This window comes from Battus philenor, unplaced genomic scaffold, assembly GCF_028537555.1.
Source record: "Battus philenor isolate CCGP_79_NKW_IND1 unplaced genomic scaffold, ilBatPhil1.0.hap1 SCAF_25, whole genome shotgun sequence".
Taxonomy (NCBI): Eukaryota; Metazoa; Arthropoda; class Insecta; order Lepidoptera; family Papilionidae; genus Battus; species Battus philenor.
The window spans coordinates 6,699,762-6,771,850 of NW_027181688.1; the positions used below are offsets into that span (position 1 = coordinate 6,699,762).

Sequence of the window (72,089 nt, forward strand, 5' to 3'; positions counted from 1 at the left end):
GATTGAAAGAAAGCCTTGGATACGAGAAAACACATAGTACATTTATACAAATTATAAGGAAATAAAAGTAATTATCATGATCATTATTTTAGCCGATAGACGCCCACTGTAAGGCAAAGATGTCCCACAAAAATTACCACCATGACCGGTCTTACGCATTGACTATCTGCGACCTTGTCTATGTTATTGATCCACCTAGTTTACCGCCTAGTGGACATCACTCGAGAACCTTTCGGACCTAAAAGTCATAGATTGCACGAGCGATATGCCTTCTTGATTAGTTAAGCTAATGATGTAGTTAAATTTGAACTTATTCTATCTGTATACCAATTATTATAAGAATCACGATGAAATAAGTTGTAGTATAAAACAGGAGGTGATTTTGATATACAATTTCTTTATTAATAATGTGTCAGGGTAGGTGTCGAATTAAAAAGTCACTTATACTCAAAAGATGTATAAATTAATGGCGCCGAGGTAACAACAGCCATGGACTAGCTGACCATTTCGTAAGTACGCGATCAATCAACTATATTTTATATCTGCGAATACTCTAAGCGTTCAAGCCACGAACTCGCGACAATCTTTAAAGTGCCCACTATCGCTTCGATGTTGGTTCGTATCTCTGACAAGTCGTCAGATGAAAAACTTTTCGCCTTCCTCCGCAGCCAGGTAAGTTCTAGATGGTTCTATTCAAGGTGGGGAGGAGAGTAAAGAAATGAAGAAAAAATGAAGCCACTTGAAGAACGAGCATCCATTGCAGTCCTTACTTTATTTTATGTCACCGCCTGCTAGTTGCAGTGAAAGATGCAATAAAACAATGTACGTACAATGAAGACCAAATTACTTTAATTTCTTAATCCTACCCATCCCTTTTAGATGTTCGTGCCGTCAGCCCCGACTGGCTCGTTCATAGGATTTATCATTTGTTTGCTTATATACGCTAATAAAGCCAGAGTCCTTTATTTTGACTTTTGTCATAGTGTATTGTACTGTGACATATTACTCTGGGGAACGCTGCAAATATTGAGTCAATATTTGTAATTCAAAAAAGAGCAGTGCGGGGCATTTATTGCATGGGAGCTCGGGATTCTTTGCGAGAAGTTTTTAATAAAGCTGCTATTCTTACGATTTCGTCGCAATATATCTATAATAATATTTTGTTTGTCAGCAGAAATACGCAAAATTATTTAAATAACATTGATAGATAATGTTAATACAAGGAATAAAAATAGCTGTTTACTCCTAGTTTTAATCTTCAAAAATTAAATAAAACATTTATGGCACAAGATATACGTATGTACAATAAAATTACACAATCAATTTTAGAGCTGCCACTGGGGAAATTTAAAACCTACATTAAAAATATTTCTAAAAGAAGCATAATATTCTACACAAGAATACTATACCGACGTTAGTACAAAGTTAAATGTTGTTGATGCTCTTTCAAGAAGATATATATTGTCAAGCACTCTTTTTATATAAATATATTTGTTGAGTTTCTCGCCGGTTCTTCTTAACAAAACTGCCTTTCGAGCTGGTTGTAGACTGCTGTAGGAACAATAATGCCAACATTTCATATTGATTAACGATTCGAAAGTGCTTGTAGTGGTCGTCATATAAATAAGTTCAATCGTTCGTTGTACCGTCGTTTTTCAGAAGATCTTTACCGTTTCTAAAAAATTGGACGAAACATGGAAAGGTAATCCGAGGTGAAAAATCCATTTACAAATAGGCGGCCAAAAATACGAGTCCAGAGCTGCAATATCAATTTCAAATAGCCGCAGTACATGAAACTTTAGGCTTACTATATATTGACTAGATTCATATAAGTCAAGAAGTGTTAAGATATGTTTACTGTAGTTACGTTAATTATTTTTGTAAAATTTAATTACCATTTTCGCTGTAGGATTTCTACTGCTAGATATAGACTTATTGAAAAAAACGGTTAAATTTATTGTGGACTGTTCTTATATCAAGAACCAAGAAGTTTGTAGCCATCATAACTTAATTTTAACTTTAAGAATATCATGAACACCGTCTATTTGATTTTAGTTAAATCGAGTTCTTGTAACATTCTTCTCTTAATTTACACAAGTGATGACTATATATGATTCAAAGTAAATAATAATATTAATTAAAAAAATATACAGGATGGTTATTTATAAGTGCGTAAGTTTAGCGTAATATTTATAAGCTTTTAAGAAAAACTTTATATAAAGTTGAAGAAAATCTTTTAAAAAAACTTCCACACCAAATTCTAATAAACTGCTACGAAAATAATATATACTAATCCTCCCGAAATATGGAAAATTAATTAATTTGTTTAAATACAAATTATGAAATAGCTTTTTTACTACATCATTACTTTATTTATTATTTTTAAAACCATCGATTTTTGGATAGGTTGTATCATTATACTTATAATACGTTTACGTTTACATCTTCAAAGCTTTTAAATCTATAAACAAACATACCGTATAATAAAACTGTATAAATTCAATGAACTCACTTTAGACTAAGAGAGAGAAATATAATTTCAAACACAGTATACAATTACGAAATGAATCAAGTTGTTAATTAGTTTCCAAATTCAAAGGGCACACAGACGAACTCAAATTGCGTCACTATGAAAATATTTGTCACGAGTGACCGTTCGATGTACCGTACGGTCTAAAATCAACACCAGTTACAACTTCTAGTTTGTCTTTTCTTTAATAAAAGCAAACGGATGTGCTTGGTTAAGTGATATATACAGTTGTAACTTGTTATTACACCAGTTTGCTGATGATTAGAGCCAGAGAGCTACCTCAGTAAACTAGGCTAGGGTTACATTTCATATTGCCTTGTATTGGGATATCATCAAACTAACGGATCAGTTCTTGAGAATAGAAAATGTTGCATGCAATGGTTTACGTGCCATTGGAAAGTGAAACAAAAATTTTTGGCAGCTGAATGCAGTGCTACCGAAACTGCTATACCGCGCCATTTGTGCGCATGATGAGGTGGGGGCTGAGGAAAAGAAAGCGTGACTCTCTTTACTACAAACGATGGCGAACTGACGGAATGAAGCAACCGATACTCCTTCCAGTTCGACAGGCGCATATAGCGCACAAAGACATTTATGGAGGGATATACCACAATTGCCACGCTTGGCAGGTAGTTTCGTGCAGGTGGTAGTGGCAGGTGACGGTTGCAATGTGTTATTAGCTGCAGTTCATCTGCAGGAAACTTGTCTGTGAGCAGCTGAAACCTCATATATTATAATTAATAAACAAAGTTTGCATTTGCACAAGATTGTATACCTAATATCGAACTCGTAACCTACAATCAGTCCTTTACCGTTTGGCCACCACTGCTCAAATAATCATAAATTCCAGGTAATATACAAATAATTACAAAATAAATATATTTAATATTCATTAGAAAAGTATTTGAATTATGTCTGGATGGTATTGTCGATCAACAATAATAGTTTTTACCTTATCGTCTCTTCATAACTGAAGTACGTGTTCGTCTTGAAAAGTCTTGGTTCGATGGCATCGACGACATGCTCTTTCTAAGTGACCTGCTTTCTTCAATTCAGATTTAGTAAATAGTCCATATATTGACTCTATTTGGTCAGATAAGCGTGTTTTGCCTATGTAGTCTTTCTCTGGCTTCTATATTACGTTGAAAATTAGTTGAGAAGCCTGGACCAGGGCCTCAAAAATTTTTGTATTAGTCTTTACAAAATGGCTATATTCGATTAGTGCCTGGAGCCTGTTAGCCGTTTCGGCTTTTATAGCTTTTCCGGATTCAGCGCACGCAGATCCGAGATCCGCGAGCTAATAAATTAAAAAAAATCTACGTCAAATGTGTCGCCTGACGAATTGTATACTTTTATAAAATAAAGATTATTTTTGTGATCATTTTACCGTACGCTTTTTTACAGCTAGTAGTTTGTCTGGTTGCCTGCGGGCTATGTGATCAAAATATCTCAAGAGTCGTTGGTAACAATGTGTCTGTGGATTCAATCCTTAATAATAAAATACGATAAATTAGCAATGTAAACCTTATAACAATATATTTATTTTTATCACACGTGTTATGCAAAATTATTAATTACTTTGAGAAATTATTTCTTGTCAATAATATTTTTTAAATGACGACACTATTGTTAAAGAAGTTATTATATGTATCAGTTAGATATAAACACGCAAACACAACATGTAAAAATTGTCGCTATGTTAGTTTTTCTGTAGCTTCAACAACGATACGTTATGCAAATTTGATGACCCATTGGCCCAATTGCGTTTCGCGTACACAAGTGCTCGTGCACTTTCATTTGCCTGTTATTTCCATTGGTATGCAACAAAATCGCATTTAAAATTCAATTTTTATTAATTTGTTATCTTTATTAAAATAACGTTCGTCAGTGACTTGTTTTACCACAAACAAAATTAATTATAACATGCACATAGAAATTACGCAAAAGTTATTTTACTCTACCCGATACAGCATTATAAATAATATTATTCAAAATTTTAAATTGAACAAATTAAGCAGAATTTCTTATAACCTCTAACTACTGCTAGTTGTTTTTAATTGAAATTTACTTCTTCTTAATCATTTTCGCCATGGGACATCCACAACTAGGTAAGTTGTAAACCTTTGAAGAGTAATGCTACTCTCTATAAATTTCCAACAGGACCAGTTTGAAGCAACTCGTATGTAGTATCTTCCGATATGAATACAAACCAAGGAAAGTCTTAGCTATCCGTGGACTCGTTTCCGATGAAGCTGTAAAAGCCGCAAGGCTAACAGCAAAAACTTCACTTGAGACAATAGACAATAGTCTTAGCTACAAAGTTTGCTAAATTCCTACAAAGCTGTAATTATCTAAAGATCACTCTCCACCTTCTTCGATTAATTCTCAAACAGACCCACTAAATGTTATGTTATTATTCTTTCCAAGTGCATGCTAAAGCATTTGCAAGGGCCAGACGTGATTCTCGCCTCGACAACCAAATATGAGCACAATTAGAAATTCTATAAACTAAATTTCACAAATCACAGGAGAGACTACTACGTTTCAAAACATTTATTTAAAATCACGATATTCTTATTTATTGAAGTACGAACAAAATGTTGTACAAATAATAGTTAATTACATATTTTTACAAGCTGTGTGTCTTGATTGTTTTTTTTTACCCTTACATAAGTGAGGCAGGCATGTTACATATCGAGTAAACATTTTTTTCAGATTTTTTTTCAGTTTTTCATTTACATACTCCTTTTTTCACAATTTCTATCGTCTCCCATTTAAAAGTAATCTTTTATAGATCGCCTTTCTTCCCTATCCCATTTACTATTTTTATATGACTCATTTTTATATCAAATTTTATTTCCAGTTCTTACGTCTTGATTGTTTACAGTAATACGAAAAATAAATTATTGTTAATATTACTTCCACTTGAAGTAGATTTGGTAGACTTAGCAAAGTAAGGAGAAGTAAAAGTCCTTAGACGAATATTACAGAACAGTCAAGTAGAATATACTTTCTTATTCCTAATATCCCGGGCATATAGCCAATTATTTCAGGCGAATGTCAATATGGATGAAACTATGTATTTGGCAAGACAATCTTCGATCCACTTACTAAGTGAATTCATTATTATAAATTCCTGGCTATATTGAAACCTGGGCAGCATGGGTGGTATATTTAATAACAATTTGCTATTAAAATTGTTGATGCTATAAGCTTATTTAACTTTATTGGGGTTAATTGTGAATTCATTGTAATTTGCGTTATCCTAGGTTGTGATACGCGATAAAATTAACGAAGATTAAAAATGTAATTTATTTATGGGGAAATGTAGTCCTGCGGTCGCTGAGGCGATGTCACTTCAATTAACATGCCTGTATGGACGGCGTTATGTAAAAGTGAATAATTCAAAAAAACATTATAAAAATTATTATCGAATATCTTTTAGATGGATATTTTAATTTTATGTAATTTGGAATATTTAATTGCTTTGAAATTTTTAATAATATCTTTCATTGAGTAAATTTCTGATCCCGGAATCTTAGAATAGAAGAATAACTTTGTAATAAGGGACCTTTGATCTTTTTGTAACCCGTGGATCAACGACGAGGAATGCCTTTGACTTTGAACGAATACTTTGAGGAAGAGGAAATGACACCGTGAACAAAACTATTATTAAATTTTTATAGAGCCTTTGATTTTCGATTGTTAAAAACATTAATTTATATAAATTATGTGTTTCTCAAACCCTGTGACATATCTTTTTTTTATTTATTAATTAACAAACCACATTTAACAAAAAACATATAAAGTATTAATAATTTTTTGTGTACACCCATATCGGTATTTTCATCTTTTCTTACATTAATAGGTTACTTATATTATATATTACGACCTTTATGTTAATCTTAGAAATTATAAACAAAAATGAAATCTTACTTCCTGCTACAAATAACCTAAAAGTTAAAATGTTTGTGGGTACTATGTCGACCGGCACGTCGTTTAGCAAGACAGTCAAAAAGACAGGCATTTGTTTCAGATTTTTTTAAATTAATGTTTTTTTGTTTTTTTTTGTAAAATAAGACCAATGCATTAAACTCCCTGTGCTTTGTGATCCATTAATTAATCCACCTCAAATGTGATGTGTTAGAAAAAAGTATAAACTGTAAGAAAAACATCACCATTATCATCACCAATTTAGCTGTTGGACGTCCACTACTAAATATAGGCCCTGCTAGATTTACAATAGAACCGGTTTCAATCCAACCGCATCCAAAATCTTCTAACGACCTTAACAATGACGTCGGTTCACCTTTTGGGGGGCTTCTAGAACCTTAAGGTGCAAACGGCCATTTGCCTGGCCAGTTCAGCACGCTACGTGGCTTGCCCTCTACCACTCCGACCTGCGAGGCAAATCTTAATTAAAGAAAATAAAAACCATACCGAAACTTCTGAGAAAGGCCTCGAGTTGTCTACCGCAAATACCACTTGGCTAAAAACCTTCAGCGCTATGCAACTTGCATCTTCTTCATTTTCTAAGAGATTGAAAATAGTTGGATTTTCCTGATATTTTTGTGGTTATGATTTTTTCCATACTAAAAAAACCTAGGAAGCCATCATACTAGATAGAAGCGTTATTGTAGTTCCTTCCGTCATTTCTTCTCCCGGCACTAAAAATTTCCGAAGCGGTAGTAGAGATATTAGCCAAGCAATAGCAACCGACCAAGTTCAGCCCTCTCGGGTGCCTCGTGTCGCAGTACTAAGCAAGTATTATTCACGTCGAATGACAGCCTTAGCCGGAGTCCTCTCACGGGGGCCCTAGAGCTTGGTCATTCTATGGAGCATGTGCGGCGGCATTCCAGTCCAATAGTATGTAGCACCTTATGCCGAGGCTCTTCCTCGAGCCTCACTACTTTAAAAGAGGCCTTTGCGCCCTGCTACCTTAAACCCGTCGATTTTACTAATTCCATTCGGGCAGCAATTCATAAAAAAAAGAAAAAATCTAGGTGATTAAGTAAGAAAGGGACCAATATATAGCTACTTCCGCTATGCAGCAGTAGTCGTGCAATGAAGTGCACCGCCCGCCAGCCCGCTGTTAAATGCGCGTGCGGCAAACAATGCGAAACACAATTACCACCGTTATTTCACTTTACACATGTTTCACCCCTCCACGGAGTATCCACTTTTGAAATTTTGTCATTTTATAAATTTTTTAGTCTTCTGATTTTCAAATAAGTTATTAATTTCTAAACAAATTTTATTTCTGGCTACAATAAAGGCAACTTATTAAATTAAATGTAACCTACCTGACTTTGACATAATTGTAATAAATAATAACGTGACGAACTGTGGTTTAAACCCGTCTTAAATAACAGCTCTGTAGCAAATTAATGTGGTCATTGTATACTCAGGGCGTGGCATCCCATAACGAATGTCATATATCAGCAAAGAGTGGCAGCCCTGGACATGCTTCCACGGCCCCCTTGGGTATGGTCAGGAAATAGTTATTAAGTTTTTACTATAGGATAACGAACGTTTTACCTTATTTAATGCTGCAAAATATATCCACGGTCCATTATTTACACAGGGTGATTGATTGGTTATAGGTGGTAAACATTTAGATACGATTATATAGCTCATTTGTTGTCAAACATTTCGTGATACACCCTATCCAAAATTCTATGTTTTTTTTTTAATGAATACAGTAAGAATAAGCGTTATCAAAATTTGGGTTACTAATTATACTGCCAGAAGTCATTGGCCTATTGCAATTCAAAAGGAAAAAAAAAAAAAATTTTCAGTGCGTTCATTTTATAGAGGATGGTTAAAAATAAGCATGAATACTTTAACTCTTTTAGTTGATGTATATATTATATCTATACATTAACTCTTTTAAAGCTTATAATCAATCACCCTGTAGTCTGCTCTTTTCACGGCTTTAGCCAAAAGTATTTGCAGATGATTAGTACGAAGTGATTTTTTTTATTACTGTGTTAATTGGTACGTTTTGTCTATCTTGTTTCTACTATTTATCTCAGAGAAAATATACGGACCATGATCCACCACGAAGGTTTTTAGTTCATTGTATTACTGGATAACAAATAGTCTAGTCTAGTCACAGCCTTATTTAATCAAACTCGCAATCTACAAGCTTTCTTAGTCTTATTGCGTAGATAGTTGCATTTTTAACTATGTTTAGCCTTTTGTTTTATGGTTTCGAGGAAAATTATCCAGATTTCAAGATATCTAACCTCTTTGGAGTGGACAAGTACATGTGGGGTTCTAACGTATTAAAACCTTCACGATGGGCGCTTTTTAGCCGGTATAAGGAACTTCAGTAACTCCATTGGAAACTTATTTTTGTAATAGTGTCTTGGGCTGTGACATTTTGCAAAGCTCGTCCCAGGGTATGTTTTGTTGACGCGAACATTGAAATCTTCGTTGTCCAAAATGATTTGAAACTATATCGGTCTCAAGACGGAAAGAAATATCTTATAAGGAAACACTCGCCTGATAGAAGCCTTACCAACTCCACACGATAATCTTACTTAATTGATCATTATCTTCATTAAAAAAGAAGGACGCCTTCTGCTTATGTCCCTTTATAGATGACGTCGATGTGGCCTTTTAAAACAGCCCTTCATAAGAAATAATTGATTTAAATGAACAGTCTTTCTTTAAAGTGCTTACTTGTACATTAGTAGCCAAGCGGCAGAGAACTGAGGCGTGCCACCGCAGGGCGCAAGTTCGATTCCCGGTATGCAATCTCATATAATTCACACTTTGTCCCTGGGTTTCCAGAGGATGGTCAGCAGCGTTCTTTGCGTGCTACAGTAATACACTGTGATCGTCAATACGCTTCCGTTTATGCAATTATGATTTACCCGTCCATAGATAAATTTTGGCGACGGTAACTCGTTTTAGCTCATAAAATTTAAGTGTTATTTTGTTGTTATAAAGAATCAACAATAATTAAACTTCAGATGTGCTTTTAAAAAACACCGGCATCTTTTTTCTTCTAAATAGAACATTTTTTGTTCCAGCCCGTGTACAATGTTTGCAGCTGACAATTCTATAAAATACCGTTATTGGGAAGACAATGCGGAGTCGAGGGCTGGCGTATCGCCAGGTAGTTTACCGCATCGAATTAAAGAAAGTTCACAATTAACTATTATTTTTTAAAAAAATTAAACGCTTGTTTACGTACACACCCTTTAACTTTTCGAGATTTAATCAATATCGATTGTAGGCTTTTGAGCGCCTCAGGTAAAATTTGACATTATTTCGAACAATAAAATACATATTTACTCAATATGAAAAAAATTAAAATTAGTCAATAATTAATAGCCGTAAAAAATATTAAAAAATCAAGTGCTTCATACGTGTCATGAACATCCCAAAGATCGCTACGATGACAAGTCTTATACTGCTCGCATCCAGCGACTGCCTTCGATTTCAACTATTCTAGTCGTCGTTCCACCCAATGGGAGGCCTATTCACACCTCGTCTACCGGCCTGTAGTTGCAATTTGAGGACCCTTCGGCCCCAACGGCTGTCGGCTGTTAAAAAAAGTAATACAATAATTATTTACTAACAAGTGATGCTACATAAGGAATAGCATAATAAAAACATTTGAAAAATATATCATAACGTTCCTGTTGCATACGTGTGACCTACAAGTTTCTAATAAAACTTGTCAAAAAATATTATTTAACATTTTAAATTTAGCGTTTTATTTCATTTTTATTTTTAGCATTAAGTTTTGTTTTCGAATTTCAAAATATAATTCTATCTTACCTGGTAGAAATCTCTACTAGTAGTTCCCTATTCTCTACAACCTATGTCAATATTGTTTTTAGTGGCTTTAACTTGCGATTTCGCCAACAGCAAATTGATAAGCTGATAAAGCTTTTTATATAGGATTTATTATGTCATAGTATTTAAACTTATGTAACAGATAAAAAATATTAATTACAATTTCTTATAAATAACCTATATCACAAATATTCACTGGAAATATACAAAACTTCTAGACTATAGCAATGACTTATTAAGATAAATCTTTCCTTGTCGAGCATCATTCAGTTTGTGGCAGCAGTTATTTTAGTATCCACCCATTGTATCATTGATACTTCTCTTTCATACTGGTCGTTTCCACTTTTGTCTGTCATTCAGCTAATGTCCTAGTCCTTTGATAAGAGTATTAGGAAGTTTTGTTTTATATATAGTTTTTTGGTTTCGTATTTCGTCTTTCTTATTCTATAGAGTTCTATGTAAAGTTATCGTTATAATAAAAATGTACAATAGTCTTATCACTCGTGACAAATTCTATCATGTAACCATAAAATGGAAATAAGACAAGTACAAGTCGGTAGATAGATAAATAATTATTTATTTTTTATTGTCATTACGTTAAAAATACAAATTAACTAAACAAATATATATTTTCTGTGACATATTATTTATGCCTCCTAATTTAGTCTTTTATAAAACTAGTGACAGACACGTGATAAATTTAAGAAATAAAAATAAACTCGTAACGTTTAGATTCCACTATCATAATGTTAACAAATATAATAAATAAATAAATAATCTTAAATAAATTTGAGTACACATTTATTATTATATAACAAAGTTTCACACGATATCTCAGGCATTCTTTTAATTAGTTTTAAATATGAAACTAAAAGTATAAAAGTAAAAAAAACTTATGAATTTCTAGTTGCGAAACATTGAGTCATTTACATGTTAGGTATTGTAACGTACACACAATTGTTAATTTCATTTAAAAGAGCAACTGTTGAGTTTTTAGACGGCTCCTTGCAGATCAGCGTCCCGTGCTGTTTGTAGCTTACTACAAATAATGTTAAAATAATCGACGATTCAAATGCGCATGTAAATTCCTACTTGAGTAAATATATTTTAAATTGGAATTTCGTACCTCAATAATACACATAGAAAACAATCTATAAACATAACATGACAAAAAGAATAATAATTAATAGTAGATGTGTACAATCTACGAAAAAAAAAAATATATATATATATATATATATATATATATATATATATATATATATATATATATATATAGATATGTGTGTGTGTTTATGCATGCACATAAAAGACGCAAAAGGAGATTACTATTGGAATGAATAATAGTAGTATATAATTATTGATGAAATATGATGTGTGTTGTTTTGTATGTCAATACATGTTTGTTCTTAAATTATTTTATTAATAATGTTGAGACTTATCACTTCATTGTTTTTATTTCAAAATCTTTCCTATCACTAGAGTATTGCATTAGTAAGCAGTTTATTAAGAAGAACTAAAGGATGTAGCTCAAAGAATTACTCTTCTTTAGTCCGAAAGTTTCTAGAGTGGCGATCTCGAACTGGTAAATGCGGTTTGGGTAGGCCGTGGATAGTCGCTGGATACGAGCAGCGTCAGACCTGTTATCTTGGCGATCTTTACATTCATATAGGCTTACGGTGGGGGAAGAAGGAGACGGCAGTTGATTATAGAGATTTATGCATAACTTAATGAAAAAGGTATGGTTAAGTTTTTATTTATTAATTACTGTACACTATGCACTACTTGGCTATGGTAGCCTAATGGTAGGAAAGTGAGACTTGCGATCTTATGAAACTTTATAGCAAGATGCCTTGATGGGGCAGTTATTTAAAAAAGATATGTTTTCAGACAAGACTTGTTAACAATGTACCAAAAATGGATTTTCTGTATAACACTCAAAGGCAGTGCGGACGACGTGAAGCAGGCGGGAGACAACTAGTTTCATAGAGACTTGTTAATATGGTTCTTATAAATGAAATCAAGTTCAAATACATGACTAACCTCGCTTACTTTAAGGTCATAACTTATTTAGTGCCCATAAATTTAAATTTTCACTACACAAGCCATTCAAAAGATTTTTTCAATTATATCAGTAATAACAAGAAACGGGGAGAAGTTTTCAATTGATGTCAATATGTGATGCGGAGATATTTTTATATTTTATAATAAAGTTTACTGGCAATTCCGTGTTAATTGGATTGTTGGTCTATTTTTTTTTAATGTTACGATATATGAATATACTATTATTTTTTATTGTAACTTTAAATCAATTCGATTTTTTAATTAATTTTTTATAATATTTTATGTGGGTTAATTAACAATCGTAATAATAAATTTAGAGAAGGAAACAAATAGCTTAAAAACTACACAATAAACACTATTACCTAATAAATAATGTTTATAGCTGTACTAAAAAAATAAAAGTGGTTACAAAATTATAGGAAATACAATGAAATTTTGTGACAGAGATAGACCAAATTTATTTAAACCGAGGACAGCCTGAGTAGAACAACTTTTTTAAATTTACTTAAGGCGATAACGAATGGGCTTATATCGGAGATGTAATCATTATATGCTTTCATAATTTTATTATTATAGCCTGTAATTTCCATAAAGAATAATTATTTTTTATTTTTTTGTTAAATTTGAAAAATAAATTATAAATTCCAGTCATAAAAAATAATTTTAATGTATATAAATTTTAAATGATAAATAAATGAAAAAGAATCAAAATCAAAATTGTTTTTATATATCATACATCATTATGGACCCCTCTACGGGTAAAGACCTCCTCCATTTTGTTCCATATCTCTCTGTCTTTTGTTTTGGTGATCCAGTTTTTCATCGATCTATTTTCCCTTTAGTCTACCTCTTAATCTTTTATTTGTTGGTCCTTGCCAGGTAGCTACCCCTGGCGTCCGTTTCTCCTTGCTTAAATAATAAAAAAATAAAAAGGGAATAAGGACTTTGAAACTGTAAACTAAATGATAAAAAATGCGGTGAAGAAAGAGAGTCCTTTTGTGTAAGGATTGTAAAGGGAACGAAAGAAAATGTGATAGATGGAAGAGGATATAGCAATAGACATGAAGAATGAGAGAAAAGAACAAAAATAAAATAATATTGCTATATTAAGTTCCTGTGTCAAGTATCAGACGGAACAAGCCCAAATTAAGGGGGCTATTAAACAAAATGTTTTCATAGGAGCACGCTATCGGGCATTGGTTTTGCACTGTTTTAGAGTGATCGTTTGATGTGGGTACGGGTCACGAATGTGTTTTAAACTACTTGGAGTATGTTGGTAAATCTGATTAGCAAGTCGATTATAATTAACGTAGTTTCTACAGATCTTTTAAACAAACACGATATTTAATAGTACACGCCTATTACTTAAGAAGTATTATTAAATATATACTATTTCTCTACGAGAATGTGGACAATTTATAGACGAACGAAAATAAACAATATCATATAGCGGATTAGTAAGTTGAACAGGCAGTGTGCAGGCCACATAGCGCACGAAACACAGCCTTTCAAGATCGGCAAGTGCAGGGAAGGTTATTCACACATATGGAGGCCGCGTCCAACCGTTCCTCTTGGAAATCTCTAGGTTGATCAGTGGACGTCCCACCAGCTGAAATGATAATGATGATATGATTATTTGTGTAATGTATTATAACTTTCGCGGTATTTTTATGACATTCAACATGCGAATCGAAACCGCAGTCCAAACTAGTCACCAATCAATTCATCAAGACTTTTTTGTTGTTTTATAAAAAACCTTTGAAACTGTGTCATGAATAAAGAATTTATATACCACATAAAGCTCCCACTCCGCGCTAACCGCCGTACGTAATGTTTTATGACGTCAATATTTCGCCATCTTTTATTGCGGCGTAATGCCCACAGACTGTTTGATGTAATACAAAAACTCTGCTCTCCTCGTAACAAGACCGTATCCACTAAAATAATACCAAATTACATGCCATAAAAGTACCCTACGAAACAAATATTTGTTGATACGACACTTTCGGCCATCTCTGGACAATAAAAGCTCGGATGTAAAACGCTAACAAGAAGTGACAGGCTTAGTCATCTTTGTCATACGTGGAATATAATCATATTTTTACCATCATGTTATAAGTAAAAGGGCTGGGTACGGTGCTCAGGGTTGTCGACCTGAATAGCAAATTAAGCGTTAACTTACAACCTGACTCCACTCACAACCAGAACTGAACCATTTTTGACCTCGCAATGTTACCCTTATAGCTAATATTCTTGATTCTCTGGATACGGAGTAATCTTCGTTATACTACGACACTTTTTTCTATCTTTCGCATCTTGGAGCAAAGCACGAAAAATGGTATCCAGAGACAAGTAAATTTAGTCCGACTAACTGACTCGCCTTCCCGACTATTTGTTAAAAGTTTGCCCTCGATTTTACCAGTCATCATTTGGCCGTCCTTTCGACCATCTCATATTCATTATCTAGATAGCCTGGTTTCCAATAGATACTTTTGACGTCTCCTCTCCTAAGGTTAATAACTTCAATGGCAACATCATCCTTCTAAAAATATTTTTACTAGAGTACTATAATTTTGCATCAGTTGCTTTGGTTCTAGCAACTATACAGATCCTACACTGAGCTTACCGGTCAGTGGTCTCCACTGTAGAAACTCAAGGTCACCGAGACCATCTTTTCTGCATGTTATGTGGCCATCTCTTGAACTTGCCAACCTCCTGGGATACATCGGTTACTGTGGTTCATCAACGAATGTTCCCATTCTAATTTCGATTTCATAGAAAAATCCCAAGCGGGCGGGCTCTTGACGCCCTCTGACGCTAGAAGTGAAAGACCACGAAAGAATACTACTCTTAGTCAACAATGTTATTACATATTAATCGAAGAATTTCATCTTAAGACAGGAGAATATTTTTCACGGTCTTCCGAACACTTGCCAGCCAGTTGAATTCTACCACTGATGTCTTTTTTAAAGATGAACTTGTCTAGTTTGAATGTATCAAATTACTGATTGTAAGAAACGCAACGTTACCCACGATTTTTTTATTTAAAAATCTTGAATAGTGCGGCATTGTTGTAGGCAGGTTACGTAATCATCATTAGGTAAACGCTCTGATCCTCTCAGTTTTCAGTTGTCAAAGTTTGTAAGTCAGTTTTGGGTTTAGACATCGAATGTCCGAGAATACGCATGAGTCGTTTCCAGCGTCTACAATTTCACGTTAAATTACAAACGAACAGTAAACCGTTGGGTCGTATAAGATGTCGTGAAGCGGCTGTCCCGTGTTTAGCCGACTGCATTGCACTCCGTCTGGGAGGGAGTAATATTGTTTAATCACCCACCCGAGGTGAGTGAGCGGGCTATTCGAAGGGGCCAGACAATGGGCCATGACGTAGTGCGAATGCCGCCTAAGCTATCGTTAGCCAGAAATTAGAATTTATTGTATCAATATCAAGCATTGCTGTCATCGAATTGTAGCCCATTGATATATATTGCTCGATTTAGAGCCGTAATTTACAATCGTATTTACCTATAGAAATGAAGCTTACATACGGTCCAGAATTTTGCCACACGACTAACTAATTTAACTTCCAAAAAGTGATCAGAGAGTTACATAAAGATGTTTTTGCTGATAAGTTATAGTGGAGGCTTCAATGGAAGTAACTTCTCAGTGCCAAGCTCACTATCGCTCAGCGAGCCATGGGGAATGCCATGTTCAATATATCTCTACGAGATCGAATATGGAATGAGGAGATTCGTAAACGAATGAAAGTAGCAGACATAGCACAGTGAATTGCAAAGTAGAAGTTATAGTGGACAGGCCACATAGCACGCAGAACAGATTGCCTCTGGGACTTTGTTATGGAGTAAACATCACGTACCAGCAAACCTAGCAATTCACGTGCGTTAAAGTGGACGGCATAAGCTGGATGCAGATCGCTTACAACCAGTCCTATTAAAAATCAATGAGGGTAGTCTACTTCCTAAGGTGTTACAGCTGAAATTATGACGATGAAATTGACAAAAGAAACTATTTTCGGTGTCTCCTGCAGTTTTCAAGCTCATTCGTATTCGATACAAAAGTGCTTTCCATAATAAGCTAACACTTTAAATTACTTAAAAATACTTTAGTATTCTACTTAGAAATATCTGATGTTTGCTTAAAGTAAATTAACAAAAATTGTATACCTAAAAAAAATTAAATATCAGTTATTTTCTGTTGAAGTTTGTAAATTGAACTTACGCATTGATAAGTTTATTCTTCATGGTTGCCAAACGTGGGCGTTAGCCCGTAATGTAAATGTTTGTCAGAATATGATAGATAAAGTGTAATTGGCATAAAAAAGAAAGATAAAGTAAGATTGAAAGAAATTAAAAACAAAACTAAATGTAAAGATACGAAAGAGACATCTGACACTAAAGTGGAAAGAGACATAACATATGCATGTTATACATATGAGACTAACGGTCAGTAGACTAAACTGATAACAGGGCTACCATTCAGTCTCAGGAACGGAAAAATAAAGAAAGGGAAATAACTGAGACGATGATAAGATGACCCTAAAAAAGTGGTTGGTTCAGAACGGATGAGAATTAAAAATGAAAGAGTAATATGGAAAAGTTTAGAGGAAGACTTTTTCTTTAGAACAAGCTGTCGATAAAATATATATGTAAATAAATATAAAAAGCTAGCAACTATGTAAAATATTGTATGTGTAAAATTCATTTATTATAATCCAAATTGCGTCCATCTTGAAATTCTCAAATGCGAAAGATTATTTTCCAAACCATTCACTTTCACGTAAGTTTCTTAATTATTTTATATTTCATTGTTACCATTTTTTTTTTTGAGTACAATAGAAAAGAATTCAAAGAGTCACACATGTTCTCGATCCACGGTTTGTCGACCCTTAGTCTAGACATTAGAGTATAAAAACATCACTGTAAAGAATCATCGTTTCTCTCTCAATGTATTATCCCATTACATCTTTTATTTATTTTGATACTAGTTATTCCAATACCCATCTTAATTTCAAAAATTATTGGCCTGCTGTGCAAACATAAATGAAAAATATATCATTTTAGAAAACCTATATTTCTAATTGAGTACTTTATTTATTGACAATCTATCTTAATAAGAAACAATGATTACTAAAGAAAATAAGTTTTCTAATTCGTACATAGTGCGATTTTAGTAATAACGTGATTATATTTTCATTATAGTGTACAGCCTAACAACATGCTTTTATAATTTTGATTGGCGTCAAATGTTTGAGAGGTTTTCATTTACTCCGTTAGTTTATATTTGGGGGGGTTTCAGTATATATACTACTTTTTTTTTTTTTTGGAATATTTTAATGAACCTTGATCGGACTTCTTCGGAAATATGAAAAAATAGCCATAGATTTGCTGGAGCCGTTCTCAAGTTTGGATAAGTAACACTGCGAAGTATTGTTATTTATTTATACCAATTATTGTTATATAAATTTACACATCTTTCACTACACACAGCTATTTATATGTTGTATATAGGAGATTTTCACCAATATATTCTCACCGCGATATCTCTACACCCACAAAACTTAAAAACGTGAAATTTGGCCGGTGTATTGCTTTCGCCAAGTAGAGATTAGTTATGAAGATTTAACGAAATTCCTTCCGCAAGGCGTTGTAGAGGCGATTATAAAAACGCATATTTTCAAACATTTACCCTTATAAAACTTTACCAAATATTTTTTAATATATAAAATGTAAAAGTTATGTATTATCTATTTTATAAAATTACGCCCACAAAACGCAGTGCGGGCCAGGCGAATCGGTCGGGAGACAGCTAGTTATAATGAACATAGTTAAAGCACATAGAGACCCTGCAAAGCATAGACTTCCACCAAAGATATCTATGGAGAGATATACTATAATCGCCACGCCTGGCAGGCGGGTTTTTTATTGCAGTGTGGTATTATGGTACACAGAGGACGCTGCTGCCCATCCTCTACAAATTTGTTTGTGAGCTGTGGCAATAATAAGAGCACAAAATTTGAATTATTTAAGATTGTGTCGCGGGATTCAAACCCGCAATTCACGATTGCAAATGTCAATCCTTACCGCTGGGCTACGACTGTTCAGTATACATAGTACGTTTTATAAATGTTCAAGTCTATGTGTATTATTGATTTTATATTGTATGACTCAACCACACTTTCTAGTTTTAAAATAAGAGCATTCGCACATGTTCACGGGTTTTTGTGCATGGCAATATATTTGGCGATTATTTTTTTACACGTATAAGAATTTTAATCATAATATGTGAATAAAATCTCTCGCATAGTCAATGCTAACGGTCTTGTGGCATTCACAAACTTCCGCAATTCATCGCTGTTATTCCATTGCAACTGTTAGCCGCAACGCTCTTACTTATTAGTAACAAATATGACTGCTCCCAACCGCAGCACTCCATTGCGGTTGTCTCACTGTCTGCAGAATGCCGTCAGATTGGTCGCGAGCGCAATACATAATTAATTATGCATTTTGATTCATCGCTATATCAAAGAACCTAAGATATATTTTACTTTGTGCGAGATGAAAATTTATGTATATGAAATAATTTTTCCGAGACAATGCGCGCATATAAGACGTCTTTAGATTTGAACCACTCGAATCTTTTACGACGAGTCTTTATTGTGGCTTCATTGTTCTAACTTGACCCTTTTGTATGCAACCGCTCTTTTGTGTTTTATCAGGAATCATTTTGAATTGAATGTTTGCATCGTAATATCATATTTCATACTTTAAAAAGGGTACAGGTTTATTGGTTATCACTGTTCGCTCTTGTGAAATTTTATTCTTTTTAATTAAAAATAATTTCGTCTGGTTGTACTTTGGCGAGAAATTATGAGAACCTTTTTTATTTTATTTATATTCATATTTATTTAATACGGTAACGAAAAAATAATTCATTAAAAAATGTTTAGAAAGAGTAGATGATAAAATCTATTGATTTAAATTGACTTATACATTACATTCCCGTTAGTTTCGCAAAATTAACTTCTACTTATGAATTGACGAAGTGATGACTCTGTGGAAATTGTCGAGACTAAAAATAAAAACAAAAATTTATGTAACCAGTGGTGGTTCGATCTGCAATTTTTTTCTGGCCTTTTATATATTACAGATGTATAAATAGATATGTGTACCTATCTGCCTTGGGTTCTAAAGAGAAAATATCAATTACTTTGAGCTGTTATGTCCCAATGAGTAAATTTTATACAGCCTTTTAAAAATTCACATTATAAATTGAAAATAAAATGGAATTGTTTAGTAATAACACTGCAGTAAAATAAAACTGGCCGCGAACACGTCTTAATTCGTACTAGTATACTTTCACCTCGTTTTATTTTATAGAGAACATGAAAAAAAGTTCGAAATGAGCTTTTGATGACCGTCCAGCTAATGATTGCGATGGGCGCTTCGTGTAACATTGTCTATGTGTGTGTAGCCGATGATAAGTTGTCATTGTGTGAAAAAAAACAATCGGAGTTAATTCGAAATTCCATTTCTGATGGGAACGTTAGTTGCGAACGAATTGGCGCGATTCGTTTTTTGTTTTTATTTACAGCAATAAATGTAGCGTGCTTATAGATAGTCAACTGCAATTAATACATCAGTTTTACATTTAAAAACTTAGCCCATATTCAATAGTTTCAAGTAGATTTAATTTAGGATGAATTAATATTTCAACCATTTATTTTTTAAAATTTCCACAAACAATCTTTTCAATCTTTTTTGTCAAGTAAATCTTGCAACGATCTGGTTGTTACATACATAATATATTTTTTAAATATATTCAAGTCTTATTTCCTTATCATCAGAACAGGCCTCACTGTGTCAACCAGCGTCTTCTGGTGATCTTACCGTCAAGGTCGCCTTTCCACCTTTTCTATGAATGTCTTCTACACTACGCTTTCCGATTCGTGGTCTCTACTCTAGAACTCCACTGAACTTCTAGAATGATCAATGGCCACCTTTTTGCGCATGTGGCGCGCTCACTTCTCCAACTTGCGGTCGTTTGACGATTACTTTCGCCTGTCTAAGAGTTTTCTCATACGTAATTTTATTATATGCAGAAATCCCAAGTCTCATTCATTATCAAGATTACTTACTTACTAAGATTTGCAGATCTTATTTGTAACCTACTGTGATAGTTATTTTTTTAATCAGCTTTGTAGTTATATACTCTTATCTATATATCTATAGTTCTTTTACTATATTGTCTAGTTTTATATTGTTTCCTCTCTTTAATTTTTACTACTATCTTTTCTATTATCTTTTCGTTTGGCACATTGATTAGCTGTAATGCCTATAAATTGGTAAAAATTAAATTTACGTTATATTGTTTTGCAGCTGATATATAAATGCCAAACTCGCGCTTATGTAACAAAAATTTTGTATTTACATTTAAATTTAAAAAAAAAACGTTCCAAAATAACAGATTTTTTATGGTAATACAAAGATTAATGTCGATGTTATATCAACAATTCAAAAATATTTTGGATAAATGACGAAAATATTTAGTTTATTACGTCACAATATGTTTGTGTATGCTTTAAAAAAGGTTACAAGGAATTTCGTTAACAGTCATCTTGTGAGGTTTATTTTTAAACTTTTAATTTAACCAAGAAACTTTGTAGGATCCAGGCCGGGCGATATTTCAACAGACAGTTACTTTAGTACCTCATTCATCATCGTTGAGAAATATCTTAATAAACATTTCGACTAAAAGACGCTCGAGAGGGCGTCCCAACTTGGTCGGTTGCTATAACATGATTAACTTTACTAACACTTAAAAGTGTTAGCATTGGAAGAAGTAGCTGAAGGAAATCCAGCAACGCTTCTTTTGAAGAGTAATAAATGAAACAATAAAAAGTTATCAAAGATATATTTTGGGAACGGTAAAATTATAGCAAATAATATTTCGCATGCATTAAAACAATTTCGTGCAAAACAATTTCTATACATTTCTTATCGCTAAACAAAATATAAAGTATTCTGACGAGTATTTAAAAACGTGTTTTCATGTCGCTTGACACTGTAAAAACTCATACGAATTTTGAAAGGTTTATGAAACTTAAAAATTGATATCTAAAAAAAATAATATTAAAGGTAATTACTTTCAGACGTTTTAATGCAAAAAAAATGTGACATTAAAGGGAAGATGTTAAAAGAACGCCGACAAAGAACAGGATAAATGGAATCATGTTCAAAACTTCGAAAAAGAAACTTAATTTTACTCTATGGAAATTTATCACAGAAAATATTCTGTCTACATTATCGATTCTCTGAGAAATATATTTTTCTATCTAATTTCATTAATTTCAATTTCAAAATGCTAAATGTCTCGATTCCATCGACACGTAATAGTTATATAGTAAACATTATATTTTATTTCATTTATTACATATACACATAATATTCGGAGTTTAAATGAATATTATAACGTGGGCACTTCAATACATTAAAATCATATTTGTTGAGCAAATTTACAATACTATACGATAGTTATTAATGTATTCTTAAATAAATCTATTTTATTTCACAAAACTATTTCATTTAATAAAATTATTAATAATACATTTACATTCATATTACGCTGTTTCTATTTATCTGTATACTTCTTCAAAGTAAATCTGTTTAATTTTTTTATACGAACACATTTATAAAAGCGTAACGCAATCAAAAAAGATGCCAAATATTTTTTTAACCAAACAAAAGTCGAAAGAACTTTATAAAACTGTACATGTAGACCTAGCCTAATTGTTCACTATTTACAATTCAGTCCGTGTACAATAAGTCTATTTAGGAACATAATATATTACAATGACGTCTATTTTCACATAGATGTCTCTGTTAAAAAGTTCATCATCTACACAAGACGTGCGATGTAAGGCTTTTGCTATACACGCGTTCCTTGAGAAGGCTGACTGCTATTACCTGTAATAAAAAATCATTTTTTAATTATACCACTGAAAATTAAAAAATTTCAAAGATAGATAAGATAAACGTTTATTACACACTACATTGACACAATCAAAACAAATTAAAAAGATCAAACTAAAGACAAAAACTGACACCACAAACATAATAAAGCAAAAATAAATACATATTAGATACAAATATTTTATCCGGAATTGTTGATTGAGGAGCAGAATCAAGGTAATGAATTGATACCCGTCTTAGGAACTGGGCGATTGTTAGCTATTGCATGTCAACATGCAAGTCTAAATTTTTTTTATCAATTCTAATTATTATCGCTAGGGTGTTTGGTTGACAATATTTTTTTGCGTGTCCATATCTGACAATAACATTTTACTCTACGACCGACTTTATTCCGTTGTTTGGTTGTGGAAAGATGCGGCTGAATACGAAAGCTGGCTTTTTTCGCGCGCTTTCGATGTGTGCTTTGAAATTGAGATTTTCATCAAGGACGACACCTGTTTAAGTCGCCCATGGCACAGAACTGTCCATGAATGTGACTGGAACTATCGTAGCAGCTAGCATATGATACGTCAATTACAGCTTCGAATTAATCCTTTGATTATATTAATCTCTGAGAAGGTCTTTGTCCAACATTAGAAGTCCTATTGCTGAAATGATGATAATGATCTTGAATCACTTTACTTGCTTATTACTACGTACTGTCTAAATATTTTTTCTTAGCTATTGTGTAACCGAAAAATCGCAATTATTTACTAGGTTTCACTATGAAGAGACATGGGATATTCTGCTACATCATCATTGTTTAAGCCGCAGTATGTCCACTGCTGGGTACAGGCCCACCCCACAGATTTCCAGAGAGAAATTATACTTATATTACTGTTTAATGAAAACTATGTATCATCAGAAGGCTCAGTAAAAACAGTAGAGATGGAATAATTTACATTTTAAACATTTTAGACAGTAAAGATGTAATTGAAATATGAGCCCTATAAATTATTATATAACTATATATATATATATATATATATATATATATATATATATATATATATATATATATATATATATATATAAAATTCGTCTCGTCAATAAATTAAATTGGATTGCAAATATATAAATATATTACTTATAAATACAAAGCAATTACAAAATACAAGATTAATTGGTAGCCAAGCAGTAGAGGACTGTAACTGCGATCATAAGTCGCAGGTTTGATTCCCGGGAAGCAATCATATAAAATTTACTCTTTGTACATTCATTACATAGGGTTTCCACTGCTAAAAAACCAGTTTCGAGAAAAAGAGCAGCAGCATCCTCTGTGTACTGTAATATCGTACTACGATCGCCAATCCGCTACCAAACTTTGCGATTTTAGTACAAAGTGGGCGTCTATAGGCTGAAACGAGGTTAGCGATTATCAGTTTTATCCCGTTTTCATTTTAAATTAATTGAAATTTAATACATGTGGCAAAAATGAAACGTAAATTTGATAAAGACGACAGAAAATCACCAATAGCCGCGAAGTTTAATTATAAGGCGTGACCAATTTCCAACAAAGTCCTTATGATACACTCAAAAATTAACGCGACAAAACCTCGGCCTGTACCCTATCATCATAAACTTTTATTAATTGGTTCCATACATTTTCAATGTACACCCTCTAATTACACCATGAATATTACAAACATACAATACACTGAGTTCCCATCGCGGCAATTATTTAAACAGTTCCATTCACCGTAAGTAATTACTGATGACCCGAAGGCTTAGTCGAAGTTCAATCGATACATTCAATGTAAACAGTGTCATTCAAATGTTCGCTTTTTTTACATTTTATTCAAATAGTTTTCGGTGTTACAATTTCATATAATTTTCGAAAACATTATACCCGTTATTCTTTTTTACTAGGATCAAACTGTTGTCCAAGTGGCAGGTGACTCCGAGGAATCGACAGCTCGAAACACAAATGGTCTTTGGTAAAAAATCTCTAGTACTGCTCGAAGGCTTCCTGGGTAGCCTGAACTCGAGACGCTACATGCTGTAATTTCACCGGTGTAGTACGGAATGAACAAGAATGCTTACTTCATTATTATTGTATCCTTAAACTTAAAACCTTGTGGGTTACAAAGGTGCTCTGAGCTGCTTATGCTGCGAGGTGTTTTTTGTTGACATTTTTTCAACACCCAAAATATGAAAATAGAATAATTCATTTCGAAATTTTTTTACACTCTAAAAGGGTGTTCATTTTAAACGTAGCTAGAAGAAGGTGGACATAGTTCGGAGAAGGTTCTAGAGTGGTGACAATGAACCGGCGGACGCGTCGTGGGTGGACCCCACACTAGGTAGACCCACGACACTCTAGGGCGGCGTTTAGGGCGCGGGAAGTCGCCTAATACGGACAGCGCAAGAACAGTTGTCTTGACGATCTTTGACGATAGACATTTCCATCTATACCGGCTGATATGATGGTGATGATGATGAAACTCCTTAAATTCATATACGCCTAGAAGAATCTCTTCAGAAATTCTTTTAGTGAATTTTCTTTCATAAACAGTAATTTATCTACGATGCGACGGTAATTTGAATGGAAATTGATAAAACAAACCACACAACGATAATGAGTCATCAAACAAATTTTCAAAACGCGAATCGTTTCCCCTGTTTGTCTACGTGATAGCCAGTATAAAAAGCTGAATCAACAACGATTCGTTTGTGATCCGTAGAAAATCATTTCGTTTGTTCAAGTGATCTATTTAATTTCTAATTGTTTACCGAACCGACATAACAACCCTTATTTTTTATTTCGTTTTTACTTTAAATTTCTAAACTAATCTGAAAATTACGAATATATTTAGAGTTACTTATGCTCGCGTCCGTCATTAGTAAACAGTACCAGAAAAAAATCTAATATTAATTAAAAGAAAATAAAAATTCACTTTTTAATAGAAGAATCAAATTTGTAATTCTTTAATAAATACTTATACGACAAATAAATAATCATGTTGGCCGTCATTATCGCTAGAGCAAATTTTTTTTCAAAGCGAAAAATTATATTCGCTTTGTGGTATTTTATGCTTCCGAAATTTCGCGTACTTTATAGGACACCAGGTTATATATAGAACTGAAATATTCGTCTATTATCATCATCATCATTTCAGCACCAGAACCCTCACTGCTAGACAAAGAACTCCAACATATATTTCCAAGAGTCCGGTTTAAAGCGCCAGCATCTAGTGATCTTCACAATGTCGTCTTCCACTTTGTTGGTGAAATTATTGGCAGTAAGTAGGCTACAAAGCTTACAGAACAGGTGGCCACTGGGGCTTTAAAGTTCTGGAATAAATACCATGGATCGGCGCAATGTAACACGTTCATCCACAAGGTGGATTACTTCGTTAAAATTATCGGAAGACGCTATAAGCTAGCCGCTTCGACCCCGAACTTAACCCTTAACTTGGCAGATTTTTTTAATATTACATTAATATTCATACCATTTGGCTTTTAAGACCCAAGGATGCCAACAGAAAAAACTAAACAAGCGTTCGAAAATTAAGAAATTACCTAAACATTCACATACAAATGATTACTATGCGTTCAAAATTGATGCTACTATTTTTTTTTTAATTCTGATGTATCTCTACAGATACATTATGAAGAAAAGGGTTAATAATTGAGAAAAGGATAAGAGGCGATTTAAAAATGGAAATTAAGAATAAATGAGAATGTAAGATTTTGTGATGTATGATAGAAAATGAATGAATGATAATATGAAGATCGAAATAAGGAAATGGCAATAAAAATAAATGTGAAAAAATTATTAGAGATAAAATAGTCATATTCTCAAAAATAAGATATGGTGTCCAAGAAGTCCCCAATAATGAGGGCCATTAAAAAAACAGGTCCTAACAGAAATCTATGTCCAGTTTTAAACATCCTACTCGTGTTGAATTAATGATTATTATAATTACGGAAAAAAGTTTTTTATACAAGCAGAGCGCCAACTTCGTTCATAGGTTCTTTTGTTAATTAAAAAGGCTTCAACCAAAACAAATAAAAGTTATTTTTTTGAAATTTCGATTACGTGTATGAGTATTTACCTATAGGTGCTGGTATGCAGTTATGTACCTGATGGCAAGACGACGGAACTTCGGACCGCCGAGTACGGTGGGGGTGCAGGCGTGGCAGCCGGCTTTGCTGTGTGGACTTGGCTTGCGTACCCTAAGAGCAACCATTTCTATTACTCACACACATACATCACAACAAGCAATAACATACAATGTTTTTCACATAATATTTGTCAGATTAAATAATTAAATGCTTCTATTTTTTAATTTCCGAATCTTTCTATAAATAAAGTACAGTTTTTTTTTAATAATAAATTTTATTTTAAACATTTAACTATCCATAAAGGATTATTAATAGTGACCACGTATATACACTATGGGAAAAATGTCGGAAGAACCCAATTTGACGGTAATTAAAATTAAATTGAACTTCCTCATATTGACATTTTTATTCTAAAACTACCAATCAAGCATTTAATAATACTGTAAACTTAAATTACTACTTGTCTCTCGCGCGTTACGCATAGCTCGCACTGCGTTTTATGTGTGACATAGTACTAAGAATATTAAGATAATAAAAAGTAGAAATAAATAAAAAAGTAAAATTTAAAATAAACCTATAATATATAAGAAATCAAAATGATAAAAATAAATTAAAACAGAAAATGTAAACCTGTAAAATTCGGCGAGAGAAGTCGGCGAAAAAGGGATGGGGTATGAACGGAGCATAAAATAAAAAAGATTGAAAAAATACGTGAGGAATAAAAATAGAAAAATAAATTGACATTAAGGTGAAAGAAACATGAGTGTGTAACTAATAGAATTCTACGATATAATTATTATTGTAATAATATTCTTGTACCCCAGACAAGGGAAGTATGAGATGCCCGAAAAAACGGGGGCCATATAAACTGCCTTTAGTGTGTGTGATTACAAATAATCCGTTATTGGTTATTTTGAACATGCCGAAAAGAAAAATGAACGTCCCTGAACCCTTTTCAAGAGTATGTATTACACACAGCTGGTTCTTACTTGACGTCTACTTGGACAAAGTTTCGAGTTTTACCTAAAGTTAAGGCTCTAAGCCTTGCAGTTCCAGAAATATTGTGATGAGTCACTCTCTTATATGTACATATGGAACACGTAGATCATGTTAAAAACGTTGGTTTTAAGTATTGCGGTATTAAGCAGCATGATAAATATTTCAGAATGATTATATAGTTAATAGCGACAGCATTGTATTAAGTATAAGGTATATTGTAAACATAATTTACGTTTGATAAATATATAACTAAATAATATAGTAATAAATTTAACTACTTCATAGCAAAACCCATTCTATTTCGAATTGAAAAAAAGTATTTGACATAATTTAGAAACAGTTTTTTTCTACAAGGCGGACATAAAAAAGAATTGGATTTCAAAATTATAAATAAATACATCTTGAACACTGTTATATCACAGATAAAATGTTTCAAATATACCAGTTTCTTGTCGAGCACGTATATAATAAAGAGACCAAGAAAATAATATGGATGTCCAGAACTAAAATAAAAATAATCAAAAGAAATGTACAACAAGAAGTTAAAGTGAGTGGTAGCGCAGTGGTAGAGGATTTGCGATCGTAGGTCGCGGATTCGATTCCCGGGCTACAGTATTATATAATTATTAATTTGTGCATTAATTGTTTACGATTGCCGCTGCTCACACACAAGTTCCAGAGGATGAACTGTAGCGTACTTAGCATAACATAATACATTACGATCACCTACTCCCCCCGCCAATATCTTAGAGGGACTACGCCTTACAGTGGCCGTTTTTAGGATAAAATGACGACTAGCATCGTACAAAGCGCATACTATTCGAACAAATCATTAACGTGTATATAAACATTATGTCACAGTATTACTAGCATTAGAACTAAATAATATAATGGCAGACAGATACAAAACTTATTAATGATACAACAAAAACTTTTTTAATGTATCATATAGTATATTTAGCATAGTATGAAATCAAGCTAGAAGTAAAAGTACTAACCAGGTACTATTACCAACACTAGAAGACAGCACCAGAGAAGAGAGAGAAAAGAAATGTGGTTGCAACACACAATATATATTATTATAAGCAGAGTAGAAGCTTATTTAAAAATAGAAATATATCAATAGATAGTCTTAAATCGGCTATTTTGTTGCTAACCGCAAAAGTCAGTTATACCAATTCGGCTATATTTTTGTATTTGTTATTACAGCACGCCTAAGTTTCTTTCTTAGACAAAACATAATAATTTGCAAGAGAAATAAAAAAGCACTCTTCATTTCCCATATAAATTAAAGACTAATTTAAAATACCCCTCTATAACAGTCTAATATTTGATGTCGATCAATACCATAATAATGTATGCCAGCTAATCAAACACAAAAATATTATGAAGTATAAATGGTTGAAAAAAAAAAAAACAAAAATCACATTATAACATAAAGTTTTGCAGGTAAATAGTAAACATGTTTTTATACGTGATCGTCATTAATAGATAGACGTATAACTTTTACGTATTAAAATATTAAATAATCTATTGTATTATATAGATTATACATGTCTATCTTCCTAATTTATAATGAAACAAAAACTTAAAGTGTGTCTTAAATGTGTAATCAAACTGAATAATGGAAATCAAATTGAATGATAAAAATGTAATCATTATTTTTATTTACATAAAACAGTTACTTTATAACTATTGGACTTGAAAATAGTGTATCATCTTTAGTTAATAGATACTAATAAATGAATAGAAAGACTTACCAACAGAACTATTTCTAAGATAGGGATTTCCATAAGTGGCGGCGTATCTCAAGTCGATACCCGCGTGGGCTTTCGTATTTGGCTGGGCGTAAATCGGCGTGGGCGGATCTGTGAGAAATGTACACAAATTTGTACCAATTTCGTTGGTCTACTTGCCCACCTGTATGACTAATATAACATCATCATTTCGTTAGAAAATTACGTACTCTATTTTATTTTAATTTACTGCTTGTATACAGGGTGGTCGGTTAAAGGTGTAAATGCTATAAAGAAGTGAATGTATAGCTTCTCTATCTAATATCAATGGTTTCAGAAATTATAAAATCATATTTAAAACTACACCCAAACATATAAATCGATATAAAATATATCGATTCGATTCTATCCAAAAACATGTATTTTTAAAGTATTTTCTTTATAACATGTCTAAAATTTTTAAAATGAGATGTTTGAGTGGGAATAATTTACACGTGGTATTAAAAATACATACTATCTCCGCCCACAGGTAGCCCAAGGTTGTTGATTGCGTCAGTTTCGTCGGACGGTTTATTCGTTCGTTGCAATGAGTTACTCTGCGATCCATTGCCGGCTGACAATGGGAGAGTGGACGCTGTGTCGATGCTGCGAGTCAATGAACCTTGCAGAGATCTATTTAAAATATTACAATTAAGTTACCGGTACATAGGTATTTAAAACAATACGTTGAAAGTAATAAAAAAACTATAAAAAAAAGATTTACAAGAAACTGTTACTAAATAATGGATTTTACATTACCAGAGATTAGAAACTACTGGTTAAAAATTATAACATTTTAAACAAGTTGATTCGGCTTCTTTCAATGCGATTAGATGAAAAAGAAATCATTTTCAAATTACACAGGTAGCGCAGATGTATTTTATCGCCTCATTTTTAAAAAAGAATCGCAAAATAGTTTAAAACAAAACAACCTTAACCTATTAAATATAAATCGGGTAATTTCTTGTGTTATCAATTTTTAACGATTTACTATTTACTTTTTTATAATGTAAAGGAAATTAAAAAAACATATCAATCGACTCTGTGTTAAGCTGTTGGGGCCTTAATTTTAGAAACCATGAACCTCCAGGTGCATTATAGGGCGTCCAACCACAAAATAGATGACCTTATTGAGGTAATCTAAAAACGACAACCACTACCTACCGGTCTTTTTAGAAATCTATGGGGGAGTCCCATGTACAGCTGTGGACGTCCTGCGACTAAAATCATATTTTTTTCTTAAATTTAACCTATCAGTAATAATAATCACAATGTTCAAACTAATATGTAAAGACTAGAAAGTATTTTAAAGTCAAATGTCGGAACTCACCGATTAGAAGGTACTTCCAATTGTGTCGGTGACTGTACCCGTAAATGAGGGGGAGGTACGTATCCCTGGGGATAGTCGTACACATAGCCCGCGGGGTTCTAAAATTAATAAAACAATTAACCACGGTTAGTTAGCTATAGCGGCTTATAAATAAATGGGCAAATGATAAAAAAAGGTTGTTATAATTTTTTTTTAATTTCACACTACAATAACATCAATTATACCTGCTAATGTGTATTAACAATAATTGCTTATTATGATCATATCTTGTTACGATTGCAGGTTTTTGTGTTTAGTTTTATGTTTAATTGGTTTGTTTGTTAAATATTGTGTTAGTCATACTTAATATAAGTTACTAATAACTGACCATTAAAACTTTGATATTCAATAATATTTCCTTAACAAAAATCTCTGTATCATAAAAATGATGACAACTTTGTAAGATTTACTAGTTAATGTATGTAACTGCCAATTTTGTTTTAAAATAACATAAACACACAGATCAGTAAAACATATAACTATTAAAATTAACGAATCTATATTTCATTACATAGTTGTGGAAACTTCGCGGCTATCTTCGGAGAAGATTAACTTATAGTAAGCGTCTGTCCACTGAATAAAAGAAAAATAAGTCGATATTTAAATGAATAATAAATGAAAAAATTTAACTAATTCAATCGTAAATTTGCATTGATATTGTATTGATATCAAAGTCGAAAATTTTGCGTTTTAATCCTAACTTAAAAATCTTTTAAGAACAGAACTCTTATTTTTTCCTTCTAATGTTATTATATATCCTCATTCTTCTCTAGCTTATATAGTCAAAAATATCAATTTACTATCGCACTCTGAGTTTAAACTGTTGTTTAACTAAACTAACTCGCTGATTCTATTGATGAATCAATAGAATCAGCGAGTTAGAGCAAGCAGAATGCAAAAAACACGCAAACGCAGCGCGAGCGCAAATCATGATTTTATTTTTTACCTCAAATTTACTTCTGTTCTTTTTAATGGCATATTTTGCTATAATTATTCTTTTTCTCTAATTGCCTAAACCTCGTTAGCGTAAATTAGCTTGATGACTGTCTCCGCTCAGACCGTCATTTCTCATGCATTATTAACCATATTAGGAGAGTACATACCTTAAAGTATGGATCAGTATACGTTGGATCGGAGTAATCGTTACTATAACCAAACTGCATCAGAGGGTCGTCATGTCGAAGATTAGGGAGATTGACTGGTCCAGCGAGAGGCAACCCGGCAGGGTTCTTCGTTTCAGATCGATCTGAACTTGTGTAATCCTAATAACATATATAAATGTTTCATTAAGAATTTTGAAGCAAATTATAGTTTACGAGTAATAATATTTTAGACTTATATTTAGTGTAATTATTGAAATTAATCAAATTCTGTAATTTCATTAAATTCTATAATTGGATAATTTATTAGAAAATTACTATTTTATTTGTCTAATTATTTTACTCTTATTTTTAACCAGTAATTTTTTACAGCTATTTATTTACATTGATTATTAAAATTAATATTTTCCGTTGACCTTATTAAGTTCGTCGGATGCAGACTATTTCAGTAAGGTCATATTAAAAATGGAAAAGGCTATGTTCAACATTGGACATCTTACGGCTGAAATGGTGATGAGAGTAATGATTATTGAACTCAATTAATTGTCTATCTAAAATTTAACTGAAAAATAGATAAGTAAAAAATATTATTTAAGACTTCATTTAGAATATTAAAATAAATAAAGCTACAATGAGTAAAAAAATTATATATATTACTTACCAATTCATAGCTTCCATCGCTTTGTCCAATTTGTAACTTCAGATCACTGATATTAGAACTTCTGTCACTCTCTTTATACATATCTCCCGTGGTAACAGTAACATCTGGCTTCTCGCTCATTTGTTGACTCTTCTTCCTTCTTCTTCTATTACATATTACAAGAAGAATAACAAAGGCGGAGAAGATTATTATTCCTGATGTTACTCCGATGAGAATTATAAATAGCGGTAATGTTTCTAAAAAATAAGATATATTTGTTAATAATGATAGAGTACATGTACTTATTTATTCATTCATTCATTCATATTAGCTGATAGACGCACACTGTAAAGCATAAGTCTCCTTCAAAGATCGCAGCAATTTCGTCGGTCTACTTAGCACAGGGCATACCCAAATATTAATAAAATTATAATAGTTTAACTTACTTAAAGGTTTAAGGGTAATAGCTGCATTGGCGTTTCCATACTCATTGGTTACACTACAATTATAAAGGCCGTAATGTTTCGACTGACTGGCACGAATTACTAAACTGGACTTAACAACACCATCTGGTAAATTTTCTTCTAAGGTAGCATAGTCCTGTTGGAAAAATAAAATAATTATAAATTAAATTTGAGAGAAGGCTTTGATAAAAGCTTGTAAAACTTGTAGGGTTAGCTAATAGAGGAATTAAAAAACCCATTTTCGTTCCAATGACAGACCCTCCCAATGATTCAACGGTGATCGATCTTGCACTTCCCGCGACTTTCCACGATGTTAACTATGTTGGAGGTCCACGTTTTTGGGGTTTTTTTTTCACGAATCTCACTACATTACACAAAAATTCTGGCAAAGTTTTTGACTCATAAAAGCTACGATTTGAAGACTTGATTTTTTTTTAATTAACGCCTCCTAAAGCAAGGGTAGAATTTTGTAAAATCAATCTTAGCTGAACCTTAGTCGGCGAAACTAATATTCCTATCAAATTTGAAATTTATAAGTCTTATAGTTTCAAAGATATCGCGATGTGTCATTACGTGTTTGCAATTGTCTTAAAATAAAATATATATATGAAATGATAATACTCACTGGGTCTTGTATAACACTAATCTCTCGACCTTCAAAATACCATCTGATGTCATCTGGTTTCGGAACAGAGAATGCCGCGCATTCTATTCTCACCATTTCACCTTCGGAACCGAACTGAGTTCTATTTGACAAAATTTTTGGTACGCCTAAAAACAAAACAAATTATTAGGTCTCTCAAAGTCGAAAGTGTAGACTTCATAATATGAACATACATAAACTAAAAAAAATCAATAATTGGTTATAAAATAATCTAATTGATATAAAAGGATGCATAAAATATGTTGTCTTTTACATAAACAAAACATTTTTTTTTGATAAATTATGAAAAATTTCAAACATACTCCACAAATTTCCAGGGGTGCTCAAACCAGACGAGACTCGTACTTTAGACAATCTATTTAAACTATTACATTGTATTGTATATTGTATAAATATATGCAATTGTATATATACATATATATGACAACAGGTTGAAACATTAGACATACGGACTTACAAACATACAAAATTCTAATTTAAATTATATTACCTCGCCGATTATTTTGACATTATAAATAATAAGCTACCGCCGGCTTAGAATGCTGATCTGCTTGACAACCACGATTTCTGATGCATTATAATGTCTATCATGTAAGTTAGTCAAAAAACCAATTTCGCCAAATTTCGATCAACTAAAAAAATTAATTATTCTCGAAAGCGACTAAAATTTATTTTATAATTTACATTTAATTTTAGATTTAAAACTAAGAAAATATATCTTTTTGTTCATCATACACAGACACGAAAGACTGAATTCGAGCGTTAGGAGTTCATTTTTATTTCTTGTATTTATCATAAAAACTTACCAACACGGATCAGTGTAAACTATACAAATATTTACGTACGTGAAATCTAATATCCTTTTATAATTGAAGAATAATCAATATACTTCACACACAATAAAAAAATACAATAAACAAATTACACGTCTTACAAAATAATGTAATATTTATAGAACTTAAAATGTACAAGAACAAATGACGTACTTTTTATAAATACAGTCGCTTCACTCTCAATCTCTGGGTAACCGTCGACAGTGGCTTTGCATATGTAGCTCCCAGCTGTCTCGTTGTTTACCTGCACTTTCAGGTTTGCAGTCTTTCCTTTAACCTGCTGAAAATATTGCACGTTCACTTTAAATTATCCGATCTAATTTCGTCATCATCATTTTAACCTCCATTGCTCCTTCCACGCCTCCCCCTTTCCAATTTCAAATCGGTCCCGTTGGAAGTGAAAAGTTCGACAAGATCGTCTGTCCATTTTGTAAATGTTTATACTCTACTTTAATAAGTACTAATTACAACAATATTTAGAAAAAATCAATTAAAAATTGTTTCGAATCAAAGTTTTTTAATTCTCCCGTTTTTTCGTTTCCCAATTTCTTTACCAGTCAACAAAGGCATCCTTGACTCACTACACTCTTTCTGTGATTAAATCATTACGTAGTCAATAGTTACTGAATCTTTTAAATCTTATTATGTTCTAAATTTGAAAGAAAAAACAATTATTTTTGCTAACAAATTCAAATATTGCTAGTCGTAGTTAAGAAACGAACATCTGGAAAATTTATTATATTTACATCAATCTGTCAACCAGCATGGTATTCACTTACCCCGATCCTACCAGGCTCGTGGAACAGCCATCTTATCTCAGGTTCTGGTTGTCCATCTACATCGCACGTCAGTGATACTCTTGCACCAACTTCTGCTTCTATATTCTTTGGTCGGGTTCTGAATGACGGTGGGTCTGGTGAAAAAAATTTTTACTTTACATTGGCAATTTTTTTTCCTCATTAACCGTTTCATCGGTTTATTTATTTATTTACATAAAATAGTTTTTATACATTTTATGCATGACGGCGAACTTTTAGCCGAAGGCATTTTCTGCTAATTAACCGCCTGGGTGGTGCAGAGATAAATCAATAACGATAGGTGAAACAAGTGATATCATAAAACAAAAATTAAAATCTAATTTAGAGGGAATATAATCACATAAAACACCTTATATAAATGTACTAATGGGTACTTACTATAATTACATAAAAATACCATAATTAATTTATCATAGTTTGCTAAGAAGGTTTGTATTCAGATCACTATAGTCAGTTATAGGCAGAAAGAGTGGTTACGCAAGCATTGCCTTATTTTGGAAGGAAGAACGTTTTTTTTGTTTGAAGGTAGCTGAAGACTTAGACAGTTAGCTTAAAACTCTTTGCAGTGACTAAACTTGGGTTTGTTTAATTCCTACCTATATAGTCAGAGAAGAATGCCTGAGAGAGGACAGCTGTTTACTCACTATTGCCCAAATGGCATTTACATATTCCTCAGGTTTAAAGTGGCAGGGCGTAGAGAGCGCCTTGTTTAAGACCTCTTTTAAAGTAGCTAATCTAGATGGCTCCCGGGGAACCTCGGCTCGGGTCGATCTATACTCTATTTCATTTTATTTTAATGTTTTTAGATTGCTTCGGAGGGAATGTCAGCTTGGGCTGTCACTTCTCGATAATACTCGCTTAGCATTTGTAATCTTATCTTAGTCATATGTAATGACAATCCATATTAGGAATTGCACGTGCATAGCTTGCATAGATAGATGAAAGCTATGTATATGTATAAAAGAGAAAGTAATAATGTGTTTTAAAATATTCACACTTAAAGCGAGTATAATAATATTTGAAACATATTACTCTATATTTAATATTTATTTTCATTAACTCATCTCTAGCATGTGCTCTAATAGTTTATAACTTATTGATAACTTATTCATAATGCTGTAACTTACATGTAACTTCCAAAGTTACAGTCCCGTCGCTTTGACCCACAGCATTACTAACTTCACATTTAACCACAGCTTTGTTGTGTTTTCGAGTCACGTTAAAGATTATCTGAAACAAATTAAAAAATAAGTAATAATAAATAGGAAACTATAAATTGTTATTGATTCGTCAATAATTTCTTGATCGATACTTAAAGGTTCATGATCATCGCGTCAGCTGATAAACGCTCACTGACGTTGCAACCTCTCCCAAAGATAGTCAAGGTGTAAGGTCACGCGTTGCACACATGCAGCAACTTCCCGCTGCCTTAACTTAATAAGGTCAGTTCACCCAGTGGGAGATCTACTCACGCCGTGGTTTCTGACACGTGGTCGACACTAAAGAACCATCCTAAGCTTGTTTGTAAAAAACTGCGGAATGCAATAAAATCGCAACTTGTTCATCCATTATTGTATTTTTGTTACTAACACATGTATCGGTGCCTACAATGAGAGATAAATTAATTTAAAGCAATTGAAAAAAGTGGAACTGTTTTGTGTACCAACACGAAAAAACAATAAATATACAGAGAGAGAGAGAGAGAGAAAGAGAGATAGAGAGAGAAAAAGAGGTAAATAAGTTATATTCACGTCGAGTGGATGAAAATTATTCTAAGTAAGAAAAAGACCAATATTTAGCCACCTCCGCACATGCAGTGGTAGTCATGCAATAAAATGCACCGCCCGCCAGCCCGCTGATAAATGCGTATGCGGCAAACAATGCGAATCACACAACCGCCACCGGCATCTTCAGGAGTTATGTTACACCGATTAGTGCCAAACACAGAGAAAATAATATTATTGCAACATCAGTTTTTTGAATCAAGACGAATTATAAAAAAACACGAATTAAATTTTATTTATGTGTAAATTAATGTTTATATTCATCACAATAAGTTGTTAACGTAATAAATATGACAAAAAGTGACCGACACATTTAACAACTTACAACAATTAACATAGGTAAATTAGAAACCGTAACAACTCCCAACAGCTAATACAACAACGTCAGTAGCAAACTACCTCTCAATATTCGATGTTAAACTTCCAAACTGGAAATTAATAACACACTATTAACCTAAGTCAACTGAAACTTGAACGCAGTCGTCAAACGTATATTTATTGAATAACCTCTGTATAAATAGCACGCTTCGCATCCTTACAAACGATTACTGGGTTATTACTTAAGTTTTGAAGAGCTAACGAGTCTAGAGTGTTGTCTTTGGCATTGAAAACTTTGTCAATAAAAACTGTATTCGCAAATGTACTCACGTTGAAGTTATATTATTAAATAAATGAAATGTATGTTTGTCATCCTAACAATATCAACATAAGTACATAGATACTTAAATCCTATAAGACGTCAGCATCATATGTGATATACCCTTGTCGAATTAACCCCAATATTAGTACCTGGCTCAATCATCCAATATCTAAGCTAACATCTCGATGAGCCTTGAAGAGAACTATTGTCAGAATCTCTCTACGAGATCAAGAAACGTACACGTCATCAATTGCTCGAACTAATTTTAAAACTGTGATATCAGAAATAACTCGTTAGAATAAAATCAACCACTTTTTCATATTTGAAAACGTAGCTATAATAAAATATGGTAAAATAACGTATAGAGAAACGAATAACTAACTTTGAATAAATTGTGTTAGGTTTGATTTACATTTAAATTTAGATCAACAAACCAAAATGCCAAAGTCATTTCATTTCAAATTACCCATGTGTTTATAAATAAATAAATAAATAATAATTACTAAAATAAATAAATCATTACAAACGTGACAATGTATATATTCAAATTTTTGTATAATATATTACTTGTATATACTATATTCGATTATATATTTTGCGTATTAGATGGTTGATCCAACGAATAACCTAACATTTACCTTACTACCTACACAAAGGCCACGTAGATAAAGAAAATTAAAGAACAGCTTCGTGCAATTTCTTTCTGGCTACATTTTCAAAATGAGGTGCACGCTCGGCAAGAGAAACTACGTAGAGCTCCGCATAGTAGAGGAAAATGGCTGGAATAATTTCGTACGTTAAATAGCACAAAAAGCGCCATCTAGTACCGGGTAGATGCACTAACGTAATTGTAACACGCACGTGTATGTACTCTCTTTTGGTGAATAATAATGTTATACTAACATTTATCCGCAACTTCGTCTATATACACTGTTTTCGTTTTTATTTGAGATTTTTTTAAACGAAATTACTCAAGATATTAAATCTAACAGCCGTACTGCTATGAATAATAAAATAATGAAATTAATTGGTATATTGCAGTTCAGGGCATTTTATTTTAGACGCAGGATATATTTCATCGTAAATATTACATTTTTATGAAACAAAATCGATATGCTTACTTTCGATATCAAATCAATGTCACATATGGACAGGATGTTAGGTTATAGGTATAGTAGCGTTGAACATGTGAATGTATAGTGTATTTGCTGTCAGCTAATGAATAGTGCACTAAAAGGAAGGTGAAGTTGTCAGATTTTGTCTAAATGGTTAGTAATTTATATAACTTCATATTAAAAACATATTCATAACTAACTATATTTACAATTTTTAGTAATTTTTTAACTTAATCTCTTATTATTATTTTTATTTATTACGAGAATTAAATGTACAAAGAAACGGAACAGGCGACGTACATTTAGCCATATAACAAATATAGATTTTCAATATTGAAACCACAAACACTCAACGGCTTTTTAATAGCCATTGAATTCTTTTTTTCTGTTGATAAATGTTAGAGAGATAAACGATAGAGTCCTTGGGAAGCTAGGAAATAGAGATTAATTTATATTTCAAATATTTCCACACTTGTACTGACTCATCCTCATATTTCTGGAATCGTAAGGCTTATATTATAAACTTTATTTATATTTCGCCGAGTAGAGGTCAGTTAAGTATTTTCGGATTTAACTAAATTATACTCGCAAGGAGGGTTCAGAAAGATTTAATTTATTCGCGAAGCAGGATAGCTATACATATACATTGATATATAAATATATATACATAAAGATATGCAGAAACTGCACATAATATCGAAAAAAAAATATTTTCTATATTAGATATTTAATTTTTAATCTAAATCTTGTCAAAAAAAGTTTCAACGTTACTTTGAAATATAAGTCACTATAAGCGGCAAGAAATAATGCGATATCATTGAAGTTTACCACCGAATTGGCCACAAGCGTGTAATTTCTGCGAATGGTAGCAAGAATAAATTTAATACAACGACTTCGTGTTGTAATATTTGCCTCCATTTCGCTGTGTAACACAATAAACGTAAAGTTGGCAATTATTGTAGAGAATAGCGCGTGCATAAAGCTGACGGTGGTTACTTGAAAAATTCATATCCCGAGCTGCAGTCGAAAGTACGTATAAGATAAACCTGGTTTTATTTGCTCGTTTCTCCGAACTACTCCATATTAATGGGAGAAATTAACAAATATAATGCATTATTCATTTTGTTGAGGTAGATAAGGATTATTCATTTTTTGCTGCCTTTACAGAATAAAAAATATTTGTTAAAATTATTCGTAGTAAATTAAACAGACAGTCTTGCTAAGGCTGTTGGAAATGCCAAACGCAGGTCTATGGATGAGGTCTGTGTCCAGCATTGGATGATGATGATTCATTTGACTCTCTCAAATATAGATTGCAAAAAAATGACGAAAGCCAATATGAGCGAAGCAATTTGGACTATAAGAGTAGCAAAACCAGAAATCAAGTAAATAAATTAATTAACTATATTTAGAAGTGAGATGTGTAGAGGAACTCATCGATATAAATTATTATAACATATTAAAAGTATTATATAATCAAGCAATTTTATTATGTAAATTTATAAAAATGTTATATAATGGTTATGTTATATATCAATATGGTATTCTAATAATAACGTGTTCGGTTTTAGAAGTAGATGTTGCTGATAAAATTCTTAATTTTTTAAATTATGAATAAATAAATATCATAATTAAATATACATTTTTATATACTTAGGGTTATTAATTGTGATGACGTATGTATAAGGGGGACCGGAAAATGATATCGTTTCTGTCGACATATTATATATACGCTTATAGTAATATTGTTCAACCTAAGCTACTATGGTTTCTAACGCACCTTAAGTCTGAGTAGAGACCAAAAAAGCTCAGACAGTTTTTTTGTAGTACATTATTACATGCATATATATATGAGCACATGTCACCCTTATTGTGAGTATCAAATATTTTCAGATTAAACCACTGACAATCAACAAGACTAGACGCACAAAACAGACAGATTGCACAATAATCTAACCTCTTCTGACTTTCTTCCAATAAAAGAGTTTGCGCGGTACAACATAGTACCTAATTCACTGACAAACTGTATATTTAGTAAATGTTATATGCAAATGATTTGTTATAGTTGTGAAAGTTTTAAAAAGGTGAACTTTTAGCTCAGTTAATGTGACCCTATTAATATTTTTCCCCGCTTTCAAAATTCTTTCCCTACAAACTTTGTATTGCAACAAATTACAGCCCTGTAGCATTTCAATAGAATTTCAGAGTAATCATTTTATAAAAGATTTTTTGGTTTTTGCATACAAATAAGCTATGCATCCACCCTTATAAAGCTATGACACTTTAATCACCTAGTACATACCGAGTATCATACATATGTTGTGTGTAGATTATATAACTTCATCTTTCAGCTTATTCTGCCGAGACGAGAGGGATGTTGAAATTAAACGTCTACCTCCATACAACATTCACTCGGCATCTGCCTACGGTATACATTATTCTTACGAGTCGTACAAAGCACCGCCGCAGTAAATATATTCATGAAAAATTACTGCGTAAACCGAGCTGGTGTTTCTAATATTAAGTCTTGAGGGATACCTTATTCATTTAAATGTTACTCAGCGGATTCCATATTTAAATATGTACAACTTCATTAGTTTACTTTAAACTAACCAAAAGATTTTTAGATATATATGTATATTTAGATATATATATATGTTTCGCATTGACGTTAGAAATGTGGTAATCGTTGATATTTATAAGAATTCTTACTATAATTTACCTACCAATGTATTATAAAACATATATAAAATTAACTTTTGTCTCGAAAAAAATATTTAGTATGTTTTTTTGATGATGACGACGTCACTCCTGACTTATATCAGACAAAGACTTTATTCATTGGTCTAAAATGAAAAACAAACTCTTATATAGTTGTTAATCGAAATAACTTCATATTAAAGTAACTTGATATTGACAAGTAAAATAGAAGCAATATATACTAAAGTGCATGATTCGTAAACGCGAGTGTGCAAATTAAAATAATAGTGGACAGGCTACATAGCGCATAGATGGTCTCTAGAGTTTTAAGGTTTTGCATTCAATACCATAATCAAGACCTCCTGGTGGACCGACGACCTTGTGAAAGTTGTCTTTTGTTAAGGTCCTGGGGAAATGCTGATCGCAGGTCGCTTACCACCAACCAGCCCTATAAAAAAATCTATGAACAAGGTCCTCTTATATCTTCGATAACGGTGTTAATAAAGAAATGCAGTATTAGGAATTTTAATTTAAAATGTCCTTTCAGTGCCTAGAGCTTTTTATATGTATTATTTAATTTATAAAACTATTACTTAGTACATTTTGACTTCGTCGTTTTTAATAGAAAAGTGCAGTAAATCTTTCACTTACCATTTCGTCGGTGTAGTCTCCAATCACAGGGTTGTTATTGATATACCACCGGTAGACTTGAGCAGCAGGGTTTGCGTCCACAGTACAGCCTATCCTGGCATCCGTTCCTTCAGGTATTCTACCCTTTACAGTGTCTGAGTTGATTGCCACTTGGACTTTAGGTACGTACTTTACCTAAAAATTTAAATACATGTTTAAAAATGGCGAATATGTCGTCTATGTTTCTATTTCGCTTGCCTCATAGCTTCGGTAACTGAACAATCAAGTTCATATAGCTTATAACTCATGGCATAAACACATGTTTCATCACCTGGTTTACACTTATTAAATTTTTTTTTTTGTTTTTAAAAATCTTGATTGTATGCCTATGTTTAAATTATAAATTGTCGATTACAACTCTTTTATAGTTTTGTTCATCTGTTTACAACCTTGTTTAGCTATTATTTTTGAAAACTATATTCCTTGAGTGATAACTAAAAGCCCTATATATTAGTACGATATATCTGTGTGAATTTATCACATGATATTATGCTGCGATCTCTAGAAATAGATATAAAGGAAACTGTTTTAAAGAAAAAAGTCAAATTTAGTTTTTATGGTGTCGATCAAAAGTCATCGTAAACTAGAAACTAGAATGAACAGGCAACAGCTAAATAAAAAATTGCTCGAAAAACATCATTAGACTCAAATATCTGAAAGATATATTTACTAATCCACACTTAACCTTATGTATGCAAGTACCAAATAATCCGGAAGATGTGTAACCTTGATCGATGCACCCTTGCACATCATAGAATATAAAAACCAGAGAGATATACGACTTCCACCATTTTACACTTAACCCCGTATCTAAGGACTATAAAATATATGTGATATTCACCATTCACACTTAACCTCAATTGCTAACAACGACCCTATTCTTAAATATGTAAATACAAAAAATAAATATTTAACACAAATAACAGAATTAAAATTTTGTTAATAGTAATAACAACAGCTAATGTTATTTCATAGAATATGAAGCTTATATAGTTTACAATGTTTATTAATGCTTGTTAACACACACTGGAATTGGATATAGAAAGGTGTGCAGAATTATAGTTCAACTACAATTGACAAGACACACACTAAGTATATAATATGCTACTTACACTTACCTCGATATGGACAGTTGCCATCCTATAGGCTCTGTCAGCAGTGTTCTGCGCTTGACACGTTATCGTCTGATTGTGGTAACCCTTATTAGGTACTAACCGCAGCACTGATCTGTTTAACAGAATAAAACAATTTAAACCAATCTATTCAGGTGTCGAAAACTGTTAACCGCTAGTTGAATAGATACCGCTGCTATCGACATCTCAATCATATTGGACTGCGTGTCATCGCTTCTATTGTTACTGTAGTGAAAATTAATTTACCCTTTTTTAATCTGAAAAATCTACCAGTTAAAATCATACAGTAAGCGACTGAACTATGTCCTATATTATTTTATCTATCCATTTTTTTAATCCGATTAAATAAAAATTAGATATACTAATTGGAAAATCAAAGTTGACAATATAGCTTTGGGGATATTCAATCTGAAATATCAATGGACTGGTCAGAATAATAGTGTTGTTAAGGTTAAGAATGTTTTGAAGTCAAGATTGTTTAAGTAAAGGAAAATAAACCATCTTCCTTCCATTTGAATAAATTATCGCAGAAAAGTTGATGTAAGTTGGTGAATTATGAGAGCAAAGAACTGCACGTAAGTAATGTCCATTAATCTTTTATTAAATTAATCATATTATTATTAAATTTGGATTATTTATCGATCTTGAGTATAAACCGATCATTAGTGATCATGTATTATACCAAAAAAGATTGTTCAGGTATTCTTTTATGCGATCAATTGACTGGAATCATTTTATAATTAATAATAAACGGCTACAAAGATTTCAAACTTGCCCCGATCTAAAAAGAACCTACAACAAGTACTGTCAGCTTTTTTATGACAACTGAGAATATTTCAATAGATATGAATTAATAATGGTGATATTGATTCAGAAATTTGTCTCCTCGAAATATAAACACACAAATTTGGATTCCAGTATTAGGAGCTTAGAGAAGAGATAACATTTTGTAATAAATATCCAATAAATGATCGATAAATAATGAGTTTTATAGATCATGTATTTACAACAAAAGTTTTTATATTTGCCATTCATGTAAATATTTTAATAATTCTCAGTGTCGGAAATATCAAACTTCTGGCATTAAATGTAATGTAAGTATATGAAACTAATACCAAATGCCCGACTAGACGTTAGAATACACGTCTTACCAGTATAAAACAAATATACAGCTAATCAATAGATGTTCAAAAAGATCTATTCTGTCTATTCTTTACAGGTACAAATTAAATAAGATATTTATTTGATTTTGTTTATTTGTCTAATCTCTACTACGTTCATAATTGTTTCAGCGTAATCATGGACATATGAATTCTCATACGTTTCTAATAAGACCGGTTAAAAGCCACCAACGTCCATTTTTTGTTGTTTGTCCATATTTGTTTTCTGACCACGTTAACAAGGTTATCTGTTCATTTCGTCCTATGGTACGCCTCCTGGTACATACATTGTATACTTTACAAAAATTTAACACCCCAGCGGTCATTTTCTCTGCGTGCTATGTGGCCTGTCAACTCTCACTTCAACTTGCTAGTGCGCTTGGCTGTGTAGATCACTTTCTTTTGACTATGGTTTACCACTCCTTGTTCGATCTTGTATAAAAATCCCGAGTATAGCCCTCTCCGTGGTAGTACAAAAAGTCATTACTAGTATCATCATGTGCATGCCCCATAACCTTAATTAATTATATAATAATCGCCTCTCATACTGAGAATTTATTAGTCTAATAATTCTTGATAATCATAAAATATTTTGAATTTGAAATAAAGCTTGTTATTTTAGATAGAAAAGTTACTAATATTGGCGTCATTGTCGTAATTCTTAAATATTAAATCAGATCTCGGGAATATAACAAGCGGATTGTTCTGAACCACCCCTTGCGTTTACACTGCGAAAATTTTCCCAGCGAAATAAGAGATATAGCTTGAACATAAAAATAGCCTGGTCTCTGTGAGAAATATAATGAAATCCAATTTTTATTTACATTTCACTTTATTCTCTCACTGCGCTTACGTCTAGAACAATTCTTTGGTAAATAGCGGGAGCAGGATTAAGTACAATTTTTATATAAAAGTGAAATTTCTCTAGTTAAATACTGTCTTATAGTAGTCTAATGGTTTTTTCTATTTTTTTTTAACTCAAGCTTTTCTCTCAAAATTTCTCCCGTAACAGAGGGATAAACAAGAATTATTTTTAGGAACCTTCCTTTAAATTTGACACAGCTGCGGACTAAGTCTAATTTACATCGCCTAATGCTTTTAATGTCCCTGTATAGTATTTCTTATTGTAATAGATCGGCTCGTATTTGTCAAATTATTTTTAATGGCAATGTTTTAAAATTATAAATTTCTTACCTTGTTTTAAACCTCTGTTCGTCCGGTAACAATTCAACTTTGTTTTCAACGTTTTTCTTAATTACAACCTGGTTACCGTCTACCCAAGTTATCTGCGAAAATTGTAGAACATTATTTTTTTATAAAAATACGTATTTAATATCATAGCTGAAAAAATTCTAAAGGATCATCTGTGAAATCTATTTTAAGTTTGGCCTATGTGTGCTAACAAAGTAAATAGAAAATAACTAGAAAATTACAAATAACCTAACAAATGTAACATATACTTTTACTGTTTTGTATTAATAATTAATGTATTAAAGGAAAATTTTGGTAGCCTTAAAAATCTTTATCAAAGCACACGGAAATTATTTGAAAAACCAATATATATATATATATCAGGCGGTAGCTTTTATGCTATATATTCATTATCGTCACATATAATAATATTAGACGTGTCACACGTTTAACATCCTGGCTGTTTAATCTCAGAGAGTTCAAATAAATATTTCGCTTATAAATAAAATTATAAAAAATATTGTATTAGAATTATTCTGGATACTGAATTAAGCTCATAAAAGGAACATGCATTGCGCCAAACTAGTAGCGGAACCAATTTAAAAGTGAATCTAAAGAAAATCTCACTTCAGCTGCCGGTTTTCCACCTTCTGAAACACACTCGATATCCACAGGTTGGTCCTCAGTGGCATCAATGAAAGCCCCTTGTATGATCCGAGGGGGATCCGGAGCTATCAACACGGTGAGCTGAGCGTATCGTGATCGAATTCCGGGTTCGCCTGCAATACAGAGCTGATTGGATGCATCGGCCGGATTACCTCCAATGCACAACGGAAATGTTTGCGTATTGAATTTAACTTCGGGATTATTTTTGTAGATAGCTTTTTTCAATCGATATACACTGTTTCCATGTTGAATTTGAACTATTTTATTTTCAATTAACAAAATAATGTCTAAATAAATTTTATTAATACACATTTCTCGTAGAATGAAATTAGTTCGTTTTATATTTTTATTTTTAATTATATTATTAATAGTTGTTCAAAAATTAAAACCATTTAGTCTTTGCTTTTTAATATTATACCGTATAATAAATCAATCATCAATCATACTAATAAAATGTCAAAAATTAAACATCGTTTTTAGATTTGGCAGACGATAATTGCATATAATATGTAACAGAACGAAATAAAAATTTATTAAAAAATATTTTTTTAATCATACATCAATACAGCGTTAATGAAGCAATAACGATTGTGTGAAACGATGTAAATTATACCATATTTTTTCTTAATTTTCCAAATAACGAATAATATTAATAACTAAAGATTCCAAATATTTATACAAAGACTTTAATATTCCGAAGCGTTATATCCATACCATCTATACATACGTTTTTATTACCAAACCTTAAAACAATTGTTACTGCAATGACTCCATGAATGAACGTTTCTTATGTTACACTCACCGTTGAGACCGGAACTAACTTGGCATTGGTACTTGCCATCGTCTTCTAACGCCACGTCCCTTATATCCAGGGAGTAATCACCTGCAATCAAACATCTGTATTGAAATATATTCACGATATATACATAGATATATCGGCCTTATTTTTTCATGACAATTAAATTATTCATCTCATATATTCAAGTAAAAGTGAGTATATCATAAAAACAGATCGCACACACCATTTAAATTTCAGATGAACACATTATAAAAAGAGAAGACGTGAAAAGAAAGACAGATACTTCTTAAATTACAATCAAATATCTGAATAAGTAAAACGATCAATGAAAATAAATTTAATTTCTTCTAGAAGTTTCTAGAGAAGAAGACATATAACACCTTGCGAAGAAGACTGGTGTCAAAAACAGATTAAAAAAAAAATTATGAGTTGACGATCAATAGGAGTTCTGTTAAAAGTTACAATGTTGAATAAAAGAATTTTATTTTTTCTTATATTTTATGTTAATCATATTTTAATCGGACGTATTATAAGTCTGTAAGCTAGGCCATGTTCAGTTGTAGGCGTCCTTTGGTTGAAATGATAATAATGAAGAAACTTCTTCTAATTACTTTCTTTATTACTGAAGTTCGTGTCCATCTTGTAACGCCCTGACGGAATCGGTGATGATCTCTTTTCATGCCGTCCTTTACTCTGCTTTCTACAGAGCATTAATAGACAGTTTAGTTAATGACTTGAGTTACTTCGACCAACAGGTAAGTGAACGTCTTAGTGGTCTTTTACCGGCTACTTTCCCTACAATGTTGGTAAGTTGTTTAGTTACTTGCGGGCGATTAAAATAACTTAAGACTCGTTAGTAACATATGAGTCGTTTATTTAGAAAGTAGCATACGTCACTTTGATTTTAGGTCGAGGTTTTTAAAAAAAAATTAGAGATACCGTTTAATTGTATTTTGTGTAATCCTTAATTCGATTTTTTTTGAAAAAGTGACTTATTCCATTTTCCAAAATAAACGGCTCATATTGTAGAGGGCCTAATTTTCATTTGGGCCTAAATTTGATTCTATAAAGAAATCTAGAAAGATATATATACTATAAATAGCACTTCTCGTCTGATTCACTTCAGGAATAAAATAAATACTTCAATAATTCCAAATTGCCTAAAAATTAAGTGTTCTTGTTGAAAACATTGCAGCTTATTAACAAAATAACATTCGATTGCATAAAGAAGAAAAGAATTGAAGTATTTGAGGAAAATTCTAGAAGTAACAATAAGATCGGATACAAGCTGTCTTGTCGTATGTATGATATGACTTCACAATCCAAGTATTGAAAATATATTTACATATTCAATATCACAGTCAATACAAAACTACAGTATTAAAATGCGTATGTAGTAGTATACATTTATGTATGTAGTATACATTTGAGAAACAAAAGCTGACGTGTAAGTCGATGCGCTACTGTTTCTCGACGTGCCTAAAATCGCCTGTTTGCCTTTTTAAAATGTTACCTTTCCGTTTTACGGATGCAACGTTTTGTTCTATGATTTTTATCGTCGAGTGGAATTTTAGAGAAAATCGAATATACAGCAAATATATTTTTTAAATGTGAATAATGCAATAATTAAATAATAGATTATTGTGCTTGTATACCACACTTGTTATGAAAGTTTTTAAGATATAATATCCGCATATTTTTAATGATATATATTTGTGTAATTTTACGATTATCATCATCATTTCTGCAGGGCTGTGTTTCGCAGAGTGGAGCCCACTTGTTTATTAAGGGGGCAATCCGAAATTGGACTCGATACGAATTTAACCCTTCCGCTTTAATATAAAAGACATAGGTGTTAAATAGGAGGCGGTAAACATTTTATAAATGTTAAGGTCATGTGTGATCATGGTAAAGAAAAGGTTGAAAAATATTGCTGTATGGCGTTATGTGCTCGACTTAAGCATCCTGATATCCTGTGGGATCACAAAGTCATCCGAGGACCTTCAAAAGGTACCCTGTCCAAACTGTAGATAAACGTCCTACGATGCGTTTGCCGGTCTATGATCTCCACTCCATAGACTCTTAAGACCCGCACTGCTATCTGTTCTGTGTATTATGTGGCCTGACCACTGCTTCTTCAACTTTCCAGTTAACTGGGCTAAACCTGTAGCTTTCGTTCATCTACGGTAGACAAAATCCCAAACATAACCCTCTGCATATCTCATTAAGCTAACTGTCAGGTATTCTTAATTTCCCAAATAATAATAAGTTTTAATTAGCTTATTTTGTTATTTATTTGAGACAATCAGAGATTACATAAATATCATCATCATTGTTTCAACTATTGTCGACGTCGCCTGCAGCACTCAGGTCTACCCCACCGATATCCAGCAGGACCGGTTGGAAGTGGCTTGCACCAAGCGTCTTCAGACGAAGCTAAACACACTCTCAGATCTATGGTCTCCACTCATGAATCTTATTGCCCCTACCGCTATTCTACAAGCTATTTGATCTGCACACTGCCACTACATTTTGACTATACGTACGTGAATATATTATCTTTTAATTTTCATCGCATCTCTAATTACGAATGGATAAAGTACAATTACATTTTGAATACCGTGGTAATAGATGCCTTTTCTAACCAAGTTCCTTACGAAGACTTGTCAGTAAAAGCCAATTGAAGAGCTGCGAATGCTGGTGGTGCTGGTAAATCTCCCTGTTTAACATTAGTCACAATTAGAATTCTAGAAGCGAACGTATTATTTATTCCTGATGATGCAGAACGTGACTTGAATATACTCATTTCTGTAAGACTTCGACTACGTGTTATTACTTGGAAAATTCGCCAAATTACCCATTATATTGATTTGTCGGGGACAAGGAGTGGAAGTTATCGTACAGGGGATTTCAATAAACGTCAACATAATTAAATATCAGAAAAAAATATTGTATTAATTTAATATTCACACCATCATCCAATACTACAAAGCCGTTTTATAGTACCGTATTAGGACACTATGTTCTTTCCTAATATATATTTTTGAAAGCGAAGAACGCTCGCGCGACGCTTGACTTCATCATCATTATCATATCAGTCGATAGACGCCAACTGCAAGGTATAGGCCTCTCCCAAAAACCGCCACAAACACCTGCCTTGCGTTACTGCTAATTTGTGACGTATATCAAGTTAAAGTATAATTTTAAATGTGTTCAATATGATTATGTGTCTTAATTTTTAGTTAATTATTTATTTTATCATCATATCTACCGTGGGCATCAACTACTGGATATAAGCCTCTTCTATCTCATTTTTATTAAGAAAGTAGCGGCCTTTGTATATAAAATATGAATCATATTATAACAAAAAAAAATCATAAACATTTTATAGATGACGCAAGTGCGTGTATGTACGTTTACAACTTTATAATTATCGTCAAATCAGCCGATAGATGCCCATCACAAGGCAAATGCCACCACCAAAGATATGTTGATGTATACATGTAATATTAACATTTTACGTAATAGATAAAATATGTAAAACCAATAAGAAAAGCGAAACAAAACAAAGTAAAATTAATTATCGATTGACTTGAAGTACTTTTTATTTTAACAATACTATTATAGATAAAACGTACATCTAAAATGCCTAGTTGTTATAAATATACCAAAACAAGGTATTCCCTAGAGATAAATTATAAAATAGGCTACGGTATAATGATAAATTTGTTGTAGCATTTGAACAAATTAATCCTGGTCCCATAACGGTAATTGAATAAAAGCTTATATTCACGGTTGGTTCGTATATGAAGACTTTTATTAAGCTTTCCGCAATAGACAGTTCATTGCCCCCGCCCGGTTGGATTCAGCTAGGTTGATTGTTTTCCACATCGGGAATCCGAAATGTGCTTTCAAGGCCACGAAATAATTTGTTTGGAAAGCTCGATACATTGCGTGCAACGCCTACTCAGGAATTGTATAGAGTGTAACAAAAATTACAGACAAGATAAGCTTTTGTATCTAAAATATTAAAACAATTCTTACTTTGTCATAATTTGTCGTTATTGTATATGTTTTAGTATCTTTAACTACATTTTATCGAATGATAAAATTTGTGTTTTAAACTAAAATGTTTTAAATTTATTTTTTAAATAAATATCGATTAAAATTAAATGGTAATAATTTAGCAATCTTATAGTATATTAGTAAAACTTCAAAAACTAACAAATATTTCACGGGTCTAAGTGTGCAAATACACAATAAAGTGCCCAAAGATATCTTACTCCTTCTTTATTTAGTTTTAAATCTAAAATTAAAAGTAAATTTGATTACAGCATTCAAGAGTTTTTATTGTTCCTTTTTTAGTTTTTATTTATTGTTAATGTTAAAAGCAACTGCGGCGTTTGTGGCCGGCTCTTTCTAACTAATCAGCAATTCGAGTCGATGGTAACTAGTTACTTATAATTTTAGAATATTTGTCGATTTAAAAGTGTGTGTAAAAAAATGCTTACTTGAATATATACTATATATACTATCTTTATTATATATTCTCTATATATACATGTTGTTAGGACAGCATAGTGGAATTACAATGTAACTGCGGGCGTGGAAATGTATTGTTAGCCAACCAACCAAGTCCAGGTATGGCGAACACAAGTGCCCTTGAAACGTAAACGATCAAGTGACAGCCCCAGCTTGAACCGCCAGAGCATTTAAAGCTCTTATGATATTTGTTGAGCTATTAATCCGATATAAGAAGAATGAAAATATTTTATTGGGAGTTTGTTACAATCACTAAAACAGATTATTGATATCGGCAAATATCTATGATGGCTATAAAGCCTTAATAAATATTTATTTGACAACTTTGAACAAGATTTTCTCATCAATAAAATCTTAGGATTTCCAAATCCACTTAACATCATAAATCAACGCGTTTACTTTGATAAGTTGACACATCTTGTAAGCCCAGTAATTTCATTAATTAATTTTGCGTTTCTCGTGCCGCTAGTATTAAAAATGTTTCACAGCTTTATTTTTCTGATTCGCAAAATTAATTATGCAATTGAAGAATGAAACAGTACAACGGATTCAAGCCATATAGGTATACAGTACGTCCTAATTTAATTTTTTATCCGTCTAGATCAACTCTGTTGCCTGTTGCATTATACGACTCCGTAAGTTTGCTTCTTCAGCCCCCGTACAATAAATTAAAACGTACGTCTTAAAAAAATAAAATCCACTAACCTACATTATCGACCATAGCCTATAGTATCCCTCTATATACTCATTTATTTAAAGTATTTCATAGCCAACAGATTCATATTATAACATTTAATAGACCAACAACTCCAATAACGAAGTACAAATAATTATCAATTTAAATTAAAAAATACGAGAGCTAACCTACACGAAATAGAAAAAAAACTAAACAGAGAATAGTATATTATATAGACAGTATGCACGGAGTATGTATATTTAGTGTTTTTTTTTATCCTTTATAGGCGAAGCATTTCACATTTATCTCGCCTGATCTTAAGCGCCGAAGGCTTACGGTGGTACATGCTTGCCCTGAAGAAATCCACTCACTCTTGTCTTGAAGGCTTCTAAGTTAGAATTGTCTGGAAACAACGACGTTGATAGGTTGTTTCAATCCTTGGTTGTTGGCGTATGGAAGGAAATTCCGTGTACGAATGTTGTGAATCCGTACAACTTGTTACCGAAGCTCCTTACCAAGTCACTCCTAGGAGCGCCGACCTAAGCAATCTAAGAGATGAAAGGTCTTCCAATCAAGTGATATTGCATGTGATTTAACGGAACTAGCAAAGATTCTCGAGGTAGCTTACATGCAAATTAAATAAACGCGGTTAAGGATAGGTGACTTCGGCGCTCTGCTGCCCAAATCCTTTGAGACCCACGTTAAGAGGCAAATAGGACCCGTTCATGAGGAGACGAAAAGCTTTTACCATCGAAGAACCACTTTACTGAGTTTTAGGTATAGCTGACTATCTAATTCGCAGTACAGCGATTCCGGTCGGACAATAGCAAACCATTGTCTAAAAAAAATCTCCGTTTGAGATAAAACCTCAGTTTGAGATTCATTATTTATTTACTTTTCCTGTGCCTTAATTTACAATAACAAGTTTGCGTATAAATGAAAACTCTCCGTATAAAATTTATTCTTGCTTGAATTAATACTGTCATTGTGTCCGAGTCAAAATTGTTTAGAGAACACGATTATAAATCTTTTTATACATGTAATGTACACGACTTTGATCATTATACTAGCTATGGAAGAAGGAACAAATAAATTGGTGACGACCCACAACGCTTATAGGTTATATAAATATACCTTTAACATTTTTATAACTTTTATTTAAAGAAGAGTAATTAAATAATTAATTATAACTAAAGGTTGTCCACAACAGATGCGTAGATGTAAATAAATGCCCCAGAAACAAAACGCACATTCTCACCGCGTATTTCACCTAATTTTTTTTTCATTACTCTACGCATAGCCGTTGTGCCAAATTCGTTTTTAAATACAAAATAGTGCCAGAGCCGGTGTTTATTTACAACCAGCTCATGGCCAGACCACGTAATTTCACTGGACGTTATTTATATTTTCGAATCGTAATTTAAATCAAAGTTCATTCAACCGGTTATGACACTTCATCCTTGAAGACGCCAATGCCAATATCGTTACACGAAAGATTCTGAAATAAATATTTTAATGTATGCTATTTTGTTGACCAAATATTCGAGATAAGAATAAGTATGTTTCAATTTTTTTAAACATCACACCCCATCCAAGATTAGCTGGAGGATTAGGCAGTCTCTTGGAGGATAGATCAGGAACACTTCTGTAGTTAAAATGTTTTTGAATTAATAGACATATACGTAACTTTATACGTAGGCGTCTCATGGTTTTTTTTAATCTCTGCTACGTTTAAAAGTTTTTATAGCATGTTAATATCAACTTAATAACAATTATTAACAACAGACAAAAAGAATATTTTACAGCCTTGATGGTATTCAAAAAATCACTCATTCTCCAAATTATTTACCCTATTTTTTATCATAATAAAATCTACGATAACCGTCTATTCAATTGCAGAAAATTAATTTATTCATATAAAAATTACAATTAATATTATTCTAGCCGTTGACTTTTAAGAACGGTCGCTGATCTGTGGTCTCAACTATAGAACCTTACTATAGAAGCTAATTACACCAGTCAATAGAAGCCAACTCTAAGTTATCTTCTGCCAGCATAAAGCGACTTCCTTTGACCTTAGCTATATCGTGGATCCAACTAATAGGGTTCTTACCCACGACGCAAATTTTATTATGTACTATCTGTGACTTGCGCACGCTGCTATGTCATCAACTAAACAACGGAAAGTAATAACATTCAATTGGATTTAATTATTTATCTAAATTAATTTAACTCACAATGAAATACACAAAACTATTCAAAAAACGGTCCCAAATATAACAATATTAACAATATATTCTGTTCAATGTGAGTCAGACATGAATTTCACAATGTACATAAATTCTTATATCACCAACAACTCTGAAAATCATCGTTCGTTTGCAGTTTTCGTTTCAATTCAAATCAGCATGGATTGTCACAGCAGTATTCATTAAAATGACAGTGGCGCCATCTGTTAAAAATTTGTCATACCAACTTAGAAACTCGTGTGTTTAAGCACAACAACTTTTCTAAATATCATCACGTTATCAAATGGATAGTTTTCGATTCTAAAAAGTACATACAGACAGACAGACATTCATTTTTATATATATAGATAATAAATAATATTAATGTAAAACTGACCAATTAATCATTCTTACTCATAAAAAAAACAATTTTGTACATCTTCTGTTGATGTAAGAATATATAATTAAGAGGTTTTCAAGCAATTAACGTAATTAAGTATAATATTTACCTTCTTCGTCGCTCCCAATCATAGAATACCGCTCGTAGCCGCTCAAGTTCCTGTGGGTGCCCAAACCGAAGTCGTCCTTCGTCCACTGCAAAGTTCCAGCTTTGTTCTCCACGCGACAAGGAAGCGTCACCCTCGATCCTACTATTGCACTCTGTTGAAATAAAAATACAATATTTAGAACCTTTCTAATAACATTGCACTCTATAAATATACATATATTGTTTATGTACATAAGAATATAAATATATATAAATAAAATAGCGATGTCCATATGGTTAGAACTATAAATAAACATAATTTTATTAAACCTTTCACACGGCTCCATAAAACTAGACATTCTATTATGAAACTTTATCTTTTACAATATTCCAGTACAAAGTCTTTGAATTAATACATAATAAATTTAAATAGAGGCTTTCAAAAATCCTTATAGAGAACAAAGGATTTTTGATTGATAATAAAGTTTAGGAATAATACTCTGACTGTTGTATTAGCGATAATTGTTAGTCTTCACAACAAAAACTTATTTGAGTTTGTTGTGAGCTCTTCTCGAAGAAAGGCGTGTTTTGAATCCAAGTTTAAGTTGAAGTGTATCGTGTTATTTGAACAGCAGTAACCCAGTGGTTGACAGACTTAGACTTAGGATCGTAAGTCGCGGGTTCGATAACCGGGATACAATATTAAACATTTCACAATTTGTACATTATTTATTATAGGATTGCAACTGCTTACAAACACTATTCATAAGATAGGCAGCAGCGCCTTTTGCTTACCATAATACCATTCAATGATTGCCATCCCGCCTGCCAAGCACAGCTACTATTGTATGTTTTTAGGAGAGACATATGCCTTGCAGTGGAGGTTTATGGGCTAAAACCACGGTATCGTTACTGAGGATCTCAATTTGGTTCTGGTTATCATCAAACTGGATCGTTCTGACATTCTTTTCATGTCATACGGAAGCAAACACTATAAAAGTTACTTTATAATAAATTGTTATATTTAAATTAAGACAAAATCATATTACCGTTAAAATACGTATTTGCGGAATGCTTCAAAAATATAATACACTTATAGATTTAATTTATAACTAAAAAAATACTGCTGCCATTAGTGTGGGTTGCATATATTTTGAGACAATACTACTCTATCTTTTTTGATGTCAATCAAAATCTAGTAGTTAAATGTATTCTTGCTTTTGCCATTCTAACAAATAGCCCAAAATCATTACAAGACCACTAAAAATTGTGCCTTGTAGTGCCTTACGTCTATCCAAACAAATTTTGAAAGATTGTCATTAAGAACAATTTATTTTTACGCATTAATATTTTAGTGCTATGCTACCTTTGCGGATTACAAAGTTTCATAAATCTAAAAAATCGTTTATTGGAGGCTATAAACTGCTGGAAGTTTTGGAATGGAGGCCACGGTAATCATACATCCACTCTCAAGGTAGACAGAATGCTTTGTAAAGGTTTTTTTTTATTTAATGGTCCCCGCTGTTGGGGACCTCTCGTTCCCCTATCTCGTGTAGGACAGGGACTTTTTAATTCTAGTAATTTATACATATTTTTTATTATTATCATTCTTCTCTTCCATGTATCATCTTATCTGTCGTACTGTTTCTTTCATTCTACAATTTTCCCAGTCTTTCTCTTTCATTCCATTAGCCATACATCCATCCTCAACCACTACATTCTAGGTTTCCTTACTATTTTATTTTGCAACATTATTTATTGTTCAAATATTTAACACGTATTTTCTCTGTAATTATCATCTTATATTATACTATTTATTGCACTATTTTTGATACTACTATATTCCTTTTATTTCTATATTTTAGTGTTTGTTTTATTTTTACCTATTGCATTTATTACCACCTTCCTGCAGTAGCTGAGGAAGCATTCTCTCTCCCTCTTTGTAAAGGTTAAGGTTGTCAGAATACGTTAGCGTCTTCTGACAACCTTGCATGCATGCGTGCATTTAAATGCAGGCAGCTTACTACTGGTCATATTCGAGCCCTAGGCAGGAGGCACATGTCCTACAGAATGAATGTCCTGCAGTTAAAATAATGATGATATATATTTTCTTAGGTACTTAGCCCAAATTAACTTCACTTGAATCCGTAGACGACGAAATTAACATAAAAGACAAATCATTTTAATTTTGACGTTTTCGCGTCGTCTCAAGTATTTTTTCAAACCAGCTTTTGTCTTATTATATTTATAAACCTATATTAATTTCATTTTATGACTCAATTTTCATAAATTAATTTCAAAATTGCTATAACTATTTCGTATATTAATAATAAAAAACTATTCAGTAATTTAAATTTAAGTACGCTTATTTATATTTTCATTTTCGATATCATCTGTACGATAAACCGGAACGTTATGTACACCTATGGAAATCAACTAATTTATTATTCAAATTAAAACAGAAGTTTCCCCAAGGCATGGGTGTTTGACTCCACAACCAATAAAATATTAATGCCTATCTATTTTTGTCGCATGTGATCAAAGATAACGCTGTTTTGCAATGAGAAAAGATAATTTATATAACCATAGAATTATAACTTTGTCCAATATGCAAAAGTGCCAATACTATACAGAAATATCAATACTATCTTTAAATTCACCGGACAAAGTTATATACGGCTGTTTCAACCGCGATTTATTAAACAAGAAAAATAGGGTAACCAAATATAAAAATTAAAAATAAATTCATAGAAGCACTACTAAAATACATTTTTCTATATCGAAAAAACTAGTCGCATCATTGTTATCACTAGCTGTCAAATTTTGAGTTCTTGAATTAATAAAAAATATATTTTTCTGGATCCATGACCGTAGAATTTATTTTTAATTCCACGACCTCCACAATAAGACCAAAATGTAAATTGATATTTTGCCCTTATATAAACGCATCCTTTCCTGGTTTTTACTAACTAGAGAGATAAATTGGGCACTTTCTGGTGCGTTGAATCTAGCATAATCCGATTTCTTAAACAAATAGGGTGTCCCTTAGTTTTGAATAAATTTAAACATAAGAAACATGTTTATAATCTAGATCTTTTTTAGATTAGTTAATATATATATACATATATATATATATAAATATATATATATATATATATATATATATATATATATATATATATATATAATGAGAGAAATCACAATATCTCTGGAACCACGAGACATAAAGACTTGATTTTTGGTAAAAATGATTCTTTCTCTTAATAAAGGTCAACTAAAAACGGATTTTACAAATTCGTTCGAAAATTTCTAAAAGGACGGGTGCTGGTACTATATACATATTACTCTTTATTGCGTTTCTTCATAAAAGATGAACAACAAATGACATAAAATACGACAAACTTAAGATAATAAATTTTGGACGCGAGTATTAATTAAGAATATTTTTTAAATAATAGCTCATATCTTATAGCTTGGACAGCAGGCCAAAACAGTGCTCCGATAAAACGCCCGACAAGGCCGTTAACTTTTATTTACTACATGGAAATCTGAAGCGATGGACTAATATTATGCACGCATATATATCAAGATTTCGCTAATCTAACACATAAATATTCATAAGATAATTTCTACGGCATGTGTCACACGAAACTTCTTGGTAATAGGCACCCGCATAGGTATTGTCAATTTCGAGAAGCTTCGGTGTATACTTGGAATAATATTTACATGTAGAACAAAATTAAAACGCCGTATTCCACTTGTAAAAAAGAACACAGACTTGACACTAAATAAAATTACCTTCCACGAAGGTCTTTTAATAGTTTAACTAAAACAATAAATACAAAAAAAATAAAACAGACCTGATCCTGTGGCTCCATTGCAAACCTCTGTTCCTGGTAACCATGGCAACCGACAAAAAGGGCGGCAAGCGACAGCAACCAAATCCCGACATCCGGCCGCTGAGGCCATTTCTGTTTCCGGCGAGTATCTCCCGCCTCTAAAACGCCCGCCGTTCTATTTTCGTATTTCGAATCATCCCTGCGCGGGCGCACTATAAACGGCATTCCATTTTCAAATCTTTTGAATTTCGCCGCCATGTCGGCTTATATCTTTGTCTCATGTTGATGTAAAGGGCAATTGTTTTGTCTCATTTGTCGTGATTGTTTTTATGACATTATCTGTAACAAAAAATAGTAAGACTTAATTAAAAATTACAAAGTACATCGTTAACTTCCAGACAAACTATACATAATCATTATATTTTTTTTAATTTAACGAAATATCATCAGTTCTTACACAAAATAAATAGTGAACAATTTTGTTATTACAGATCTAACCTATCAGATAAATTGTAAGGAGAGTGAATACGAAACCTGCCATAAATAAATTCAAGATTTCTTTTTTTAAATAGGCATTAACATGCATTTTTGAATCATCGATTATTTTAAGATTGTACGTAGTGAGCCACCACCGGCTCGAAATTGTGATCTACTCAGAAGAGCCGGGGAGAAATTCACGTTTTATTGAATGAAATTTAACAATGCTTGATTATAATATCAACTTTGCAAACGAATCAAAAAACCAAGTTCCACATATTTCGTTCAACCTATAACACTCTTGAATACTTTAAGATGATTTACGTCGTATTATATATTTTATTTTAGATTTATAACTAAGAAAATAAATGTCTTTGATATATTTTGGAATCTTATTATAACTCTATCAAAAGAAATTGACTTATACAATGCTAACCGAAATTTTAAAACGAATTTTATATTTAATGTACACATATAGGTCGACGATAATGTAGTCACAAAAAATATTTATACTTCGATGTATTGAAAAAATGACGCAGTAAAAACCATATCTCTTGTATTTCCGACGCTGCAATCGAATCCTGCGTGTTTAACGACGTCAACTTCCCTTTATAAATGTGTCCCTTGTTTTCTACAGTAAGTTTATAACATCAGTCCAATGTAATTTATCATTGGAGGATGTCCTTGTGATCAGCGGATGATGGTTGTAACTCATTGTAATTAGTAGTTCATTGTTTTTTTATATTCATTTTGTCGATGCTTTGAAGCTAGCATTCTTAATATTTTAAGTATACTTTTTAATTCTTATTAATAGTTGCTACTTAAATTTAAAAACGAATGCATGGCATTATCTGATATCACAGAAAGTGACGATCGCAGGTTTTTGATTCTAATTTTAAGAAAGATTTCAGCAATAGGTCTACTGATGAACATAGACTTCCTACATAAATTTGCAATAGGACCGGTTGACAGGACAGCTAGTAGCGGCATCATGACTACCCTGACAAAGTCACGTGTCCAACTTGTGGGCGGATGCCCTACGCTTGTCGGTCTGTGATCTCCACCCTTTAACTTTTATATCTATACATAGTATATTTATTTAGCAATCAGATGGGTTGTTAACCAAGATTTCCCAGGGATCCTTAAACTTATTTAAGTGCGAGCGGAAGAGGGCTTGATTGACTAAACGCACATGAGACACTTGAAAACAAATAGATTGATATTTACCCACCTCCCTGTTCTGCTGTCAACATACCTCAAAAGGTAAATTGCATTTACGCGCACACTAAATGGATCAATAATAGTGATAACTGTCTGAGAAAATAAATATTCTTAATTCTAATATGTCGGGTAAAAAGTTCTTTTGAATTTTACAAAAATTCGACACAAATTTTTATCAAAATTTATTTACACTCGTCTAAAATATACAGGTGCCATTTATTCGATGACTTCCATATTCAAAGTATAGACTTAATGCCATTGAAAAAATATAATGACATCTGGTAAAAAAAACACGCGAAAAATAGTTTTGACAGATCTGTCATTGTATTGATAGCTCAAAAGACTGAATCAGGTGGAATTCTGAAGGTAAAAAGGTCTGGAATATATATCGAAGTTTTTAATGATCCATCATTTTCATGTTCTTTCTTTCCATGAGAGAGTTCATTACATTTTACGTAAATATAAAAAAACGATAAAATAAAACATGTTATTCGTAAGTTTTGCTAATAAATACATTTGGCAATTAATTATTATCTATATACAATGTAACATATGGCTCCAGTGGTGCATTTATCAATGTAACATAACTCTGCGTCAGCGAACAAACATTCGAGGACATTTGACTATGAAATAATTTTAATGTTGTTTTAATTATTCAGGAAATTGTACTACGCTGTTATAATTAACTGTCTGGTACGCGCAAATGGCCGGTGTTGGTAATCAACTGGGTTTGTGTACAACGCTTATGCAATATTAAGTCGAATTAAAATTTTGGTACGAAGAAATGAGTACATAGTGAAATAATGTAAAGTTTTAATCATGCAAATAGCGACCTTAATTTCTACTACATTCTGAAGTTGAAATTTATCATACAAAACCATTATTATATCATCATTACCATCATATCAGCTATAGAACGATCACCGATACAACATAGGTCTTCCCCGTAGATTTCAAATAGGATCGTAAGCTGCCTGCATACAGTATCTTCCGACGACATTGACTACCTAGTAATGTGGGTAGATCTACCTCATCTACCCTCTCTGTGGACGAACATCCCACGATTCGCTTGCCAGACTATGGTTTCCACTTCAGAACCTTATGGCTCCAGCGGCATGTGTTCTGGACGCAACGTAGGCTGCCCAATGTCACCTAAATTTGCTGATCCGCAATAATCATATGTCCTTTAGAAAGCCGCGTTTACAATGGCCAGTTAAAGTAACTTCAGCAGAAAACACAGACGCGTTTACGTACATATTAAAGATTATATACCTAGTTTATTGAATAGTCATAGCTAAGCCATAATGATAAATATCAGTAACTTCTTAAAGGGAATACACTAATTATTATTATTAAATTGTAATTATTTAATTGATAATACTGATTAAACAAGAAGCCAAATTTCTTTATAAGAACATAAATACGCACGTAAAACTTGTATATAAAAATCTTGTTCAACAGTGTATTGTTTGTGGGCGGAATTGATCAGTCATCACAAAGTTGACAATCGTGACTTGTGACTTTCTGTTTGCACTACTTAACTAGGGGCGTAAGAAATTTACAATCTAGAAGACTGTTCTACACTTAGTCAGCAGAAATTATGCAGTGTTTATATTTGTCACCACAATTTTATTAATACAGAATAGCTCATAAATTAATAACAAGTTATATTCGACAGCTATAGCAAAAAAGTTGGTAGTCGCAAAAAAATATGACTACATGATACTATGACTACGTATTACTTTGACAACAAATTTTTATTTTTATGATTTATGAGTATTAACTCTTTCGCGTTGCTATGAGTAACTTTGTAAAATTTTAAATAAAAACACCACTTGTTTGACGAACTATATGTCTTCTTTTCAGTCGAAAGATGCCCACTGCAACGCAAAGGCCTGTCACTTCCTGCGGCCTAAACTTTGTCATCGGTTCACTTAGTGGAGGATCTGACCGTGGCACGTCTACCGGCGATTGGTCGCCACTCGAGAACCTGTCAACCCCAACGATCATCGGTTGTATGAACGATGTGCTTGCCCACTGCAACTTCAGACGTTCAATTCTTCGTGCTAAGTAGCTAGCGAAACTTTGAGCATAGCCCTCTGGGTAACCTTAGCCTTCTTATAAGGCCCATCGTAAGCGACAATGTAAGCGTAAGCTAGTATACAAAATAATTTTTTCTTCCAACTATAATCAAACGAACAGCTTATATTTTGTAAACATTATATAAAAAGTAAGAATTAAAGTTGTCCAGTACTTTATAAAAGTTGATGACCAATCGTCATCATCACCATATTGATTCTGAGATGTCAACTGCCTTCTGCGTCTTTTTAGGACCTCAGGGTCGTCTTTCCTCTTCCCTCTGTCTGTTCTGCATCTGTTCCGCGCGCTATCTGGCCTACCATCTGCCACCTCGACTTTCCAATCTGCTGATCTTTGTCGCTTACATATTTTTCACGTTTCTGATTTGAAATCGAAAAGAAATCCCTAGCATATCCCTCTTCGTGTAAGAGCTATTTACGGAAACCTTAAAAACTATCGTTTGCTATGTCTTTATCGTTTTTATATTTGTATTAAAGCTTTTCGAATAGTTTATGCGCCGTTAGGGTTAGCCATAACGATTAATTATCATGAGCTCTACCCGGCAAATCCACAATGGAATGTAATATAAAATGCTAAATAGTTCGTTATTACCATAATTCTTCACACAAAGCCATTTTACAATGTGCGCCGGTATTTAGTTTTAATGTTTTGTTACAATTACATACCCGTTTGTTTCTACATAACCGTTGAGAATAAACATCTTAATTAATTGCTTTCGTTTATAGCTGTGTTTGTGAATTAAATTTGAAGTGCTCTTTTTTAACTTTTGTTTTGAATTTAGAATTTGGGAGAATTTTTTTTATGTCGTCGATTTAGCCTATATACGCCCACCGCAAGATAAAAAAGCCTTCCCTAAAGATATCTATGAGACGGTATCATACCATAATCGTCACGATTAGTAGGCAGGTTGGCAATCATACCACACTGTATTATATATATACGTACAGGACGCTGCTGCCCATTCTCTGGAAACTTGTTTGTGAGCAGTGGTAATCCTATGTAATTAATGCACAAGTTGTGAATTATATACGACTATATCCCCGGGAATAGAACCTGCGTCCTACGATCGCAAGTCTCTGTCTTATACTGGTAAGCTAACAAATAATTAACACACTTAGAAATTATATTACTGTATTATATCATATCATAAGTTATATAATTAAATGTAGAGAGAATATCGTAAATCAGCGCATACGTTGTTTACTAACTGTACAGGAGAGATCTACGACCACTTGTGGACATCCTACGGTTGAAATGATAATTATGATGGCGATATATTTTCACGTGACATTGACAAAGATATGTTAATTGATTGCCAATATTCCTTAATTAAAATGCGCCACAAATTTATTGTTAAACAATTCTATAGTTTTAAAATGAGTCGATGTAATATTGAGTGGTAACGCAGATGTTAAATTGATAATACTAATATGTCCCGCACATGCGCTGGCCATGTGGTGACAGTGTTAATCCCGGAACACCGATTAATAACCGCTGGAAGTGGTTCATTAATAAATGTGAGTGTAAAGGAAAGAAATCAATTTTACCTTTTTAAGGCGTTGATTTAAAATATGTTAGGAATTTTTTTTAAAAGATTGAAAAGTTTTTGTTTGATTTGTATATTTATTACTATACACATTATATAACGAATTTAATTCCATATTGGAAATATATACTGAGCAGTGTTAGCTTCGCGGTAAGGACTAGTATGTAGAGAAATGCTAGAGAATTATAGAATGAAAGAAGAGTAAATAAATTAAAAAAGTATGTGAAAATAATTATAAATAAAATTGTGAATGCTATGTTCAAAAATCAGATACGAGAGCATCCCAATAACGTGGGCCATATGAAAAAAAAACTTGCGATTATAGGTCGCGGGTTCAATACTTGGGATATCATCTCTCGTGATTCAAACATTGTGTAGTAATTATATGAGAGTGTCACAGCTTTCAAACAAGTTTCCAAAGTATAGACAGCAACATCCTCTGCGTACCATTATACAACATTACGATCGCCGACAACCCAAGCATGGCGATTGTGTTATATCCCCAATAGATATCTCGAGGGCGGCCTATGCCTTGCTATGGGCGTCTAGTAGCTGTCTATGGGCTTTTTAAAATACCTTAAAAAATTGTTTAAATATGATGATATTTTAATAACTTTATTATAATATTTCTTTGTTATAATTAATTCATTTTATTAAAACCATGAAACATGTCACTAAATACGGATCTTAAATAACTGAAGCTTCGTATGCTATTGATATCTAATAAAAATAAGATTACAAAAAAGTTAAGAGTCGGTAAAAAATAATATTCATATTTTAAATTTAGTTATTAATACTAGGCATCTAAGTCTTGGATCTTGCATAAGGAAAAGCATTAAAAATGATAAATGTTTCATCATTTTGTTTGCTATGTCATATTGTCATTTATTTCATTTATGAAGTGTTTCAAAATCTATTTAATGAGAATAAAATTCAATTCAAAATATACTATGATTTCAGACACCATAGGAAAAATAATAACGTTATTATTTATCTGTGTTATATATTATAAATATAAATACCTCTATAATAAAGAAAAGATCACTCTTCTTTTGTTTTATTTGATTGATAAAAAGATTTTTATTAAATAAAATTAGGGCATATTCAAGGATTTCGAAAAACAGTTCAAACATCCCGAGAAGGCACTTCTAGGAAAGCGCACTCCGCGTTTTTACCTACCCAGTATCGCTAGTAAGCATGTGGTCGAGACAAATATTATTTTAACGCCTACTTTTTTATAATTATGTGTACTTCGGTTAATTGTCGCGGTCTGTGGCCAAGATGGTTGCCAGTTCCCATGAAATGGTCTTTTGTTTTCGTTTTTTGTAATTAAAAAGCTAATATCTGCATCCTTTACACAATACAAAAACTCACTCCTTTTCTTAATACTTTTTGAAATATCCTTTTTTTAATTTTCAAAATTCATATTTTATGTAAATATATACTTGCAAATTACTTTATTTATTCATTCAAATTGTTATTCTCGTAGTACCATTTATAGCGACAGGAGAGCTATATTTGATAGACAATAAAATAAGATTGTGATTTTCCCTAATTTCATTCTTCTTAATAAGGCTATAAGAGCTGCAAACGATCTAAAAAGAGGTCGTAACTTTATATCGCGTTTTTGGGGTCATTTTTACAACATTCTTAAAACAGCAGTTGAAGAATTTTTTTCTAAGCAGTTAGATTTTTACCAGTTTTTCCATGTTGACGCTTTTCAAAAAACTTTAAAAATCGACAACAACTTTGTCTTTGTACAATTAAAAAAATTAGTACAAATGAGTAGATAAATAATTTTTTAATTTTTTTTAATTGTCTTATGTAAAAATAGAAGTATCGTATTTTGATCAGATCTTACAAAAATATCACGATTTGTATCAAAACTGTTTAATAGGTATCATGTTTTGTTCCGATTATGCCTATTGATATTTTAAACAAGTAAATATCATGATTTGCGTCAAACTATCAGCTTCAAAGACTATTTACTGCAGGAATAAGCATGATATAAACCACATCCAACTAACAGCTGAAGTAATTTTGTGGTATCCGGTCAAATTTCATTATGACTTTTTTTTAGTAATAAGTGAAATTATATGTTACGTCTTTACATTCTGTCACTCTTCATATATAATAACATATACATACATAGCCAAACAAAGCTTAGTGTAATGTGTATGCTGACAGTCGCGACCGATTGCACAATATCGTGAAAGTGATGAGCAATGAGAAACACTCGAGGAAGATCCTATCGCGTATATTTAGTATAATAATTCATATGTACATCTATGTAATTGAAAGAGAATGTGATCCTATTGCCTATTTTTTACTTAAAGCACCGTTAAGTTGGTATTATATAAGTTATCTTGAGTCCTGATCCTAGGTTCTCCAGTAGCAAAAGATTTCCACTAGGTGGGCCGACTACATAATCAAGATCACGGAAGATGCTGTATGTGGGAAGCACAGCACAGTGCACACAGCACCGTGGCGATCTTTGAAAGAGATTATTATGATGAAGTAAGTCCTGACTTTAACCCCAAGCAATATCTGAACCGGAAGACTGTAACAAGTCTGATAGTATTAATTTAAGAAATGGATAAGCACTTCGTGTCATCATCCGTGTCACCAAATCAAAGATGAGAAAAATAATTAAAGACATCTTCACACAACCACGTCGTAAACTATAAAGCCCGTCACACACGATAACACACGTAAACATTACGCAACACAATTAAACTGGTAAGCTCTATAAAGTTGTGGCTCATCGTTATTCGTGGCCAGTGAGGTCCATTAAAGGATTGCTTTTAATTATCTCTTTAATTATTCGTGGGAGAGATAAAGAACTATTAATGATTAATGACTGGAAGGCCAATTAATTACAAAGAAACGCTTATAAGTACGTGTGTAAATTATTGTTTGTGTGTGTACTTAAAAAGGCTTTTATTAATTATATAGTAATATGTAAGTGTATGTAACTATGCGTTGTTTTTGTTAAAGGAATTAAAAATGTTACTACTTAAATTTTGACTTATTTATTTTTTGTTCTATCGTATTAAGTTATTGAAATAGTACAACTAATAGGCAAGTTAAAGTGGTAGTTGGCATCCCGATCAACGAACAGAACAGGAAATGGCTTCGGCCTTAAGGTTATAAAGCCTGAGAGGTAGGTTCGTTAAGATAGAAGTCCTTGTTAAGTTAGTCGGGTTGTATAGCAGTGTCCGTCACGCGGTGGTGGCAATATCCCGTCACACGGATTTGTGTTTTATGTGGATAAGACTCAAAATGCGATCGTAAGATTCATTGATATCATTTGATTTATTGATAAAAATTGATTTACTGATAAAAAAATCTTACTTAGTATGTTATAGTATCTACTATGCAAATGAGAGACCAAACCAAGTTTCATTCATTGATATGGCTAAAAAGAAAACCTCCGCCACAGAATCTGGCGTACATCCTAATGATGGCAATATGGAGCACGAATGAGGAAATGAACGTACGACCCGTAATTTTAAAAACGTGAGTAAAAATATATTTATAAATATGGATGGAGTATTGACTCGTTTGAAATTGAATTTATAGAGAACGTAGGTAGATAGATAAGGTGTTTGTTCAAGATGTGATGATGTTTTTTTAGAGCAGCTAAGGTTTTCAGGTGTTTTAAAAACTTTTATTCGCCTTTCGTTAATTATTTCCTGAGGTTATATATTTATTACTAAGAATGAAATGATATAGTATGAAAAGCTTAATAAATAATTATTAAGGGCAACGATGCATATTAATCGATTTATTAACGTTGTCTCTTAATGACGTTTGTTTTGATGACATAAATCAAAGTGTTAGATAATTCCCGATGTAAGAACACCGTAGCACCCCATCCAATACACTCAGGCACGTCCAACAGTAGTTATAAAGCTGTTTATTTTCTTCAAACATCGCGCGCGACCGGTAAATGCATTTGTTGTACGTGAACCACAATTTATCATTGTCTGTCGCTTCCAGCTCCTGAGTGGCGCTGTGTAGTCGACCGTGTCTCCCGTTGTTGACCGCACCAACTTTGCTGTGATACAACTCATTAGGAAACATATTACGTGTTATATCGAGATTGTTTTATCTCAAAGTATGTTTTTTTTTTATTTTTATAATAATGTCAGAGTCCAAATCATGTAGTTTATATAAAGAAGGTTGATTTAAAACTGGAATCAATCGTAGGGCTTTTAATTTCCTTTCACTTGAAATACGTCGCTATGTGGATTCTTCAGAGAAGCCCACAGCAAACATAATCGAGTATCTTTTTGGTAATCATTAATAAACATCCTTGATGTATTCGGAAATAGATCTCCGGTTTATATCACAACAGTTTTATCGTATGTTTTAAAGCGGGAAGGTAAAGCTTATTTAACAGAAAAAGTTTGAAAGCTTTTACAACTATTTACAATTACTCTGTACTCTAAAATATGATATACTGTTTTTTTACTACTAGATGCGCTAATAACTTCGAATAGTTCAAAGTCTGCAAGCACAGACAGTAAACAATAAAAAATATTAATACATACAATCATATGAATTTTAAAAACACTATTTCCTGCTATTATTTCTTTAGATAGAATGTAACATAGATTAATTGACAGCAAATGAGCTATATGTGGAGTATATTTATAGAGAGATACACGCCATGCATGGCTGAAGGGATGGCGACCGCAGTGTGGTATTTTGGTACGCAGAGGACGCCGCTGTACATCCTCTGGAAACTTGTTTTTTTTTTGCAAATTGCAATCCTATTTAATTGCAAAAAATGTTATTTTTATTAGATTGTATCCTGGTGAGCAAAACCGCGACGAACAATTGCTATTCTCAGTTTGCTACCACTGCTATTCAACCCTTAGATTAGATCAAAGTAATGTTTATTTATAATCGTTTGATGGCACAAATATATGGTCCATGGTATATATCTATCTAGACCATGAATGTACAGAACGCGACCCGCGAGCCGCATGCGGCCCGCCGGTCGAATACTGGTGGCCCGCTGACAGCGAAAATATTACTCTAGTACATTCGAAAAATATAGAATTCTATTCCAGAATAAAACAAAAAAAATTAATTACCTATGCTTCTGGCGGCCGGCCCGCCATCAGTTCATGATTTGCTCGAGTGGCCTTTAGTCTTAATAAGTCTGTGCAACCATGATAGTATATCATTTGTTTTTCCTTTTTTACATTAATTATTGTTGTTTCTCCACTGTTGCCTGTTTTGAGTAGAAACTGAACAGTTCCTGTCCGTAACTATCATCACCTTATCCATCCATTTATGGTCTATCACGAGGCCTTTTCTGGTTGCATAACGTAGATAACAACCGCTATATTTTAATTAATATTATAAAACAGTTCGCCACCCTCTTTTATAATCCGGAAATTTTCGCTATTCAAAGAGATTGTCATTTGTGATTGACAAAATATTTATGCATAAAATATTTTTAATTCTGAAATGCTGGCAGTGGCAATAATTTACTTTTTTGCGCAAAATCATTGATCATTTCAATAGGGAAGTACATTCTATAGTTCGAAACGAGAAGCTTCCAATTATCGCGAAAAATAATAATACAGATTCGAAAATTCGAATTCAGAGATTCCATATATATTTTTTTTATTTTCCGTCGCATATTTCGGATATCGGTTTAGGTTCTCTTTTCAATATTTATCGTATATTTATTCATTCACTACCGTAAAAAAAAATATCGTGCGTTTTTTTAATGGAATAAATATGAAATGTTACAAAACTTATATTTATTTATTTATCTTTCACGTATACGTCACAGGAATAATGCCAGAATAACTCATTCAAATAGATTTAACTCCTCTAAATCCGTATCCATAATGTTAAAACACCAGAGTTAAAAATGCGTGACCTGTAAAGTGTACTAACTCTTAGATTTAAGTTTTGTGGTTACTTTTCCAGCATTTTTATACAGTACTTGAACAATTCATTCCCAAGCTTTATTATCAATTAAAAACTCTTAATATAAAAGGATTTGTTAACAAGTTTTTGTTTAATGAACTTCTTAAGATTATTACAAGATAATTAATGAACATTATTTTAGAGTATACTTTAATACCGTACACAGTTTCCAAAAAAAAATTTACAAGTTTTATGAAGCCCAGAGTAAGTATGTATATCAAGCTTGTTTGTTTCTACTGCAAACATTATAAATATCGCTATTTCTCTGTATAAAAACGGTCAAAATGTTTGTAACACGAAATCATACAAATAAAGGCATACATAAATATACCCGCACGATCATAAAACAATTTAACACCGTAAAAACAATTAGAACAATAAATTAACTGAACTCATAAAATAACATTTACTACTTACCTTTAAATTTTAACAGCTACCCGCAGTTGGTAAAGTATTACGACACAAAGTACTCTATTGCGTCATCACTAGGTACATTAATAATCGTAATTTTAAATGGACCGATACAATTTGTATGGAACGCCCACGTAATCTTTCAAACACACGACACCGATTGCGTGTGGTCCCATTAAAAAATATCAAATGTCACTCCACAACGCCCCTGTTCCGAGGTTTACTTCACTAGAATCGCGGTTTAAGCGACACGGAATTGTTTTGAATTTGTATCTGTATAAATAATAACGAACATCATTTGTTATAAAACAACTAATATCAATCATGACTTTTCTAACTTCTTTTTATAGTTATATAACTTTATGAACAAAATAAATCAACTTAATTTCTTAACATCTATCTTATGATTACCATTATATATATTCTTTTTGTTATCCATACTTACGTAACGTATAAATGCAAACCACTCACTTATTTTTTAATAGAAATCAGTATTCTAACGTAAATATTATTTATGGGCCATAATTAAAAATCTTATTAGGTAAAAACAATGACAGACACAATAAATAGAAAAAAATGAAAATAATCTTATAAAGCCTTATGTCTTCAGAATTTAACAAATTCTTTATGGGTGTGAGTTTATGCATGTGTAATAAAGTTCCACAATAAATCTTAGACTATCTGTTTCTTACTCTTAAATATAAAATTAAAAGTATATTATTAAACAAATTTTATTATAGCATTTTAATTGATTTAAATGTGTGTAGCTTGTTTTGTTAACATTTACTTGATATTATATGGTCACATAAAAATGGTTAAATATCATTTAAGAGAAAAACTGCCGAGTTTCCAGCCGGCTCTTTTCTACAGATCAGCGTTCCGAGTGGGTGGTAGTTTATTTATAACGTTATAATAATCGACCGTTCAAAAGCGCATGTAAATGCCTACTTGATTAAAAAATATTTTAAATTGTATTTAATTGAAAAACAAATTTACATATTTATATTTACATACGCAATAATGAACCGTGGATGAAAAAACATTTTTTTACAAAAAAATATTACTCGGAAGTCTTTAACAAAACTTTCTCGAAATATCACATTCACTCTACCTTGTCAGTAATATTCTTTTTATTAATACTGGAGAAATAAAGACCAGACTTTTTATATTTATTTTTATTTATAACATGTTAATAATGGGTCCTAGGTAATTTTTTTCAAACAATGAGATAATTTCGACAAAATACTACTTGTAGAGAAAAGGTTAAAACCACGTGGACAGTCACCTACTCGCTGGTCTGATCAAATCAAAAAGGACTCTCTGCTTCTCCTTTCCTAAGGAAAGCAGAAGATGGGACGGTATGATAAGAACCGAGACCATCAAGACATTTCAGGACGATGATCGGCTTACAGGATTAAAGAAACGAGAGAATCTATTGGACATAGAGTATCTATTTTATTAGGCAAACGACATTCACTGTGACAAAAAATTGCATTATTTTTAATTGTAAAAACACAGAGACATTAATTCAATCGCTTTTGGCTAAAAAACTTAGTTAAGAGTGT

At 32.3% G+C, this 72,089-nt stretch overlaps 1 protein-coding gene across 1 annotated transcript; it reads right to left on the reverse strand.

The window, feature by feature from the left end:
• Positions 1–22,115: 22,115 nt before the first annotated feature.
• On the reverse strand, positions 22,116–59,137 carry LOC137924891 (irregular chiasm C-roughest protein-like). Its single transcript, XM_068768276.1, has 19 exons — positions 58,836–59,137; positions 54,998–55,148; positions 47,046–47,126; positions 46,205–46,356; positions 45,581–45,672; positions 43,212–43,320; positions 42,055–42,228; positions 36,292–36,394; positions 35,126–35,259; positions 34,500–34,626; positions 33,475–33,620; positions 32,832–32,985; positions 32,407–32,642; positions 31,749–31,907; positions 30,607–30,704; positions 29,752–29,909; positions 29,262–29,369; positions 26,521–26,613; positions 22,116–22,389 (listed from the first exon to the last, which is right to left on the reverse strand). The coding sequence occupies exons 1-19, from the start codon at positions 59,070–59,072 to the stop codon at positions 22,352–22,354; spliced, it is 2,550 nt and encodes an 849-aa protein (XP_068624377.1). The 5' UTR covers positions 59,073–59,137; the 3' UTR covers positions 22,116–22,351.
• Positions 59,138–72,089: the final 12,952 nt, after the last annotated feature.

Excerpts from the sequence above, each read along its gene's own strand:
- LOC137924891 (XM_068768276.1), bottom strand. The coding sequence starts at position 59,072 with ATGGCGGCGAAATTCAAAAGATTTGAAAATGGAATGCCGTTTATAGTG. Across the intron at positions 46,357-47,045 it reads AGTTAGTTCCGGTCTCAACG|GCGAACCCGGAATTCGATCA; the intron begins GTGAGTGTAACA and ends TCTGTATTGCAG. Across the intron at positions 22,390-26,520 it reads TTCCGTCGTCTTGCCATCAG|GTAATAGCAGTCAGCCTTCT; the intron begins GTACATAACTGC and ends TTTTTATTACAG.